We start from the raw sequence: 72,089 nt of genomic DNA on the forward strand, positions 1-72,089 counted from the left end.
ATGTAGATTGAGGAAAATATATTGTATTTTATAGAGATTTTCTAAAATAATGATGTAATAAAAAGTAATTAGAAGAATTAAACCGAAGAGAAATCCAAGGGTGAAAACTCTAATTAAGTTTAGCTAATTAAGGGAAAGTTCTAGGTGTAGTCCTTATATGATCTTATGTATGACTATGATTGTTGATTAGTACTTAAAAGTGCATTTTTATCAAGGTTTTATATCATCATTTTGCACTTAAAGTATCAATAACTCCTTAACTAAAGCATGTTTTATAATAACATATCTAATTATATAAGATACCTTTAATTTATGGTAAATGTTCATCTTAAATGCAGGTCTATCACATAAATGAAAGAATTGATTGATGGGTTGAAGTACTGAAATTGAAAGGACAAAGAGATGGCCAAACTTAGAAAAGAGATGCTGGTGCAGTCCAAACTGGAACACTGTTCGGTAATTGGGTCATATCTGGAGCTATAGATCTTGGATTTAGGTCCATTTTATATGGATGGAAAGATAAGACATAGGCCTACAACTTTCATGTGGAGCCCAAGATTTAAAAAGGCCGTTTTCAAGTCCAAATTGTAGCAACAACAAAGAAGTCCGAATCTGTCCTGCAGCCCAGACACTATTCAGTGTTCAGCCCATATCTCAAGTTCTAGAAGTCCAAATGATCTCAAATTTTTACCCTGGAAAGATGAGACAATTTCCTAGAACTTTCATGATTCAAGTTTGTTCAAATTATGACATCATCAATGACGTTTTTGGCAGACAAGAAGATAAGAATTGTCACCAAGTCAAGATGTGGCCACCCACTCATCAATTAGTCAACAAATCAATAGTTCTGAATTTTGGCAAGTTTTGCTTATATTAATTTCTTGCTTATGCTTTTCATTTCCTTTCCTTGTTTATTTATGTTTCTTTCTTTCATTATGTCTAGCTAAGTTAATTATGTCAAGGTGAAAAGGTTACACTAATGGTGTAAGGATAAGTATAATATAAACTCAACATGGACTTTAATGTTGGATACTAACATGCTTTATATTTGTTATCTTATTCACTTTTAATACTTTGCTTGTTAAATGGTTAATCTAGATTTATGTTGTATAACACTTGGTACAACAAATACTTGGCACTTTCATAGCCCATACTGTATGGTATAACCGACACCTGAGCTATGAAAGGAACTTGATTTGTTGTTAACATAAGTTATAATCATGAATGTCTGACAACATTTACAAGTATTAGCATTATTCGAATAAGATAACTAATGTAATCATGTTAACAATTTATAATCTGATTGGAACCTCCTTTGTGTGTGGTTTCCAATGGAATAATAAGAGTTTATACTATACTTGTTTGAAGTACCATTAGTGGATCCTCTAACCTTGACATTTGTTGTTATCATTGTTTAATCCTTACGTTAATCTTCCATCTCAAAGTTCTCATCGACTTCTTCCTCTTCTTCTTCACTATTATTATCATCATTATTATTGTTGTTGTTATTGTTGTTGTTGTATTATTGTTATCTATAATTTATACAATTAACCTCCCTGTGGTTCGACCCCGGTCTTGCCGGGTTATTTATTACTTCGACACTCCTGCACTTGGGAGAAGACATCAATCTTTTGGTCGTGTCAAGTTTTTGGCGCCGTTGCCGGGGAGGTAAATTCTTGTACAAATTATAGTATTTACTTTATTTTCTCTTTTCTCTTTTCTTGTATCTAACTTTGTTTCTTTTGTTTTATTTCTCTTTCTTTTGTTTTCTTCTTCCTTTTATTCTCTTCTTACACGTGCATGAGAGTGTGGTCACGTACATTAAGTGGTAGACTTTGTAAGGTATCCTCATCATTTTCAGAAAATATGGCTGAAGAAGATAACCAATCGCTTCATAATGAGAATAATGAGAATATTCGGGTTAGAACTCTTAGAGATCACATGAATCCCACAAGAACAAGTGCACCCTCATGCATAGTTTTTCCTCCTGATGCATCTCATTTTAATTTTAAGACAGGCATTATTCAACTTTTACCATCTTTTCATGGCTTAGATTTAGAAAATCCATACTTGCATTTAAGGGAATTTGAGGAGGTTTGCAACACATATAATGACTCAAATTGTAGCATGAACACCATTAGATTGAAGCTTTTTCCTTTTTCATTAAAAGATAAAGCTAAAACATGGCTACAAAATTTGAGACCTGGATCCATTCGTGCTTGGGATGAAATGCAACAACAATTTTTAAAGAAGTTTTTTCCATCCCACAGAACAAACTCTTTCAAAAGACAAATCATTACTTTCTCTCAAAAACCAGGAGAAACATTTTATCAATGTTGGGATAGGTATCGAGACTTACTTAATACTTGCCCCCATCATGGTTTTGAAACATGGAGATTAGTTTCACATTTTTATGAAGGGTTAACTCCTAGAGATAAGCAAATGGTTGAATTGATGTGCAATGGAACTTTTGAGGATAAAGACCCTAATGAAGCAATGGAGTACTTAGATTTGCTAGCTGAAAATGCACAAAATTGGGACACTAGAGGAACTTATGAGGCACCAAGTAAAACCCAACCTCATACATCTAGTGGAGGTATGTACAACCTTAGGGAAGATCATGACCTCCAAGCCAAGTTTGCATCTTTAGCTAGAAAGGTTGAGGCACTAGAATTAAAAAAGAGTGGTCAATTAAAATCTGTTCAAGACATTGCATGCCAAATCTGTGCAACCAACGAACATTCAACCAATGACTGTCCAACCTTGCCTTCTTTTAAAGAATGTCTCCATGAACAAGCCCATGCATTAAACAGTTTTCAAAGGCCCAATCATAACCCATATTCGCAAACATATAACCCTGGTTGGAGAAATCATCCAAATTTCAGTTGGAAGAGTGAGAACAATAATGCTCAAACTTCACAGCCATCGTTTCAAGCACATCATAATTTCTAAAATTCTCATGGATATGCACCTCCTTATGCTCCCCCTCCTAAAAGAAATCTTGAGGAAACATTGCATGCATTTATGGAAAAGCAAGAGGCAATTAACACTCAACTTGCTCAAAGCATGACAGATTTTAAAGATACTCTTGCAAAATTGACATCTGCTCTCAGTTTCCAAGAGAAAGGTAAGTTTCCATCTCAACCACAACAAAATCCCAAGGGGCAATACAATGCGAATGCAAGTAGTTCGGGAAGCCAACATATGGATCACGTAAAATCAGTCATCACTCTTCGCAGTGGTAAGGTTATTGAAAAACCCATTCTTGAACCTTATGAGAATGATGATGAATCAATCTCTGAGGGTAAGGAAGAGGTTGAATCTGATCATTGCAAAGAAAAGACTAATTCTCCGCCTGCACTTCCATTTCCTCATGCCATGACTAAACAAAGGAAAGTCAATCACAACTCTGAAATCTTTGAAACTTTCAAACAGGTAAGGATCAATATACCTTTGCTGGATGCTATCAAACAGGTTCCTTCTTATGCTAAATTTTTGAAAGATCTGTGCACTGTGAAGAGAAAACTGAATGTGAAAAAGAAAGCCTTTTTAGCCGAACAAGTAAGTGCCATTCTTCAGAACAATAATGCTTTGAAATATAAAGACCCTGGTTGTCCTACAATTTCTTGCTTTATTGGAGAACATAAAATTGAAAGAGCCTTACTTGATCTTGGAGCTAGTGTGAATTTACTTCCATATTCAGTTTTTCAAAGTCTCAATCTAGGTGAGTTAAAACCAACTTCTGTAACTCTTTTACTTGCCGATAGATCTGTAAAAGTGCCTAGAGGAATAGTTGAAGATGTGTTAGTACAAGTCGATAAGTTCATTTATCCTGTGGATTTTATTGTCTTGGACACACAACCTGTTGAAGCATGTAATTCATTTCCTGTTATTTTAGGACGTCCATTTCTTGCAACTTCTAATGCATTGATTAATTGTAGGAATGGACTGATGAAGCTATCTTTTGGAAACATGACATTGGAGATGAATATTTTCAACATTTGCAAACAACCTAGAGATGATAATGATTTACAAGAAGTAGATTTTATTGAAGAATTGGTTTATGATCAATTTGAATCTACTTTGAGTAATACTGAGTTTGATGATTTGCAAATGATTTATTCTCAGGAAGAAATCACGGATGAAAAAGACACCGAAAATGTTGATGCGAATCTTTTGTCAAGAGCGACAACAGATTCGATATCTGACATCACACCAACCGATGATTACTTTCCTGACAAATTCTTACTTTCTCCTAGTCCAATGCCTTGGTTTGCTAAAAATATCAATTTCCTTGCCTCAGGAGACTTGCCAACTCGTTGGAGTACCGAAGACAAAGGTAAGTTTTTGAACGAAGTGAAGAAATTTTATTGGGATGACCCTAACTTATTTAAACATTGTCCTGATCAAATATTTCAAAGATGCATTGCGGACAATGAGGTAAGTAGTGTCATTAAATTTTGTCATTCTGAAGCGTGTGGGAGTCATTTCTCATCAAAAAAGACCATTGCGAAAATCTTTCAAAATGGATTTTATTGGCCCACCATGTTCAAAGACACACATGCATTCTGCAAAACTTGTGAAAATTGTCAAAAAGTTGATACTGGTCAAAAAGTTTTGCTTTATAATTCTCGACTCCATTTATTTCCTGGAAAGTTAAGATCAAGATGGAGCGGTCCATTTATTGAGAAACATGTGTATCCTTACGGGGCCTTTGATATTGAGAATCCAAAGAATGACAATGCTTCTAAGAGAAATGGACATCGTTTGAAAACTTACTTTGATAATTTTCCTAGTGAAAATGAATCCATTGGTTTGAATGATCCTGTAGATAAAGGCTGATTATTTTGTTTTTCTCACATTGTTGGTGTGACTCTTGTTTTGCTAGTCTCTCATCCCGGTCAAATGGCGGATAACGGTACTCCGTGACTTAAGTCGGTTCTTTCAGTTTCCCATAATAGCTGATATCTGTATATATTTGTGCAATTCCTTGCTCTTTCTCTTTTGTTTGAATCTCTTCTCCAATTCTCATTTCAAAATGGACACCATTCTTGAAAAATTGAAAAAGTACTTTCCCGCTCTGCCTTAGAATGCGATTACAAAAATTTATCGTGCTAGGTGTGCAAGATTGAAGTTGTTAATGAATCATGGAATTCCTGAAGATATTCGCTGGCTGATTGAAGCAAAGGTCCGATTATTAGGTGAGTCCTCCGATTCTTTCATTTCACACATGCCTGGAACAAGTAAAAGCACTTTTGCAAAGAAACGTCGTGCAAAACGACTGAAAGTCTGTCACCGATGTGCCAGATGAACTTGTAATGCAACATGTCGTTCTTTAGGAATGGTATCTATAAACCGTGAAGATAAAATACAATTCATTAAGGATGGCCTGAGTAAGGGGTCTTTAGATAATCTTCTATTAACCCTTGAGACGCATCCTAGTGGAGATGTACATCGTGCTATTCATGATTTATGGCCCCATTTTCATAAAGAACATGATCGACTTAGTCTTGGGAATCTGACTAAAAAAGACCCTGTTTGCCAGTTTTTAAGAAAACTGGATGGGAAGCCTATCCCCGACCCATAGAGGGCGTTTAAGCCGTTCTTGGACGTAAAACCAAGGGAAGATGTGAGCCACAATCACAACTACGATTTGAGTTTGAGTTTGTAAAAATTTATGTCTTTCAGTTTTATTAATAGCATAATATTTTTTTTTTCTGTTTTGTTATCTCTTATATTTGTTTAAGTGTGTTTCAGGTTTGTCAGTGTTCGTTGTTTCAGGTGATGTCTTCTATACTCTATCTTTCTACCTTAGGACATTGAGGACAATGTCTCGTTTTGGTTGGGGGGAGAGGGTAGTAGTATTTAAAAAAAAAAAAAAAAAAAAAACTAACCAACTAACTGTTTTTGTTTTAAAAACCATTTGGCAAAACTGTTATTACTAGGATGGCAGAGTAAAGGGGAATGACTCTTGAGACGCATCTTAGTAAACATTTTCTAATGGTTATTTGCAATATTCATAACAAGGCCTATTAGAATACTTCTTGAAATATTCAGGTTTACAAACTCTCGCATTGTTATCACTTGGTTCTGCTCCTATACTCATTTAACAAATATTCTTAAACCTTCATTTTCACACACACACTTTAACATATGATTGTGGGTTGCACATTGGATTATTACATTATTTATGTTCTTTTGTTAAAGGTAACAACTAAGGGATAGGGATAGTCTATAATTTGCAAAAAAAAAAAAGAGAAAAAAAAAATGATGATAATAAAAACGTAGATAAGTTTGGTTTCGTAGCCTCCCTAACCTAAGCAATTAAGCCCGAAGGGGTGTTTTAACACCTAATACCCTAAAGTCAACTGACTTGGGAGCTATTGGCCCAAAGCTTGTTACATGGGTTAAGGAGAAAAGCTTAAGGGAATCAAACATTGCACTATCTACGTATCAGTATCTGCAACCCGAGTTACTAAGCTCGTAGGGGTGTCTCAACACCTAATGCCCTAAGATCAACTGGTCTGGGAGTCATTAGCCGAAAGCTCGTTACATGGGTTAAAGATGCATTGTGTTTTAAGTTATATGTATAGATATTAAAAAAAAAAAGAAAAAAAAAAGAGTAAAATAAAATAAAATAAAATAATCCCAACCCAAGGAAGTTAACCTTAAACATTAGAACAAAATATTGTTTTCTTCCAATAAAAGCCCCATCATCTATGTTTCATACATTGAGCACATAACAAGGAAGGTTTATTAATATTTTGTTTAAGAGGTATTGAGCAGATATATAAAATTTAATGAGAGTTTGTTTATCTGGATAGATTAATGGAAGTTGAATGATGAATGCCTTGCCTTATGAAAATTTGCAAATTGTTTTTCTACTTTAACGCTTTAATTACTAGGGACTAGTAATAAGCTGGTTGGGGGGTGTGATCAGTACTTAAAAGTGCATTTTTATCAAGGTTTTATATCATCATTTTGCACTTAAAGTATCAATAACTCCTTAACTAAAGCATGTTTTATAATAACATATCTAATTATATAAGATACCTTTAATTTATGGTAAATGTTCATCTTAAATGCAGGTCTATCACATAAATGAAAGAATTGATTGATGGGTTGAAGTACTGAAATTGAAAGGACAAAGAGATGGCCAAACTTAGAAAAGAGATGCTGGTGCAATCCAAACTGGAACACTGTTTGGTAATTGGGTCATATCTGGAGCTATAGATCTTGGATTTAGGTCCATTTTATATGGATGGAAAGATAAGACATAGGCCTACAACTGTCATGTGGAGCCCAAGATTTAAAAAGGCCGTTTTCAAGTCCAAATTGTAGCAACAACAAAGAAGTCCGAATCTGTCCTGCAGCCCAGACACTATTCAGTGTTCAGCCCATATCTCAAGTTCTAGAAGTCCAAATGATCTCAAATTTTTACCCTGGAAAGATGAGACAATTTCCTAGAACTTTCATGATTCAAGTTTGTTCAAATTATGACATCATCAATGACATTTTTGGCAGACAAGAAGATAAGAATTGTCACCAAGTCAAGATGTGGCCACCCACTCATCAATTAGTCAACAAATCAATAGTTCTGAATTTTGGCCTATAAAAGGAGGCATTTGCCATGTATTTAGGCATCTTGGTTTTCAGATCAAGATCATGCTTTTGCTCTCTCTTTATATTTTGTAATGCTTAAGTTTTGCTTATATTAATTTCTTGCTTATGCTTTTCATTTCCTTTCCTTATTTATTTATGTTTCTTTCTTTCATTATGTCTAGCTAAGTTAATTATGTCAAGGTGAAAAGGTTACACTAATGGTGTAAGGATAAGTATAATATAAACTCAACATGGACTTTAATGTTGGATACTAACATGCTTTATATTTGTTATCTTATTCACTTTTAATACTTTGCTTGTTAAATGGTTAATCTAGATTTATGTTGTATAACACTTGGTACAACAAATACTTGGCACTTTCATAGCCCATACTGTATGGTATAACCGACACCTGAGCTATGAAAGGAACTTGATTTGTTGTTAACATAAGTTATAATCATGAATGCCTGACAACATTTACAAGTATTAGCATTATTCGAATAAGATAACTAATGTAATCATGTTAACAATTTATAATCTGATTGGAACCTCCTTTGTGTGTGGTTTCCAATGGAATAATAAGAGTTTATACTATACTTGTTTGAAGTACCATTAGTGGATCCTCTAACCTTGACATTTGTTGTTATCATTGTTTAATCCTTACGTTAATCTTCCATCTCAAAGTTCTCATCGACTTCTTCCTCTTCTTCTTCACTATTATTATCATCATTATTATTGTTGTTGTTATTGTTGTTGTTGTATTATTGTTATCTATAATTTATACAATTAACCTCCCTGTGGTTCGACCCCGGTCTTGCCGGGTTATTTATTACTTCGACACTCCTGCACTTGGGAGAAGACATCAATCTTTTGGTCGTGTCAATTGTGTAGCACCAGGAATGCAATTAAATTGAGTTATGCATGAAAATCTAGCAGAAAAAATGAGTTCCTTGAGTTCTTGAATGTTAGAAATTAAGAAAATTGAGTGTAATTTTTTAAAAAATTCATCATTTGGAGTGTTACGTATGTGACTTGTATGATTTAAGAATTGATCTTGAATGTAAAACCTAAGTTGGCTGCAAAGGTGAAGATTTTAGCCAAAACAAAAAAACAAAAGGGGAAATTTTCCAGTAGCAGAAACGGGTTAGCAGTTTTGAGAAATGACTAAACCGACTTAAAAAATGGTTAGACTGTTTCTCAAAACAATAAGACTGTTATGGCTAATGTTTTATGGTAACCGAATTTTGTGTTTTGGTCTTGTCTTGATTTTTACTTAAATTATTTGGGTTATTTAAGGAATATGGATGGTTATTATGTGGGAAAAAAACATTAGATGTGTGAATACATGAAATTAGCTTATTTGTTAGATATCATAAGTTGAAACATTAAAAATCTAAAAATTATGTGTAATGATGTAAAGTACATGTATTCATGAGTTACAAGTATCTGGATTGTTAAAAGAATATTGAGAAGTGCTTTCTCAATATTTTAAGAATAGAATGTGATGTAGGACTTGGTGTGATGCAGAAGTAGTATTGGTTGCGGGACACCAAGCAAGTGGGAGTTGTGAGTGTAATTTAAATATATGTATGATTTGTTAATGCCATAATGTGATGATATAACTTTTATTTTTAATTTTAGTATATTTATTTTTTACAAGTTCTTGATATGCTCCTTAAAATTAATTTGACATGACAACTATTTTAGTTGTAAGATCTTCAGTTTTGTCTAGCGGTAAGATTTCTTGAATGTTTTCATTTAGCTGGAGGACTTTTATCAATCTCCAATTAGCTATAAGATTTTAATATTTTATGATATTCATGCTACTTCTTGAAAGATTGTAATAAACATACATGTTAAATTATGAGGATTTTTGTGTTTTTATGGTAAAGCTATATCAATGACAATGAATTTCATCTTTTTATTTTAAATATAAGATTATGGTATTTTAATCTTTTAAATACTTCTATTGTATCACAAAATTGGCTATGATTTTGTTTAGATCATCTTTTTTTTTTTAGTTTGGATGCTTTTTGGATCAATTTTAACTTCTTAACTTTATATTTTATAAATTTCAGTAAGGTTTTTTTTTTCTGGGTGAGATAAAAAGTTTTGGTTTCTCCAATGAAATCAATTTCTCATTTGATGTTTTATATTGAACATTAAATCCCAACAAATTTTTAAATTTATAACCCAAAAAATCTCATTTCTAATTTAACCTCAAATATGTTAATTAACCGTGTTATTAAACAAATTTTCCAACACCCCCGCCACGTTCTCTGGTTCATTAACATGGACACATGGTACTACCATCACTATACTTTCAAATACTGGTTTTTCAGTTTTGAAGAATCGATTCTCCATATCAAATTACAATGGAAATCGGGTACTCTTGACCTTCTACAACTAAGAAATGTGTTCCTTCCTCCATCACCATCAAGCCATCTTCATTAGTTCTACTAAGGTGTTCACAAGGGCTCACTTCAAATTCAATTTCAGCTCTTTCCCCTGCACTTAATTGCACACTATGGAATCCAACCAGCTGTTTCCTTGGCCTACCATTTCCTTGTTTCGTCTGCCTCGTAAATAGTAAAACTGGATGCTTGCCCGCCATCTCACCATGGTTCTTTACTTCAATTCTAACAGGGAATTTGTTGTGCTCACAGAATTCCGTGCCCAATTCAGAAACCAATAGGGACAGAACTGAGTCGAAGTTATTGATTTTATGCATTGTTGAGGATTGATTCAAGTAGAGTTTGTTTTGGGAGACAGCTCTTAGTTCATAAGTATATTTCGAGTAGCTGAGGCCATAACCAAACTCAAAAACAGTTGGCCCTTTGTAGAATCTGTATGTACGTCCAGGATAGCCTGAAGAAGTTTCAGGTCGCATCCTCATATCTGTCATTGGAACTTTGACAAATTCTTGTGGATACCAAGTCATCGGTAGCTTCCCTCCTGCATTGCAACGTATAGTTCAGCATTAGAACTACAAAATGTTGATATATATATATATATATATATATTGGGACAGCCAATTTCTCATCCACTTGAGCACAAATAAAGAAGCATATATCACCTGGATTATGGTCACCAAAGATGATTTCTGCAAGAGCAATTGCACCAGCTTCACCAGGATAACCAGCCCACAAAATGCTTCCGATATTTTTATCATTTTTGGCGAAAGATATATCAACAGGACCTCCAGAAAGAAGCACTAGAACAACTGGATTCTTTGCTGCTTTTGCAACACTGATAATCAGTTCTTGTTGCTTCCCAGGTAGCACCTAGTCTCTGCGATCAAGTCCCTCCTTCTCTTGAGTATCGTCCAGACCCATTATCAATACCACATGATCCGCCCCTTTTGCTACATTCACGGCCCCAACAATTGAAGCTGAAGAGCATTGAACTGAGTCACAACCTGGGTAAGGAATAGTGTGTTTAATATAGCTCTGCAACGCTTGCAGTGGCGTGACAAGTTTGCATGGAGGGCCTGCATAGTTTCCGAGAAGTGTTTGCACAGAATTGGCATTGGGGCCAATAACAGCCAGGGACATGGTTTTGGATTTTGAAAGTGGGAGGAGTCCTGCGGAGTTCTTCAAAAGGACAATGCCATTACGGGCTGCATCGAGGGCTAGTATCTGGTTTTCTTGGAAGCAGACTTGGTCAGGACCAATGTTCCCAAATTGCTGGCCAGTAGGATTCCCATTGAAAAGGCCTAACCTCATTCTTACAGAGAAGAGGTTATGGAGGGCTCTGTCTATTTCAGATATAGTTAATTTTTTTTGGTCCACGGCTGCTTTGGTGTGTTGCTGCAAGTATGATCCACAGTTGACATCCATGCCTGCATGCATGTGTATGTTAAACAGAGCTTAACGAGAAAATGTAAAATAAAGCTATATATTACCACAGATGAAAAAAATTGATTTTTTTTTTCAAATTAATTTTTTTGTAATTTATTTTAAAAAGACAAAAGAAATAAAATATTATTTTTTATTGTCAATGTTATATTAGTTTATGCTGGATTGTTTTTATTTTTCTAGTTTATTTTTTTTATTTAGTTTCAAAAGCCAAAGAAAAATACTAGGAAAGAAACAAATTTTGTGTAAAAATTATAAAATCACGCCTATGAAAATATAAAAAACTGAATCAAGTATGTTCAATCAATAACTCCATGATTTTATCCTTCATTAATGAAGTAAAAAATAAATAAAGTAACACTTAAAAAAAAGTTAATAAAAATTATTATTTTTATTTATAAAATAAAGTAAAGAAGTTTCAAAATAAAAAAAAAATGAAAAATAATCTCTAGCTAGTTGTAAGCAAATAAAAATTTTGCAAAACTTTTTAACAATAATTTATTATTATTATTATTTTTCGAAATTTTAATCATTTTTTTCTTTAAAATTGGAACCAATGGAGAGTCAGCATGTGCCCTTTCCCTAATCAAAATTTATGAAAAATCGAATTGATTATAGAAGGGGGAACCCCTACGCTTAACACAACAAATCATAAGAACTCAATTGTCCAAATTAAAACCATAAAAGATGTATTTATCAAAAAAAAAACTTGAAAATAATTACAAAAACTAATATTAAAAAAAATAATGCAAAATGATAAATAGGATGAAGTTGAATCTCCAACAAATTAATTAAATGTTGAAAGATGAAATTAGAAAAAAAAACAATTAATTACACAAAAAGATCTAAAAAATGAGGGTGAGAAAAAACATTAATCAGAGGGATAAAAAATTTTAATTGGAAGGTTATATTGAATTGAAAAATAGCTTTAATAAAAAAATCAAAAAAATGAATGTTAAATTAAAAAAATTAAATAAAAAAAAACATATGAGAAATTGCAATTAAAAAACTAAATTGAAACAAAAAAACTTTAATAAAAAGAATAAGAATAAAATAAGAAATTAAAAAAAGGATCAAAATTAAAAAAATACATGAAAAATTCTAATTGAAGGACTAAATTGAAAAAAAAATCAATAAATAAAAAAACAAAATAAAAAATTAAGAGAATAAATACTGAAATTAAAAAAAAAACAATGGTATACATTACCTTTCAATTATTTTATTTTTTTGCCGAGACCATGCATGTCAGCACACTATTATAGTGAATTTTGGCTACAATGAATCATTTTAGTATATTTGCCTACTGATGACATAAGTGAGGGAGGTCTCATACCAGCTTTTAAGCACAGCAACCACAGCATCTTCTGGTGTTTTGGCGTATCCTTGAGCATCATGGATGATGGAAACCGCATCACAGTCTGATGCGATGTACCTGGTTATCATTAACAATATGATAATCACACGTATGTTAAAATTTCTCTGAAAATAAAAAAAAAAACAAAACAAAAACAAAAAACTGTGCTAACCTCATATTAATAAAAAAAAAAAAAGGAAAATAGGGGTTTTAATAATGTTTTTATTGTAGCTCTAAAAATATTTTATCATTAACTATAATAGTAAAATTACTTATTCACCTCTCATTCAAATAACAAATGGTTTTATTTAGAAGGATATTAGGGTCATTTTGTTTTATATGAATAGTGAAAATACTAAATTATCTTTGGAGACAAAAAAAAAATTATTTAGGTCAAAGGGTATTATTTGTTTTTTTTAATTTTAGGTTTTGGCTAAATTACTAAAATGTCTTTTAAGTTAATACAATTAAAGTTTCCGGTCCAGAAATATTTATGTCTTTTCATATTGGTTATTTTTTTATTTTCTCAAAATAAAATAATATTAGATTTTAAAAAGTTATTTGCACGTGGAAGGTGTTCACACACTTTAAGCGGTGCATGCGGCACCTCTTTATGGTTAAACCTGATCATACATCATGTAATTAGTTAGAAGCGTTGTCGCGTTCTTTTTCTACTAGTGTGACACGTGTCATCAACAGGTGGATGATTTGTTTTCAGCGGACTTTTTTTTCTCTCCTTCCTCCCCTAAAAATTGGTGATTCGTCTTCTTTGTTTTTTTATATTTGTAACTAGGTACTTTTGATTTTTTATTTTGTCCTCGACTTTTTAGTAAAAGTTTTGTTTCTTTTCAATTTAGTCCTTCAATTCTAATTTGTGATATATTATGTTTTTCGATTTGGTATTTATTCTTTTGATTTTTTTTACTTGACTCTTTTATATATATTTTTTTCAATTTCACCCTTCAATCCAAGTTTATTTTGTGTTATTATTTTCAATTTGGTCCTTAATTTTTTTTCTTTTTTATTAGAGTTATTTTCTCTTCAATTTAACCCTCCAAACAAAAATTTATGTCCTTTTTTCTTTTAATTTTTTTCATTCTTTGCCCTTTTGTATAGTTGTTATTGCTTTTCGATTTAGTACTTCAATTTTAATTTTTTATATATTTTTTTATTTAGTTTTTATTCTTTGAAATTCGTTTTATTCTTTACTTTTTTATAAAAGTCTTATTAGTTTTTAATCTCACCTTTCAAACTAAGTTTATATTGTGCTATTGTTTTTCATTTTTTTCTCATTCTTTTTTTTCTTTTGTTTTAGTTATTTTCTTTTCAATTTAACCCTCCAATCAAAAAAAATTAATTGCCCTCTAATTTATTTGTATTTCAATTTTCACCCTTACTATTTTAATTATTATTTTTTATTTTAGATTTTTTTGTGTAATTAATTTTTATCCATATTATGCTCTTCAACGTTTATTGACTTGACCCAATATTTTATCCCTTATTTTATCCAATTTCATGGTCTCATTATTTCTTTTTTCAAGGTATCGTGATCCATTTAAAAATAAGAATTCTGGATAATATCACTATGTTTTCTTTTATTATTTAATTAAAATAAAATTAATTTATTAATATAAGTCGGCATTATTACTCCAAATATTAATGCTTCTATTTTTTTAAAATTAATGCATTTGCATAACCCAAACATTGTTTTTTGTGAGGAAAAAAAAAAGGACTTGCAGCATAGTGCGGCCCGTGCATGGTATTATCCATTTCTTAATTAGATCCTCACATATATATTCTCTATCAATTGGGTCTCCAGCTATATAACATTCTTCCAACTTAATTATTAAGAATTTGTGACAGAAAACGTTAAGGTATCTTACAAAAAGATATCTTTTTTATGGCACAAAAATAGTTATTTAGACAGAAGGATGAGATCCAATTGAGGATTGGTGTCTTGGTCAGGACCTAATTGATAAAACAAAAGTGGTTGGGGACTCAATTAAGAACTGGTGTATAGGTTGAGGACTAATAGGAAATTATCCCCCCAAAAGTTAAGTTTTGTTTTCTTTTACCATTATATATCCGTGATTCACTATACCCTAGTTCTCACTTAAATTAGATTTAAAGACAATTCATTTTATATTAAGAGTGTAAAATATAAAAAAATCTCACACAAATGGCAAGAATAATGAGAAGAAGGTTGCTGTCCGTTGAGATTAAATTTAAGCGTGTTTACCAGAAAACTATTGACTCATATAGAGTAGAATTAAATATAATTTATTAACAAGAATTTAAAGTGTAAAAAAGCATACCCATCAAAACCCCATTGGGCTCTAGCGGTTTGAGAGAGGAAATTGGAATCTGCACAGTTAGGGATTCCATTAACTCTATTGTAAGCACACATTATCCCGCTGGCTCGCCCTTCTTCAACACAACTCTTGAATGGTGGTTGATATGTGTCTGCTAAATCTTGCGCGGTCACCTGATTTCATTAACAACAAATAAGCCAAGTTTTGTGCACAAGAAAATCTTAAAATGATTTGACTGAGATATATATATATATATATATATATATATATATATATATATATATATATATATATATATATATTATTGATGATTAGCGAGAAACTTATTTAGTATAATAATTCTCATTTCTTTCCTTTTTCTTTTTACTGATAATATATAAAAAGTTTCGTCTATCAATACTGTAAAGTTGACAAAGCTCACTTTCTTTGAATTTGACTCCCAAGGAGTCGGAGAATCAAAAGGAAAGCAGCTGAAACAAATAATCTGGGGAAGGGCATTAGGCATGCGAGACACTTACATAAGCATCAAAAACATAGCGACTCGTGCCATTCCAGTTTTCCAAGTCATAAGCAGTAAAGTGCTTACAACAAGCTGAAGCTTGAAGTGGCCCTTTAATCTCCCCTCCCTTGAATGAATCCCCTTGAAGCCCTCTCACGTATGACACTGCATATTTCCCTGTCATCAATGGATCCTCACCTGGTGTTTCTTGCCCTCTCCCCCATCTTGGGTCCCTAAATATGTTGATATTTGGTGCCCAGAATGTCATCCCTGTAGCTTGCCCTGCATTGTACAGTGCTCTAGCCTCTTTTCCGATCGCCTTCGCACATTCAAAATGACTTATACACTAATATTCTTGCAAGTAGAAATTAAGAAAGATTAACGTTTTGTTCGGGTGGTTATACCTGACTAATGCGATACCATTGGTTGGCATCAAAAGAAGCAGCGGATAGAATGACTTGAGGGAAACTAGTGGCCCTCTTAATAGTACCATTGAAACGAATGCCAGGTCCTGCATAGGCAACGCCGTGTAATGCCTCGGACCACCACTGATAACCCGGGATGCCAAGTCTTGGAATCGGTTGAGCTGAATTAACGAGTTGGGATATCTTCTCCTCTAATGTTAGCCTGGACACCAGATCGTTGGCTCTTTGGCTGATGGGAAGTGTGGTTTTGCAAAAAGGGAAGGTCTTTGTTGATGGGTTTGACGAGTCGCATGAGAATGGTGGCTGAGTTGAGTCAGCTTGGAGGACAAGAACAGTGAAGATGGTGAAGGTAAAAAAACGGAGGTATTGGGGTCTCATTGTGGGGATTGTTTATGGATTGTGGAGTTCAAGTAAGAGTTAACTAAATCAGAAGTTGTGAAGATATATTGGGTTTCGCTAGGAGGATGGATGCCAATTGATGGGCAGATAACTTCCTTGTTTAACATTCTGATAGGATATTTAACACTACCAGAAAACCGATAAATACAAACAGAAATATCGAGAGAATATTTTCGTCGGTAAATTTCCGAGAGATTTTACCGACGGACATATTCCCTCGGTATATACCGAGGGAATTACGGAGGGACAAAAAAATTAAAACAAAGCAAAAAAAATGATGACGTGTCAGGATTTACCAACGGAATTACTGACACACTGTTCATCATGTCAATTACAAAGGAAATCACCAACGGACAAAAACCGTCGGTATTTTCCAGAGAGCTCCAGAACTGTTCACTTTCCAATTGCACTGTTAATTGTTGTTCTTTACGGACAAAATCACCGACGGATTGAAAAGTCGTCGATGTTATTTGACGGTTTTCTGAAAAAATTCAATTGATTTATAATTTTCATTTAAATATTACAGACGGAATCACCGACAGACTGAAAAATCGTCGGTAATTGTTGAAGGTTTCTGAAAACTTTTTACGAAATTAAAAATTTAAATTAAATATTACCGACGGAATAATTAAAAAATATTAATATTCAATTATCCGTCGGTAAATCCGTCGCTAACGCGCCCCAATAAAAATCCCGAATCTCTTATTTCACAAGAGACATACTTATTTCTTCTTCTTCTTCTTCTTCTTCTACTTCTTCTTCTTCTTCTTCTTCTTCACTATATGTAAAAAACATCAATATCTATTTCTTTCTTTTCTTTTCTCTCCTCATCTCCTTCTCTTTTTCTCCATGCTCGGGTATGTCTTCTTGTTCATTTTTCTTTTATCCTCTTAGTTTTTTTAAATTAATATGCTTTACGAAAAAAAATTTCTCTTGTTAGCTTCATTTGCAACTACATTAAGGTGAGATTTTTCTTCTTTTTTCATGATTTTTTAACCCTTTATATTTGTTTTTTATTTTATTTTTAATTGTTTTTGTTCTTAATAATTGTATAAATGTTGTTGTGAGATTTGTTTTTTCATATGAGATTAATTTTTAGTTGATTTATTTATAGGATTTTTAAATTTTTAGCAATTGCAATTTCATTTTTTTCATATGAATTTTTTTAGTTGAATTTATTTTTTCATTTTATTTATTTGTTGCAAATTTGTTTGAGTTGATTTTCTTATTTTTTTTTCAAGCATTTTGAGTATATATTATACATTGTTGATTTATGTTAATTTAATTATTTTATAATTTTATAAAATAAAATTTTTTTAATTTTTTTTTTAAATAATTACCGATGGAATTTCCATCGGTAATTCCGTCGGTAAATTCGTTGGTAATAAAAAATATTATTACTGAGAGATATACGACGAAATAAAGAGGGTAATTTTATTTTTTTATTTCCGACGGATAAAAAATTACCGATGAAGGATTCACCGACGGAGCGTTTCCGTCGGTGATGTTGTTGGTAAATTAATTACCGACGGAATATGTGTCTTATGCCGATGGAAAAATTCCGTCGGTAAAACTGTTAAATCTTGTATTGTAAAATAGAATCTAAAGATTTATTTCCTTGCTATATATCCTTGTACATTTATTTCCTTTCTTGCTGTATAATTTATTGCAAGTATTTAGAAATATTACTAAATAAAACAACAATTATTTAATATATGTAATCAATATTTCATTAAAATATTATATTTTTACTGTTTCTTTTCACACAATTCAACACTGTTTCTATACTCTTTTTTTTTGGTAACCCGGGGTGTCCGGGCCAGCTTACGCGCACTACAACTAATCCCCGGACCCACTGAACACCCTGCAAGCCCAGTAGACATGTAAGACACCGCGGGGGTGACAGGCGTGCACGCTAGGGCTCGAACCCAGGTGACAGAGGCAAGGAAACCTTGCCTCTGCCGCTGGGCTACAAGCCCTGGTGCACACTGTTTCTATACTTGACATATAACCTAACATCACACATTCATACAAATACCCTTTAATACACTCTTGAGTGTTATAATGTTTATTTATTAGGTAGTCAGTATAATTTTGATGTTAAATTTTTTATTTTTTAAATAATAAAAATAGTTAAAACATCATTTTAATTTAGATACAACTAGCCAAAGATAGTTTTGGTATTAAATTTATATTTTTAAAAAATAAAAATAATAAAAATATCATTTTAATTTTATGCGTTAGAACTAAAATACTTTAACAAGTAAACAATTAGACATTTATTTTTCTTTTGTAATTATCATTACAAAAGAAATGATATTATTATTTGGAGATTAAAACAAATAAGAAATGGGTATGGGTATGGGCATGGAAAATTGATAAAATTTCATCTGTTGGAAGAGGTGAAAACGAATTGAGACTTATTATTTTTTTAAATGATATTATTCTTGGTGTTATTGATAATATAAGGTCTATGTTTCACATTTTGATTCACAAGGCCAATAAGACAGGTAGACGGACAATAAACTGTAACGACGGGTTTGTATCTTTTACTCTCCATTTAATGCACGATACGACTTAATATAGAAAAAGGAATCAATCAATATTCTAATAATAATAATAATAATAATAATAATAATTAATTAATTAACAGTGAGAGGAAATAAAAACCTTTTTTGTAATTAATTTCAAGAGTCGTAATACAGGCTGATGGATATGTCTGCAAATTTATCTCGCTACCTATATATATATTGATGGGAAATGAGACCGAAATAGTGAAAACAATATCATTTTATAGATATTCTTATTTTTTTTAAAAAAATAAAAATAAAATATCACTCGACCGACCTATCCCAGGATAGACGTGACTAATGCACAAGGGCGTTTTGGACACCAGCTTTCCAAAGCCAAAATCCTTATCCCTACACTGTACATCAATGACTTCTCGATGGCCGTTTGCACTCATTGATTGATACAAAATAAATAAATAAGGGAAGAGAGGAGAGTTTACAGTCCATGGAAGGAGGCCCTACACATGAATGCAAGGCGATGAAATAAATTAAAAGATTAGGTTGGTTCAAAATATTGACTTCAACATTGTAATGCTTATCCAAAGTCTCACACGGTGGTATGTATATATGCACTATTAATTAAACAATACATATATTTAGTATATTGTTTAATTCATTCAAGATTTAGTTTTTTCACACGAAATGATCAAGAAGTATTTGATAATATTATTGTTAATATTAAACAAGACATGAAAAATTATATTATTAATTTTTTCTAATTAAAGCTATAATAGATTCAAACAATCTGAGTGCAACTTGTTTCACGTAGTCAGATTGGAGTTTATTTTAAAATGAAATTTGTTTAAATATATAATCCTCAAGCTATATATCATGCAAATAACATCCATGCAAGTCTCTTTTCTCCTTCTAATTATATATCTCTCTCTTTTGTTAGGGACCTCTTCTTCCTTCATTTCTCTTACTAGTAGTTTAACACAAATCTTGATCTTCCAAATCTATTTGTTTGGAGGTAAGGTGCTTGAGAAAATGCGTGAATGAAGTTCTCTCTATTTTTATGTGTTTTTTTTCCACCAATAATTAAAAAACATCGTGTGCCAATTATACGTGACATGCATGGTTATTTTATTTCCTTGTTTTTTTAGTATTGACAGCTAGAACTTTATACGTATGTTACCCCACTCTTTGTGTATACTCTTAAAACTTTGTATGCACGTGTCACTACAACAAAATAAACTCTCTATGCCCTTGTATATATATCATCGTTCTTTTTATAAATTAAAAATTATTTTAATACATTTTTAAATTATATTATTTTAAAAAATAATCTAAATTATATTTTTAAACACCACTAACATTACTGGCTGAGATAACTGTGGTTGTTGTTGTTATTGTGAGGTGAGCTTGGCTAGTGGGCCAACAATTGTGTATGAGAGAGAGGCGGAGAAGATGTAAAATATCATGGGCAGGGTTTTTTCTTTTCTTTTTGTTTATTATATATATTTTTTATTTATATAAAATTGTGTTTTTTTTATAAAAAAAATAGGCTCTTGATTCATTATAATAATTTGTAAATCAATGTTTTTTTTTTGTTAACATTCTTTTATTGCAAACTCCAAAAGATGTGATTTGTTGTAGGTTTTCAAAGTTCAAGATGCAGGGTATAATATTAAAAAATTTAGTTAAAAAATAAATAAATTAAATTAAATTATAGATACTCAGAATAATTTATTCTAATTTTAAATAATATAAAAATACCGAGTCAAAACTATTTTTCCCAACAAAATACCCTTCACTATCATCAAATGAGACATCACGAGCTAAGTCTCTGTTTAAGGTTTTTTAATGGTTTTGTACACCGACTGAAAGCAATGTCTATATAAAAAAAAAAGTCTCACAAAACTTTGTTTTTAAGTGTTTTTAGATTGAAAAGGTATTAAATTAATATTTTTTAAAATATTTTTTTGATTATTTTAATATGTTAATGTTAAAAATAAAAATTATTTTCATATATTTTAAAAAATATTATTTTAAAAAATACAAGAAGGCACAGTAGGAGGACAATATCTTACCCTCCAAACCATTAACCAGTGCTAAATTCAACTAACCATCGTTAAACTAACTATTTGGGATTAAAAAAAGACGACGCACGATAAGTCATATTGACGGCAAAACCAAGGCGAGCAAGAAAGGACCCGTCAGCTGCGTGTTAAAAATAAAAAATTATCTTGATATATTTTGAAGAAAAAAACTATTTTAAAAAATACATTATACAACAATAAAAAAAATAAAAAAAAGAAGAAGGCATAGGAGGAGTAGAATCTCTTACCCTCAAACCATTAACTAGTGCTAAGTTCAACTAACCATGGTTAAACTAACAGCTATTTGGGGTTACAAAAAGACGACGCCCGACAAGTCATATTGACGGCAAAACCAAGGCAAGCAAGAAAGGACCCGTCAGCTGCGGTAGCCACGTGGTGGAACCTGGTGCTGCCATGATTTTCCAACTCGTGATGTGAGCCAAACACGTGGACCCTCCATATTCTAGATAATGGACATTGGAGCAGCTGCTGAGCCCACTTTGATTTTGGACATGTGTTCACTCGCTATTTGTTAATTATGACTGACATCTGCCGGGTCCACTTTCAGAACTCAAAACAGTGCTGGATTCAATTCCACTTGCTGTAGGGAATTACAAGATTACACTAATGTTCGGTTTACTTTTTATAATTAGATTTTTTTCCCATGCCGATATGATTTTTTTCCACACGCTTAAGATTATCATGACTACTGAAAAATTAACTCATTTATTGTGACTAAATTGCATAAATAAAAGAGTTTTACTTGCTTTTTAAATTTTCCTGTAATAAAAAATGAAGGGTGGTTAATTGTTAGGTAAGCTCGTGGCTAAAAGGATACGACAGCTGTCTGTCTGGAATTTAGTGATTACAGCCCCTCACTAGATATTTGGGAGATTTTTTTCCAGAAAACATTAAGAATTAAAATCAGTACTTTTTTAAATTACTTTTTAATTAAAATAATATTCTTTTTCTATTTGATTCTTAACTTTTGAAATAAGCAAATTAAAATGGACGGTTAAGTGGAGCCCGCAAACGGGCCCTACTGTAGGCCACCGATACCTCCATTTCTTCTCTTTTTTTTATTAATCGACGGGGTCAACAAGCGGGTACCAATTCACACTCTCTATCACTGAAATCACCATTACAAGTAGCAGTGAGGGTTAGCCTTAGGTTTTGGCAAACTACATACTTCCTTGTTTCTTTCTTACAACAAACAGAAACCGTTTTATTTGTTTATTTACTAAGCTAAAAACACTCACACCTCTCTGTCTAGGAATCCCAAATCTAACGCCATCTTTTTCTCAAGATTCTTGACTCCAAACCTGAAATCTCCCCCTCCTGTTATTTTTCTGTTCGTTTCCTCTGAAACAGTTAAGTGGATTGCTTTAATATACGTTCTCCGTTTCGTTTGATCTTTCGCTTCCAAGCCTTTCTCTCTCTTTTAAGATCTACCAAAATTCGGAGGTAATTTTTCATTTTGACTATTTTGCTTCTTGTTTTTGCGTGTTTGATCAACGAAACGATGAGAATCTCCTTCGTTCACCGTAATTTGTTATCCTTTCTTTGTTTTCTCAATTTTTTTGAGTCCTGCTTCATCCATACATCATTTATAACCAGTTATTTTTACTGAATTGCAAGATTGTCAGAGTCCAACCTTTATATTTCTTATAAAAGGTTATGGTGAATTACTAAGTTTAATTAATTAGGTCCTTAATCACCTCGTTTTTTTTATAATTTTTTTTCCATTTCAATTTATTTATTTACTGAGCGATCGAATTACTGTTTTTGGTATGGTAGGATAATGGATCACTTCAACAACAACGATCTCGAGTACGTAGTTAATGATCCTTTTGAAGACGATTTTTTCAGCGAAGATGAACCTCAAAGAAACGACGATTCTGATGATGCTATGAATTCTGATTTTGAAGATGACTCTGTGTCGGTACGTTACGAGTGAATTTTTTTTTTTTTTGTGGTGATGGAAGAAATTAATGGCGAGTGATGGTGGTATGGTGTTGCAGAGTAAGCCGAAGACTGATACGTCTGCTTTAGAGGCAAGAAATGGCAAGGATATACAGGGAATCCCCTGGGAGAGGCTTAATTTCACTAGAGATAAGTATCGTGAGACGCGTTTAAAGCAGTATAAGAATTACGAGAACCTCTCTCGCCCTCGATTCGAGCTTCACAAGGTTTCTCAAATTTTATTGTGATTTTAAATACTTTATTAGTTTTTGAATGGAAGATGTATATCTTTTGTTTTTATCTTCTTGATTAAAGAAACTTGTAGAGAATTGATTCGATTATTGCTGATTAGTATATTTCTTTGACAGGAATGCTTGGAAGTTGAGAAGGGAAAGACTTTCTATGACTTTGAGTTCAACACACGGCTTGTCAAATCCACAATTGTTCATTTTCAGGTAGAGACTTCTTCTCTTTACACTCACCTGTTTAAATGATTTCATGTTTCATCAACAAAAAAAAATAATTACCATCTTTTTGGCGCATGCTTCACATCGTTTTAGCACTGAATTTCTCATGTTTTGCTCAAAAAATTTATTTCAATTGGAGTTCTTCATTATAATTATTATTTCATACAAGTGCATTTTTATTTATTTATTTATGGTCAAATGTCTTGATGCATAAGTACTTCATGTTCTCGTTGCACAAAGCCCTTCATGTCTCATATCTTAAAATCTCAATAAACTGCTGCACATCATCGGATCCATGCTTAATGCAATTGCTGAAGAGCAAATACAAATTGCCACCACATATTTAAATTGATCTCCTAACAGATGGTCTACACATCGATCATGCAAAATCATTATAGTTTTGCAGGTTTTGTGATTATATTATATCCTTTATGGACATCTTTAAATGCGATTATAGCTCTGTGCCTGAACTTGTCAGAGGTATGGAGTTCAAAATTGATCAACTTTATGCTAGGTTTAACATTTCTCTAATTATTTGGGATGTAATCGACTTATGAACAACTGACAAAAGTTTTCCAGCTTAAATTATCATCCATTGAGGCCATCTACCAATTCCCCTGCAGGCCTACGAGCTGGTGATTAAATCTTTCCTGGATTTTAAAGCATATTTCTTGGAAATTGATCTGAGAGAAATTTCCTCACTCTTTAGCTCACCATTAGCTTTTGTGAAATATTTGAATGCTCCCAAGCTAAACAGCATAGAGCTGGGGTTCGTATTTACTAATGGTTTTGCTGCAGATTTTTGAAGGATGCTTACTTTGTTCATGCACTGGTTAGCAGTTTCTCAAATTTTAATAAAATTGAAATATCAATCTTAAATAGGTACAATTCATGACTGATAGTTGTATGCAGTAGCATTCAATTAGATATGGATGCATGGCAATTATGGTGTGAAATGGAATTCCTGATCATATGTGATTACTGAATAAATGCATGCTTCAAATAACAAACAAAGTTGAGTGCGCACGTGACTTTCTTACACCATAGATGCACACATAGCAGCGTACACATTATAGATGCATCTGCAATCAAGCAGATACTTCCATCAACACACATATCATCAAACAATTGTACATTACCATGTTAACAATATCATCAAACAATTGTTTTAAGGATTCCGGTGGTAACTATTTCAAAACTAAACTGAACTCACATTAGCATTGTATATTTACTTACTCTGCAACAGCTGAAAACTTTTGTAGAGAGCATGAAACTGTGGAACTTAATTGTAATGGATTAATGTTTTGGTATTCTCATTCATGCTTCCTTTTGACCATCTATCTGCTGGATGTTCTAGCTATGCATTGTTGGCTGAGACCTTCATAGCACTTGCTACTTGGTACTTATCGTGATACTTGTTTGTGTTCTATCGTCTCTCGACCTATGTTTCATGTTCATGCATTGCAATATCTCAATAGTTTCTCTGTTCTTTCAGTTGATTGTTGACCTATGTTTCATGTTCAGGCATTGCAATATCTCATAGTTTGTATGTTCTTTCTTTTGATTGTTGAATATATTGTTTGGCTTAACCAATCTGTGCCATTTAGGACTGTCATCTCGTTATCTCAGCCTTTTAAGCAGGGTGGAAGTTCTATCTGGGCAGCTGGTGCAGTTAAAGATTCGTTGTTTATATGGTATGATAGGAAAATATCTGAGCATTTAAAGAGGCCTCAATTCCTGTAGTTTATCTACCCTGTGTCAAAGCTCGAGGGGCCAAATTAACACAAAATTTGCATTTCTGCATGTGGAAATTCTGTTACATCTGTCAGATGCATTCCGAGCCTTTTGAGTAGCTTGTACACTTCCCTCGTGTTTATTTAGTCCCATGCTCTTTTCCTGTAATTTACTGCTCATGCATCTACATGGCGATTTCATCATGTGCTTGCTACATGCTTGTTTCCACACCTACTTCACTACAGAAGCCTCATTTTGGAACTGCATATGATTATTCTACTATATAAGCCTCATCCTATGCCCTAATTATTCCTAATGGTGCATATTGTATGTAACATAATTTTGTTCAATTCTTCATGTTTGAAAGACCTGCTTCAATTTTAGCTCTTGATTTTGTTATTTTTATCTTCAATAGTTTTGAAATTCTAATTGAAGGACTTCTGAATTTTGTTATTGATGTTCTTCTCTTCTGTTTGTATTCGCATTGTGCAGCTGAGGAATCTGCTGTGGGCAACATCAAAGCATGATGTTTACCTTATGCAAAATTACTCAGTTATGCATTGGTCATCACTACTGCGGCGAGGCAAAGAACTACTCAATGTGGCCAAGCCAGTTGCTCCAACCCGGGTATGTTACTTTGGGGTCCAGGGTGAACATGACTATCATCATTTAATTTTGCACTTAATTCATGACTGAAGTATTTTCCTTTCTTTTCTACAGCAAAGCCCAGGATTGTTGTCTCAGTCACTCTCCAGAGTGCAGATAAGCACTATGGCTGTCAAAGAGAACTTAATGGTGGCAGGTGGTTTCCAGGGAGAACTTATTTGCAAGGTATCGAAGTGGCTAAATAAGTATAGCTACTTCTTTTGAACATTTAACTTAATATTCGATATCTAGCTTGTCTTCTGATCGGTTCTTTCATATGGTCAGTGTTTGGATCAACCTGGAGTTGCATTCTGCTCAAAGATAACAACAGGTGAAAATGCTATAACCAATGCAGTGGATGTATACCGTAACCACAAGTAAGGAACTTGTTAATAGAAAATTTTTGAGTTCCTTTTTCTTTCCCTCAGGAGACAGACAACTTGAGTCATCCTTTTTTTTTTTTTGCAGTGGCTCAATGAGGATTATGGCCGCAAACAACGATGCTCAAGTTAGAGTATTTGATGCCGAAACTTTTGCTTCCCTCCATTGTTTCTCCTTTGACTGGTCTGTAAATGTGAGTGCCTTTCACCAGAAACTTTCTCCCAGAGTTCATAATTCTGTACTGTTTTGTCATATTTATAACATGCTTACACTTCTTAAAACTGTTCCCCAGAACACCTCTGTTAGCCCAGATGGTAAGCTGCTTGCAGTGCTTGGGGACAGTGCTGAGTGCTTGATTGCCGATTCTAATTCTGGGAAAGTGACTGGAAGCCTCAAGGGGCATTTGGATTATTCCTTTTCATCAGCCTGGCACCCTGACGGGCTAATTTTGGCCACTGGAAACCAAGACACTACATGCAGGCTGTGGGATATAAGGAATCTGTCCCAGTCCCTTGCAGTATTAAAAGGGAATATGGGAGCAATAAGAGCTCTAAAGTTCACCTCAGATGGCAAGTTTTTGGCTATGGCTGAGCCTGCAGATTTCGTCCATGTTTTTGATACACAATCTGATTACCTCAAATGCCAGGAGATAGATCTATTTGGGGAGATTGCTGGCATTTCTTTCAGCCCCGATACTGAAGCTCTTTTTGTTGGTGTTGCCGACCGTACTTATGGTAGCTTGTTAGAGTTCAACAGGAGGCATTACAATTTTTACCTGGACTCAATATTCTAGTGAACCTTCCACCGACGGAGGCTTAAGTACTGTGCATATTAATGTTATTTTTAGCGTGTTGGAGCTTTGTTTGTTAGTCTTTGAAGTTGGCAACAGCAATCCAAGGACGCATACCCAGACGGAAACTCAGTTCCCCCACCGGGGTTTTTTGAGTTGCTTAATTTCCAGTCAATTCAGAGCATTGGGCCTTCGAGAAGCCAACCTTCTTTTTTTCTTTACTTTTTTGTGAAGACGAATTCTTTGAAGTGGTAGAAATAGAACAATTTTGGTGGTGTTGTAAATCTTCCAGGAGATGCTGTGTTTATCTGGAGAACATATTAGTTTTAATTAGTTAAATTCTACTTTTAGATACGTCTTCCGGTTTCGATTCATTATTACTCTGCTGAAAAACCGAATACCTCTCGTCTAATTTTATGGGATGAGAATATTAAGCGTTCCTGCAAGGATTGTTTGTGGAATACGTGGGCTGGAGGTCCTGGGACGTGTAATTCTTGCCGAGAGAATTGGTCCGAGACTCCGGTTTGTCTATTTTGCCTTGCAAGTAAAAATCGTCCAATTGGCTTTTGATATTTTTGTAAATCTTTATTTCCTCTACCATTCACACGAGAAAAGGATCGTAAGAATTTCATGCCATCGGGGAACATGATCATATACATGGAAGAAAATTAGATATCCACATTAAAGCATTCATTTCCCAGATCTCGACGAAACATACTACCTAGAATTCTTAGTCTCATCAGTCATCGCATGAATTTGAACTATTGGACTGAAGTTAATTATATTTTTATGTTTCTCATTATTATTTTGATATATTAAAAAAATTAAAAAATATTATTTTAATACATTTAAAAAATAATTTTCACATACTCACAAGCATGCTCCAAATTTTGATGATTAAAGCAAGTATCGGTGTAGTTAGTGGAAACACAAAATCATGCGGAGTGACAGATCCATAGATTTATCGACAAATCAAGGTTGTGACATCTCAAATTATTGGTGTTTTATAATCATCAATATTTAATATCATTAAAGTAAGAGTCAAATCTCAATCCACGTGCAAAGAGAATGGAGCAGTTGTTTTAGGTGTCGGCACATTCTAACTCGATGAAAAATCTTGACATGAATGAATATATCTGATAGGCGTCCTTTCCTCCGAGCTAACCAGCGCAGGCCTAGCCCAGCATACTTACCGTACTTGAAATCGGCATCTGATGGATCCAGCTATTTTGGCCCATATAGATTTTAGATCAATAATTCCGGAAGCCCACAGCAAGTTCTATTGCAGCCTGCACCTTCATATTTGTTTGAATCTACTTTATCGTTCATGTTTTATTTCCCTGCAGAGGTAACCCAATAAGTTGGAAAATGAGTATGGAGTTCTATTCCTATAACTATTAAACATGACTAACCAATTTAATGAGAAATTATTTGGATTTCTAGTAGAAAAAAAATTAAAAGATAGAAAACCAATCTAAAACAAGGAAAAACTACTGGGTATTATCAAATTTGCGGGAAAAGTGCTTTTTTGTTATTCTTCCTTTACCGTCCTTATAGATTGTGGAATTTTAGGTTTGGTACAAAAGCTAATTTTATTTATTTTTCAGTTCATAGATTTAAAAAAAATTATTGAAAATTATTGAAGAGAAAAAAAGTTATCAATTGCTAATATTCTAATAATAAAAAGGGGTTATTTATTTGTTAATGGCTTAGACATTTCGAGGGGAGTTCCATGGAGGTGGATTCTCCCTCGTACAATGCATGAAAAAATAGATAAGAGCCGTTAATTTTTTTTTACTCAATGATTTCTAGTTTCTTAGAGAAATTAGAGATTGTTTTATGGCTTCAAATGGGGTTTTAAAGGTTTATATGATGTTTTTTAGTGTTTTCCAATAAAAACAAGTTAAAAATAGGTTTTGAAGGTTTAAACACTGGAACTATGATGTTGATGATCATGATGGGTTGTCTATCACAACGGACAACCTATCATCAAAATTTTAAAAAATTCAAACAAAAAGGAACAGGCAACACATTAGTTTCTAGTCCTAGAAGCTCGGGCATTAGTTTCTACTTCCAGTCTACCTAGGCCCATAGGTAATTGGCAAGGTGCATAGGCTTGGCTTGCAAGATCTAGTAGATCTTTTTTATTTATTTGTTTTTTTTAGTTTTAATTAATACTCTTCTTTTTTGCATTTTTAACTTTGCGTTAATTTTTTTATTTAGATTTAAATTAAAACCTTTTATCTCTTTGATTTTTAAATAATAGTTATTTTTTATATTGTTTTATATTTTTATAATATTTCAAATAGATTATTGTAATTTATCTTTAATTTTTAACTTTTTATGAATAAAATTTATTTTTCTAATGTATTTATAAAAATAAAAACCATTTATTCATAATAAGAAAAAATAACTTCTAAGATAAAAGTGAAAAAAATAAAAACTATTAAATAAAAATAAAAACCAGGGTTAAATATTCAAATATTCATGTTGTTTTCTTTTAGGAAAAATATTAGTTTTCAATTTTATTATTTAATTAGCATCAACACTCTTACAAACTTCACTGGTTCATATATTTTTATTTATTTATTAAGTGTAAATAGTATCTTTGCATTTCTCAATTAAAAACAACTGTGATACAACAAAATGCATTTGCAACTTTAGCACATTCTTGTACCGCGTTAAAAATTAACTTGAAACTCTATCGGTGGCGCAGCACGAGTGTCATAATCTAATTGTCTTTTTATGTCAAAAATTAAAAAAAAATAAAAAATAAAAAAATGATGAAAAATGAAAAGGGACCAACAACTTGGTAAGCAAAAACATGCTAAAAAAGGATTTAAATGCATGAAGGAACCAAATATGAATCTTGGATAAAATTAAAAATTCAATTGTACCCTCGAATGACCTAAAAGTGAAGGACAATGCGGATTCAATGTTAACTTAAATAAATATCGAATGAATTGACACAAAAATAAATTCTGAATGGACTTGATTAGATTTTTAATAGGATAATTTAATTTAATCACAAACCTAATTAAAAATTTATTTAGGGTTGAAATTAAAAGAATTAATTAAGTGTAAGGACTTGATTAGACTTTTAATTTTATTAAGGACTTAGTTGGTTAAAAATTAAATTTGAAAGCCTAATTTGAGCTTAATTGAGAAAATTAGAATTCAGAGGACCAAATTTAATTTTTTTCAAACTCAATCAGATAAAATCAAGGGCAAAATTGCAAAAAAGTAAAAGTTTTTGGGGGGGGGTCAATTAAGGGTTAAATTAAAGAAATTCAAGACCAAAGACCTATCTGCAAAAGGCATGTGCATTCAGGAACCAAATTAAGGATGAAATTGAAAATATCTAAGACTAAGGACTAAGTTGAAAAATGCACCAAGATCAGAGGGTCCTTTTAAAAATTCACAGGGGTAAAATTGAATTGATTCTTAAAATCAAAATTCAATTTAGTATCCAATTGAACAAATTCAAAGATTGAGGGACAAAATCAAATGGGAGTTTATGACCTAATTTAATTTAGGGTTGCCAAAATGACATTGTTTCATTTAAATGAAACAATGCGTTTTGACCAAAATGCATGTTTTGGTTCAAAATGACATCGTTTTGGTTCAAAATGACATCGTTTTTTCAACATCAAGCTAAAAAAAAATAAAGGTCAGACAACACGTTATCTAGCATTGTTCATCATCTTCTCCAAAAGAATCCATGAATCATGGTCGAGTCGCCACCTTGTAATGTCTTTTTCTCCCTTTTTTCTCCCCCACACATGACAAAAAACACCCCCCTTACACCCTGACATTCTACTACACCTCTAGCCTTGTTCCCGTCGAGTTACAACCCCGTAGCCATTGCAAAACACGTCCAAAATACCTGACTCAACTAGCCTTAATAACTTGGTCAGGCGAATCAATGACTATGATTCAATCTTGGAAGGGATCTCAAACATTGCTTCACCCCCTAAAAACATAGTTTTAAAACCTGGCCCGGCCTGACGGGTCGACACGGGACCCAACTGACTCGGGGTTGGAACCGGGTCGGGTTTATGAAAAATAAGGGTAGTTAAAAACCTGGCCAACCTAGTAGGTTGACCTGGTGACCTGGTTGACTGAAAAGACCTGGTTAAAAATCTGGTTGTAACCCGTTGACTATTTTTTATTTTTTTTTACCAAAACAACGTTGTTTTGATTTAAAAAAAAGGGGTTAACCCGAGTGACCCTGGGCCTTGGGCTAGGTTGACCACCAGGCTGGGTTTAAAAACGCTGCCTAAAAATAAAGGTGAAGCTCAGCCAAGAAAAGAGGTCCTAAAAAGGAGAGAAAAACCAAAGCCAAAAAGCTCCTCTACACCATTATAGTTTATACCTTCCCTGTTATAACCAAAAACCAAGCACGCTACATCAATCACCACTTCTTCTATTCCTTCAGTTTATAGTCACCATACCACCATCCCACATCGTTAGCCTCCCCTACACAACATCTTCACCTCAAGTAGCTTCAATCACGGACCACCACTGATAACCACCTTTTCTCGGTCGAATCATCACCACTAGCAAACCTTTCTAGGCCAGCTAACTTTCTTTCTTGCTTCCTCACTTGATAAAAACCTGCATGATAATGCAAAATACTGTGTGTAAGGGTTGGAAAATGTAAGCTTTGATTGGTAGTATTTAATTCTTGCCAAAGAATGACCATTGTGTCAGGCCAGTAGAAAAGAAAGGAGGTTGAGCCTCTAATTTAAGCCCAGCCCGTGTGGTTGGGCTGGGCTTTTTTATAAAAAAGGATTTTGGGGTGTTTGCCAGCCCACTCAGCTTGGGATGGGCTTATGCCCTGCCTGTACATCTGGGCTTGGGCCTTGAACCAAGAAGCTACAGACTTTAATATTTCGGGATATAAAATTACATTGTAAAATATATCCCCAAGTATTAAATATATAAATTAAAAATAAATACAACATTAAAAATTTGAGTCTTAGAATGATTATGATTTAACCTAATAAAGCGAAGACATCCTTATTGAGGGGGATTTATCTTAAACCCAAGACAGACCAATGAATAGAAATATGAATTAGAAAGAAAAAAAAAATCAACCAATAAAGCATCTTACCATAGGCAAGGTGCGCTGAGGGTGATGCGTCTTCCCCTTGCACAACTAATTTGCTTACTCAGACTCTCGCAGACCATTAGGTTTCTTATTGATCATAATACTAGGTGATGAATCCTGAACCTTTCAAATAATAATTTTAGGATTTATCCCAACACATCTAAAACCCCCTTGATCCAAGAGTCATGACTTGACATTCAACGCCATGCACGCCATGCAAGGATGACGACTCCACTAGGGACTTGTCTTGTTGGAATAAGTTTTGTTAATTATTTGTTTACTTGTTGTGTCCTGTTTATTTTGTTGGTCTATGTAATTTAATTTCAAAATGCATTTTCTACATACTGTTCATGCATAAGTATATTAAATATGGATTCATGCCTTCATGCATTTTTAATTCTTAGAGTATAAACCCAATTCTAGGTTATATGGGGGATTGTCATTCTATCTCATGACTTTCAATCAAGGTTCAAATTTATAAAACATCCAACTATGATATGATTTTTTACTTGGTAATGATGGTCACATTATGCCCTAACCATTCCTTGTAAACCCTTATACTGTCTTCACAAGAGGTGGTTATTGGGCAGATTATAGACCTTTTTTGGATCAAACCTGATAAAAAAATCCTAAACTCTGTAGGATTTATCTGAGCTAAGACCACAACTTTTATAACCTTTTTTGAATACAGACAAAAATCTGAGATGAAGTAACAAGTTGAGGGGAATTGCCTAAGGACCAAGACTTGTGAATTACTGCTTGTAACTGAGGTACATTACTCTGTAAATAAAATGGAGAAACTTGTGCATGTCATAGGTTATGTGGGCGAGACTTTATTTGACGGGAGGCATAAGAGAATTGCTCATATGATAAAGATTCTAGTGCAGACTTCAGCAGTTAAAGCCTTATTGCATTTCTGGGACCCAAACTACAAATGCTTCACCTTTAGAGACATTGACATGACACCTACTATTGAGGAGTATGCTCAAATCTTAAATTTCCCAAATGACCCTCATAAGGTGTATTTCAAACAAAGAATTTGGGACACAATTACTGAAGTCGCCAAATTACTACACTTAGACAAAATTAATAATATATAACAACTAATTGAGGGGTTTAAGTGGAAGCTCATTAAGGCAAAGCTGAAGACCAAAAAATGATGAGGGGAAGTTAGGAGATTAAAGATACATAGTGATTGTTCTTAGCATCTTTAGGCTAGTCTTATTTTCTTCAGAAGCTGCTGGGATTATTAGTGTCGAAGCTGTTAATGCCTTCATTGAGTATGAACAAACAAAGAGAAACCCTACTACAACTATCATGGCGTAAACTTTTCAATTGCTAAATTATTGTAGGCTATATGAAAAGAGAGAAATGTGATACTATATTCCTTTATTGCTCATATAGGTAGTAGCCATTTGGAAACTCTAAGAGAAGTTTTTAACAATTTCTGGTTGTAATATAAGGTTATCCCTCGTAGTAACTTTAGATGGAAATCCTTTGGATAGAAAATTCCTCTTATATCATAAGTGGTAGAGATGAAGTACGAGTCCTATTGATTGGGCTATCTAGTTACATAAATTATTCACCTTCATTAGTTTCTAGGTAGTTTGGAGAGATTTAGCATGTACCAAGAACCTGGAGTTTAATTGAATATACTGGATTGTTCAAGAATTCTAATTCTCTGGCTGAATTAAAAGTTATCAGACAAGATTGGAAGTAGCTTGTACTAGTTCACATATATGAAGATGAGGTTGAATCCTTAGTTAGCCCTAATTACTCATGTTGTACTTAAAAGCTTTGGAGTATAAGGCCTAATGGTAGTTAGCAAAGTTGAACCATCTTTCACTTAAAAACCCAAGAGAAAGAGGGATATAATGAAGAGGAGCTGCGAAGTGAACTGGATAAGCTTAGAATTAAGCAAAGTAATAGCAATAGTCAATAGAAGTTCTTAGAAAACCAACTCTTTTAAAAAAAAATATGAAGGCCTTTCTAAACCAACAATTGAGAGAAAAAGGATGAACAAATATTTGTACTAATGCAAGACTTAGAATAAGGAAGAAAGAATGACCAAGAAATGATTAGTAAATGGCAAAACATGGCCAAGAAGTTTGAGAAGATTGCATAAAGGATCCAAGAACAGTTGAAAAAAGGGATGGCTAAATACGATAATCTGGTGAAAAAGAATGTGATGCTAAAAAAAGAGATGTATACTCTAAAAAGGAATGCCAAGGGAAAAACATGTGCTGACAAAGAATTGATAAGTTTTTTTTAAAAAAAGAGATAATAATAAAAAGAGGTTGGAAGCTGAAAATGAAAAGAATAGGTTGGTAAATCTCATCATTAAAGAAGAAAAATAATTAAGAGCTCAGTATAAAGTCCAAGCTAATGATGAAAATGAAGCTAGAAAAGAAGCCGAATCAAATATAAGAGAGTACAAGAATGGAGCAAATACCTTAAGAGAATGAGTCACCATAGTCCAATCCAAGTTAGAAATCCAGGAGGAGGAAGGAATTAAAGAAGCTGAAAGAGCAGTATTTAAAAGTTAAAGGAGAACTAAATGAGCTAAGATAGAAGCTTGAAAAGTGGCAAGATCACATTAGCAGATTTGATGTCCAAATGAACATGAAAATAGTTGAGCTTGACATCGAACAAGAAGAATTTTAAAGGGCTAAAGATCAGATCAAATAACTTATAAACAACGAGTCACTGGTCATAAGCAATAATACATTACTCTAAGAAAACATTGTGTTCCATTAGAAAATAGAAAAGATAAACATGCTAATCACTATGGTGGCTCGAAGGGAAAATAAACTATGAGTGAAGGTCTCTCCGATCCATAACAACACTAGTAGAAAAGATAAAAGGAATACTTGAATGATGTTTAGGCTTTCATCAGAAATGTAGCCATTAAGGGAATTGCTTTTGATAATGAATAAAGATGTATATGAATCTTATCCACACATGTGAAAACTCCTTGTATTTCATTGAATGAAAAGGGCTTATAACCATATATGAAAACCAAGATAAGGACTTGGGAAAAATCTCTTTAGATTCGTTAAACTATAGATTTTGCTCGTATTCAATGGAAAAATTCATGGATTAGGTTTGTGAACAAGTTAATCCATATTCGATGTACCACACATACACTCTTATTTGTATCCATACATTAACATAACTTTGGGGTTTTAAATGTCATTTGTGCATATTCATGTTGAAATATTGGTCCATGCAAAATCCAAATCCGTAAAATCTACAACACCAGACTTTGACAAAGAAACATAGAAGATGAGGAACATGTTCATCATGATACTCGCTTTCAAAAGGAGTTGGACTCCTTGAAAATCAACATGACCCGCATCACTAACCTACACGAACAAACTCTTAAGAAAATCTCTGGCAAAGGTTAATCTAATCGGTTTGTGAGCTTTGATTAAACTCAAGCTACAATCCAACCTAAAAAAAAAGGGTAGCCAAGGTCAGGAACCCTAATGCAATATGACATTTGTGCAATCAACTATACTTACACTAGCCCCAACAATTGTGGATGCGTTCACCAATGAATTCTATAAGATAAAATACTATGAGGGTGTTAATTATGATAAGATAACAATGTTAGAAGCAAGATTAAGGGCTATCAAATATGTTGGCTTATATGATCCTGTTCAAGTCATTGAGATATGTCTAGTTCTAAAGGTAGTTGTACCAAAGAAATTTCATGTACCTAAGTTCATAAAGTACAATGGAACTTAATGTCCTGCTACTAAACTCAAGCCCTATTATAATAAGATGGTAGAGGTGGTGCAAGATGAAAATTTTTAATGCACTTCTTTAAAGATAGCTTGAATGGGGCGATATTAAGCTAGTATAAGAGGGAATAAGAAGGATGTTGATAATATTGAGTGTCATAACCTAATTCCGGGTTATTCTCTAAAATTTAATTTCTTTTCAAAATAAAAATAAAATAATAAAATAAAGGTTGGCAATGTGAAGAAAACAGATCAAGAAAGACTGCAAAAATAGATAAAAATCAAGTTGCAATTTTTGGAGGAAATTCAAGGCCTAATTGTACCCCATTATGCCCAAAAATAGAGAAAAAATACAAATTCAATGTCAAATTAAATGATTATTGGATGAATTTGCATAAAACTTAAGTCCAATGACATAATTAAATTTATAATAGGCCAATTTGATTTAATCATGGGCCAAATTAAATTTTTATTATGTTTAAGAATTAATTTGGATCCAATTTAAGGATTTAATTAAGTGCAAGGACTTAATTATACTTTAAATGGGTCAAATTAACTTTATTTGGGGCTTAATTGGTGAAAAATTAAGTTTGGGAGCCTAATTTGGGCTTAATTGAGAAGATTGGAATTTTAAGAGACCAAATTGAATTTTTACAAAGTTAATTGATAGAAATTAGGGGTCAAATTGCAAGAAAATTGAACTTTTGGGGTTAATTAGGGGTTAAATTGACAAAATTCGCAGCCAAGGACTAATATGCAAAAGGCGCCAAAATTAGGGGGCTTAATTGACAAAATCCAGGGGTCAAATTGAAGAAATTGAAAGTTTAATGGTCAATTAGGGGTTAAATTGCATAAATCCGAGACCAAGAACTATACTGTAAAATGCGCGCAAACTTGGGGTTCCAATTGAAGTTCTGCAGGGGCCTAATTGCATTTAATCAAAGGTTTAATGTCAATTAGGAGTTCAATTGAAATAATTTGAAAGAACATGGACTAAATTGAAAATCAGTCAAAACTCCATTAAAGAGAAAAGAAAAAAAAAACAGAGACCAGGCGACGCGTCGCCTGGTCACTATTCATCATCTTCCTCGTGAATACTATCTGGGTAGCAATTTTGCAGGTGCATTTAATGCCTCGTATGTCCCCCAAAATTGACAACACAAGCACCAAAATGACCACCTAAAATCCCTCTATCCCAGTGTATGGTCCGTTTAGACCTATAAACTTCAAAACTGCTCCGGTGACTAGCCTGAAGTAGCCAACTCGGGCAGCCTTGGACTGTCAAATTTGGCAATTCGAGGTGCACACTTTGAACCAACGGTTGGGATGCTTACCAACCAAACCAAAGGCTATGATTTGGCACCATTAAAGACAAAGTGTCCCTCTTCCACCTCCTATAAATAGGGGTGAATTGCATGGTCTGAGAGAGGAGAAATTTGGGTCCAAAATCAGCAAAAAACCAGCCCTACTGCCTCCATTTCTGTAGTTTTTCTCTCCCTCTCTCTCTCCACCTTTCCAGCCATCAACCAGGGCCACCACCAGCTTCTCCACCACTAGCTCCACCACAGGTAGCTATCCCAACCACCAGCCGACCACCCCAACGCCTGAAACAGCCACCGTTTCTTCCTCTCTTTCACTTCTGCAGAAGTCTTCATCTTCTCCCCGTGGACGACTCCGACCACCTTTCCTAGCAGAAACGCCACCAGAACCACCAACTAAGCTTCTTGATCACGGTCGTGACTCTTGCTTTGAGTGAGCCACTCCTCCGTCAACCAACAGTTTCTGCAACCATTTTGGTTGCATGCAGAACGTGAACCACTGTTCATGTTCTGCAATTAATATTAGCTTTGGGCCAGGCCAATGTTGGCCCAACCCAAGTGTCTGGGTTGGGTCCAGCTCGGCCCCAAAAAATATTTCAGCCCAACCGTTTTGGGCCGATATCGGCCCATTATTTTCTGGGTTTATGCCTGGCCCAGTTATCTGGGCCGACTCGACCCATATGTTTTAATAATATTTAATTAATATATATAATATTATATTATATATTCTTTTTTTAAAAAAGGGAAAAAAAATTTCAAAAATCTTTTAAAAAAATTGTGATTTTCTCAAATATTTTTCTACCAATTTTGCATAATATCGGGTTGTATATTTACACTGTAAAATACAAATCCGGTATTAAAATACCCGATTTTCTCCGAAATATTTCAAAAAAAAATTAAAACATTTTCAAAAAATCTCAAAAACTTTTAAATCAAGTTCTCTTTTTTAAAAAAAATTATTTTCATGCATACGGGCAAACCCTAAAAATTTACCAAGCATGTTTTCATAAAAAAAAATTGTATCTTTCTCATGTTTTGAAAACAAAAAAAAAATGGATATCATTACCAGTTTATGATCATCCATTAGGGTTTGGCCAAAATACCAAAAACCTTTTTCCAATCTTTTTTTAGGATCCCGATGTAGACTTTAATATTTATGGGGTGTAAAATTACACGATAAAGTATACCCTTAGGTATTAAAGATACAAGGTGTAAATAAATGTCATGCTAAAAATTAAACTTTAGAACGGTTAGGATTTAACCCAATAAGGTAGAGATTTTCTCATGAAGAGAGATCTACCTTGAGTCTTAGAAAAGACCAACGAATAGAAACTCAATTTAGAAAAAAAAAACAATCAAACAACAATGCAGCTTACCTTAGGTAGGGTGCACTAGGGGTGATGCGTCTTTCCCTTGCACAACCAGTCCCTTACCCAGACTCTCGTAGACCATAGGGTCCAAGTGACCATAATACTAGGTGGCAACTCCTAAACATTAATCATAATTTTATGATTAAATTCAAAAACCCTTCTCAACACACAACACCTCACACAGGAAAAGCCTCTGTCGTCGCCAGACGACGTCGCGGCGCTCGCGCCCCCACGACATCGAGGGTGGATATAGAGGCAGGAAAAATAATTTTTTAAATTATAGCACTTAAACCCTTTCATCCTAAATAGCCAATATCAACTTCAACTTCAACTCACATTTTCTCATTAAAAAGCCTGAAACCCAAAGTAACTAATTCAATAACAAGCTGAAAACTGACCAAAAAAACTACCAAAAAACCCAAGAATAACTACCCTTGTTGCAACTATCCTTGAGTGAGATATACCAGAAATTACTAAACACAAGTAGCTCCAGTACCATTCACACCACTACAACCATCCTATCTTAGCTGGTATAAACCATAGCTCACCTGCGAACATCATGTTAGCATCGCAAGACACAACATTAACACCTATAATGCCTTTAAGAACAAGCACCTATAGTTGATCAAAGTTGGATGGATAGCATTTGAGAAGGCCCCGAATATGAATACAAATCCTCTACCTAATCATGTTACAGGTAGCAAAACCGCAAATACATTGAAGACTGAAGGCCCGATGAGCTTAAAGATGTCTCTAGATAAGATTTATGAAATGTTATTAAATCCTATCCTATCTTTAAGTGAGATGTACCAGAAATTACTAAGCACAAGTAGCTCCAGTACCATTCACACCACTACAACCATCCTATCTTAGCTGGTATAAACCATAGCTCACCTGCGAACATCATGTTAGCATCGCAAGACACAACATTAACACCTATAATGCCTTTAAGAACAAGCACCTATAGTTGATCAAAGTTGGATGGATAGCATTTGAGAAGGCCCCGAATATGAATACAAATCCTCTACCTAATCATGTTACAGGTAGCAAAACCGCAAATACATTAAAGATTGAAGGCCCGATGAGCTTAAAGATGTCTCTAGATAAGATTTATGAAATGTTATTAAATCCTATCCTATTTTTAAGTGAGATGTACCAGAAATTACTAAGCACAAGTAGCTCCAGTACCATTCACACCACTACAGCCATCCTATCTTAGCTGGTATAAACCATAGTTCACCTGCGAACATCATGTTAGCATCGCAAGACACAACATTAACACCTATAATGCCTTTAAGAACAAGCACCTATACTTGATCAAAGTTGGATGGATAGCATTTGAGAAGGCCCCGAATATGAATACAAATCCTCTACCTAATCATGTTACAGGTAGCAAAACCGCAAATACATTAAAGATTGAAGGCCCGATGAGCTTAAAGATGTCTCTAGATAAGATTTATGAAATGTTATTAAATCCTATCCTATCTTTAAGTGAGATGTACCAGAAATTAATAAGCACAAGTAGCTCCAGTACCATTCACACCACTACAACCATCCTATCTTAGCTGGTATAAACCATAGCTCACCTGTGAACATCATGTTAGCATCGCAAGACACAACATTAACACCTATAATGCCTTTAAGAATAAGCACCTATACTTGATCAAAGTTGGATGGATAGCATTTGAGAAGGCCCCGAATATGAATACAAATCCTCTACCTAATCATGTTACAGGTAGCAAAACCGCAAATACATTAAAGATTGAAGGCCCGATGAGCTTAAAGATGTCTCTAGATAAGATTTATGAAATGTTATTAAATCCTATCCTATCTTTAAGTGAGATGTACCAGAAATTACTAAGCACAAGTAGCTCCAGTACCATTCACACCACTACAACCATCCTATCTTAGCTGGTATAAACCATAGCTCACCTGCGAACATCATGTTAGCATCGCAAGACACAACATTAACACCTATAATGCCTTTAAGAACAAGCACCTATAGTTGATCAAAGTTGGATGGATAGCATTTGAGAAGGCCCCGAATATGAATACAAATCCTCTACCTAATCATGTTACAGGTAGTAAAACCGCAAATACATTGAAGACTGAAGGCCCGATGAGCTTAAAGATGTCTCTAGATAAGATTTATGAAATGTTATTAAATCCTATCCTATCTTTAAGTGAGATGTACCAGAAATTACTAAGCACAAGTAGCTCCAGTACCATTCACACCACTACAACCATCCTATCTTAGCTGGTATAAACCATAGCTCACCTGCGAACATCATGTTAGCATCGCAAGACACAACATTAACACCTATAATGCCTTTAAGAACAAGCACCTATAGTTGATCAAAGTTGGATGGATAGCATTTGAGAAGGCCCCGAATATGAATACAAATCCTCTACCTAATCATGTTACAGGTAGCAAAACCGCAAATACATTGAAGACTGAAGGCCCGATGAGCTTAAAGATGTCTCTAGATAAGATTTATGAAATGTTATTAAATCCTATCCTATCTTTAAGTGAGATGTACCAGAAATTACTAAGCACAAGTAGCTCCAGTACCATTCACACCACTACAACCATCCTATCTTAGCTGGTATAAACCATAGCTCACCTGCGAACATCATGTTAGCATCGCAAGACACAACATTAACACCTATAATGCCTTTAAGAACAAGCACCTATAGTTGATCAAAGTTGGATGGATAGCATTTGAGAAGGCCCCGAATATGAATACAAATCCTCTACCTAATCATGTTACAGGTAGCAAAACCGCAAATACATTAAAGATTGAAGGCCCGATGAGCTTAAAGATGTCTCTAGATAAGATTTATGAAATGTTATTAAATCCTATCCTATTTTTAAGTGAGATGTACCAGAAATTACTAAGCACAAGTAGCTCCAGTACCATTCACACCACTACAGCCATCCTATCTTAGCTGGTATAAACCATAGTTCACCTGCGAACATCATGTTAGCATCGCAAGACACAACATTAACACCTATAATGCCTTTAAGAACAAGCACCTATACTTGATCAAAGTTGGATGGATAGCATTTGAGAAGGCCCCGAATATGAATACAAATCCTCTACCTAATCATGTTACAGGTAGCAAAACCGCAAATACATTAAAGATTGAAGGCCCGATGAGCTTAAAGATGTCTCTAGATAAGATTTATGAAATGTTATTAAATCCTATCCTATCTTTAAGTGAGATGTACCAGAAATTAATAAGCACAAGTAGCTCCAGTACCATTCACACCACTACAACCATCCTATCTTAGCTGGTATAAACCATAGCTCACCTGTGAACATCATGTTAGCATCGCAAGACACAACATTAACACCTATAATGCCTTTAAGAATAAGCACCTATACTTGATCAAAGTTGGATGGATAGCATTTGAGAAGGCCCCGAATATGAATACAAATCCTCTACCTAATCATGTTACAGGTAGCAAAACCGCAAATACATTAAAGATTGAAGGCCCGATGAGCTTAAAGATGTCTCTAGATAAGATTTATGAAATGTTATTAAATCCTATCCTATCTTTAAGTGAGATGTACCAGAAATTACTAAGCACAAGTAGCTCCAGTACCATTCACACCACTACAACCATCCTATCTTAGCTGGTATAAACCATAGCTCACCTGCGAACATCATGTTAGCATCGCAAGACACAACATTAACACCTATAATGCCTTTAAGAACAAGCACCTATAGTTGATCAAAGTTGGATGGATAGCAATTGAGAAGGCCCCGAATATGAATACAAATCCTCTACCTAATCATGTTACAAGTAGCAAAACCGCAAATACATTAAAGACTGAAGGCCCGATGAGCTTAAAGATGTCTCTAGATAAGATTTATGAAATGTTATTAAAAGTTGAATACAAAGAGTGTAGTTGAGAAAATAGGTTGATAATAAGAAGTTTTGTGAGTATCACCAAGAAAAAAGCCATATGATCAATTAATATGAAGATTTATGTAATAAAATGATATAAATATTGACTTGAGAAACTCTGAGAATCAAAGAGGCAACAAGTAGAGAGGTGTCCGTAGTGGATGAACCTAGCAAGAACAAGAAAGTTTGCCATGTACAAGTTACTGCTGATGGGTTGTTTAAACTGATTCTATCCAAACCTAAAGTGACAAGTAATGGAAACTACAATGCCTTTCTATATAATTATGGGTATTCCATTCAAAGCACACAACTAGTATATGTTTTTCAAGTATAAATCAAAGGCTTAACTCACAGTGGAAGGTACCTCGGGGGAGCTTGAGAAACAAAGGAAAGCTAAGGGGAAAAAGGTTGTTAACATGTTAAAGGAAGTAAATAAGCCTGTAACCGAGGAAGAGACTAATGAGTTCCTCAAGCTGTTAAAGCATAATAAATATAACATCGTTGAACAACTCAAGAAAACTCATGTTAGGATATCATTGTTATCTTTGATTTTGAGCTCTGAAACTCATTAAAAGCCTTTGTAGAAGGTGTTAAATAAGTTATATATGCCTCAAGATATCAACTAAAAAACCATGAAGCACCTGATAGGAAGAATCCAGGCCTCAAATTATTTGTATTTAACTGAAGATGAGTTGAACCCCGATGGAACTAATCATAATAAATTGTTATACATCATGGTATGACGTAAAGATATCCTAATAGGTAAGGTATTGATCATTAATGGCTTGACATTGAATGTGTTTCCAAGACACATGCTTGATGAATCATATATGAGGCCAAGGACCATAACGACAAGGGTGTATGATGGCTCACCAAAATAGATAACCGGGACTTTAGAAATAGAGTTATATATGGGACCACAGGTATTTTTTGTGACACTTTAAGTGATGGTCATCCATCCTTTCTATAACATGTTATTGGAAGGACCGTGGATTTATGTGGCTAGAACGGTAGCTTCGTTATTGCATCAATACTTGAAGTACATCATGAATGGAATGATGGTAACAATTAAAAATGATGAAATAATTTCCATGACAATAAATGTTATAGTATGCTTCATCAAAATAGAGGATGGTAAGGATAGAAATATTCATCTTTCAAGATTTTGAACACAGAGTGGTTTCTTGAGAATATTGTGTTGAGAAAGCCAAAAATATCAAAAGCAGCAATGAAGGCAGCTAATTGCTTTTTGAAATATGGAATTCCCTTCCAATTTGGTCTTGACACTAGAATGCCAGAATGAGTCGATATGATAAAGGTGAAATGTGTTGTTGAGAGGTTCAAGCTTAGATATAAGTTCAAGAAGGATGACTACAGGCGGATTACTAGGATCAAGAATGAAGCAAGAATCAAAGGACAAGAGCTGAAAGAAGAGGAGTTGGCAATCCCACCACTTCTAACAACTTTCCCAATACCTTCTCAGGTGATAAGATCGAATGATGGTGTTAAAGATAACTAACATTTGCATCAATACTCTGAATGATGAAGGTCGAAGTAGAGGATGAGATGCTACCTCATTTATCTATTCACACCATTAATGACATTCCTACGAAAGATTTTGTGAGGAAGCTAACACATAGGGAGATATTCCAAAATCAGAAAATTAAGCTCGTTCATATTGTGTTCAAAAAATAATTGTTCTTATTTGATCATGTCTACTAAGATATTTTGTCTTGTTGTGTTTTTTTTTTTACCTTTTTTGATCTTGTTGACAATCTAGCTCATGATGCCACAAGGTTTTTTCTTTTTCAAAAATGCATTTTGTTTCCTTTTTTTTCCATGCACATACACACTTACACAAACACACCTTTCATTTTTAGTAATTTTGAAAATGAATCTTCCACTAATCCATACACTTATTACACTAAGAATAAATGGTCAAACTTTGATAACATAATTGCAATGGGTGATGAAGAATGAGAAGAAAAATATTTAAAAGAGTTTACTAGGTTAGTTGAAAAATCTGAGAAAACTTGGAAACTTGTCAAGAAAGAATTAGAAGTAATAAATATAGGTATTGAACAAGATAAGAAAGAATTGAAGATTGAGACTCTTGTTACAGCTGAGGAAAAGGATGGTTTGGTCTCCTTGTTGCAAGAGTATATGGACTTCTTTGCTTGGACTTATGTAGACATGTTTGGTTTGGATATCAACATTGTGGTACACTGAATTCCCTTGATGGAAAGAAGCAAGCCAATCAAACAAAAGGCAAGACAAATACGCTCAGATATGCTATTCAAAGTAAAGGCTAGAAATCAAAAGCAGTGGGATGTAGGGTTCTTTAACGTAGTCCATTATCCCTAATGAGTGGCTAATATAGTTGTAGTTCTCAAGACAGATAACATGATTAAGATATGCATGGATTATAAAGATCTAAACAAGGCAAGCCTAAATGATGACTTTTATTTTGCCCCACATAGATGTCTTAGTTGACAATGCTACAAAAAACGCCGCTCATTCATTCATGGATGGATTTTCAAGGTATAACCAGATTATAATGGTCGAGGAAGACAAAGAGAAAACTATATATATCATGCATTAGGGAACTTTATGCTATAAGGTAATGCCATTTGAATTGAAGAATTCTAAGGCCACTTATAAAAGGGTAATGATCACCTTATTCTATGATGTGATGCATCAAAAAATAGAAGGATACGTGGATGATATACTTGCCAAATCAAAGAAATATGAAGATCATGTGCAAGTTTTGAGAAAGTTGTTCAAGAGGTTGTAAAAGTTTAAATTAAGACTGAATCCCATTAAGTGTTTGTTTTGGGTAAAAACAAGAAAAAATTTTAGCGTCATGGTAAGTAGTCAAGGAATAAAAGTTGATTTAGATGAAGTAAAGGCAATCCAGGACATGTTAGTGTCTAAGACAGAGAAAAAAGTTGGAAGTTTTCTTAGGCGTTTGAATTACATAGCCTGGTTCATATCCCAACTTACGGTAATTTGCGAGATGATATTTGGATTGCTTAGAAAGAAGAATCCAGGGGTGTATAATTGTAATTTCTAAGAAGCTTTTGATAAGATCAAGAGGTTCTTACAACACCTGCCTCAAATAGTACCCCATGTGCTAGGAAAACCTATGATCATGTATTTGATAGTGACAAAAATAGTTATGGGGTATGTGTTGAGCTAGCATAATGAATTTGAAAGGAAAGAACAAGTCATTTATTACTTGAGTAAAAAGCTTAATGATTGTGAATCCCAGTACATTGTGATATAAAGGTTGTGTTGTGTTTTAGTTTAGAGTGTAAAAAGGCTTTAGGTAGTTCGTGTTGTATTATAAAACCTGATTGATATCAAAACTGAATCTGATCAAATATCTAAGTAAAGACAAGGACCAGTTTGCAGATGGCTTAACTACCTTAACCTCAATGACACATATTAATATTAAGGGCAAGATTCAACCAATAAATATCAAAGTTAGAAATCTATAAACTCATTTTTGCTTAAAGAGCTACCAAATGGAAAATCATAATATAATGGTATCAAGAGGTTTATCCAGCACTGGGACTATCCTCCAAGAGTCTTCAAGAAAGATGAAAAGACATTGAAGAAGATAGTGATGAATTATTATTTGGATTGTAAAATCTTGTATAAAAGGTCATTCGAGGGGACTTTTCTAAGGTGTTTGAATGAGAAAAAAGCTATACAATTATTACAAGAAGTTCATGAGGGGATCTGTACAACTCATGCTAATGGGTATATAATGGCAAGATATGTGTAGTGATTTGGATACTTTTGGTTAATTATGGAAAGGGATTATGTTGATTATGTTAGGAAATGTCACAAGTGTTAGGTATATGGTGATAAGATAAATGCACCTCTGACACCCTTGTTTAATATGACCTTACCTTGGCCTTTTGATATATAGGGATTAAATATTATAGGACCAATCAATTCAAAGGCCAACAATTGGGTATAAATTCATCTTGATAGCTATCGACTACTTTACTAAATAGGTACAAGCCATCTCTTATACACATATGACACATAAGATGGTTAAGAGGTTCACCGAGAAGGATTTGATTTGTCTTTACAGCTTGCCAGCAAAATTGATAATTGAAAATGCTCAAAATTTCAATGGGAAGCTAATTACTGAACTTTACATCATGTGGAAACTTAAGCATCTTAATTCTTCTCCTTATAAACCCAAGATGAATGGTGTTGTCAATGTAGCTAATAAAAACCTCAAGAAAATCATCCAGAAGATGATAGTCACCTACAAAGATTGACACAAGATGCTTTCATATGCATTTCATGTATACCACACTATAATCATAACTTCTACGGGTATAATCCGTTACTCTTTAATATACGAGATGGAAGTGGTAATACCTTTAGAAATAGAGATTCCATCATTAAGGGTTTAGATTGATGCAGAATTAAAAGAATTAGAATGGACGAAGTTGAAATTTGAGCAGTTGAATATTATTGGTGAGAAAAGATTGGAAACAATTTGTCATTACTAGTTATACCATGGCAGAATGGCTAAGGCATACAATAAAAAGGTCAGACCAAAGGCATTCAATGAAGGAGACTTGGTATTGAAAAAGATCTTGCTAATATTGGGAGAAGATCAGAACAAATGGGTGTCAAACTATGAAGGATTATATGTGGCGAAGAAAACCTTTTCCAAAGAAGGCTTGATTTTGACCAAGATGGTTGGAGATGATTTAACTAAACCCGTAAATTCTGATGTTGTAAGGAAGTATTATGCATAACGTACTTTGCCAATAAATCAATAAAGATCAAATTTTAGCTAAGAATTCTTTTGTGTATTTTTCTTTTTATAAATTTTGGAAAAAAAACTTTACATGATCTCATAGGCTAAAAAAGAACCTTGTTTTTGTGTTTTCATGAAAGATCAAAAAGCTTTTGGGAAATTTAAGTTATTAGTACAAATTTAGAGGTCAAATTGGTATTTGTTTTTAACATGTGAGTTTTTGCGGATTTAAGTAATCCCCTAATAAGGGGATCAAACATTTAGAAACTTAAAAAATAAACCAAACACCACTCAAAATAACTTTGAAGCTAAGTTTTAGTTAGCTGAATAATGATTCATAATTTAATTATGATGAAAAAAATAGTTTTGCATGCCCAACTAACCCCGATGAAATAAAGCCAAGTTTATTAATCCTAAACACATGCATTTGAAATGAGAAAATGTCATGCCTGATAATCCTTACATAATACTTGAAAAATATCCATTTCAAGTCCCCGTTGAGCCTGGTAAGTTTTTCTTGCAAATTAACCTTGACTTGGATCACACCCTATACTATGGACAAATACGAGGATTAGAAAAGCAATTTAAATGTAGGATTATATAAAATGATCCTCAATGATCAATGAAAAGTTCAAGGGTGCCCAAATAAAAAAAGGAACATGAAACAATTCAAGGATTAAAAAAGGTTGAGCACATTGTACAAAAATAAAAATAATAAGTACAATTATTATGCTCAAAATCAAATAATTCAAACCGGGGCATGTCAAAATCATTTTACAAAGTCAAACTTAAAGTCTATGAGATCATCAACTAGAGAAAGGCTTGGAAACAAGCATTTTAGTTCTAAGATCCCTTAAAACCTCTTGAACCTATAAATATCATTTTCTTTCATAATCAAAAGCCAAAGCCCATATTAGATGCTTGATAAAATCCTTTCTAATCAAAAGTAATATGGGTTGGCAAGCAATGTTCTGCCATGAAAAATGAGATCTTCAAAAGATTATTGTTATGCTTATTATTCATACAAGTAAAATGAATACTTCAAAGATTTTTTTTCTCTGAAATTCTCGAGTTGAAACTCAAGCCCTTGAACTAACAAATCATGAAAACAAAAGGTCACCTCATATTTTTTCTAAAATAAAAAAAACCTACACCAAAATTTAAAATTCAACCTTTATGAAACCTTGTCTATGGGAGTTGCTTGAATTTTTTAAAACAAATTTGCTTTAAACTTACATCGAAATGGTTTTTATGTTTGGAATTAGCTTTGAAGTTCCAAAGATTTATCTATGATATCGATCTTTTGCAAGAACCAAACATCTTTTGCATAACATCATCCTTGAAAAAACCTAACCAAACAAAACAAAATAAAGTGTTTGGGGAATGGTCATGCCGGGGACAATTCTAGAAACCCAATAAGACTGGTTACACAACTCCTTGTCTAGGAAGATAGAAAATGGGAAGCAACCTATTTAAATCCTCTCATGTCTTTTAAAGAAAGCTATCATGAAGCAGGCACGATGAATATTAAGTAATGGTCACAGTACCTAGCAAATGTACTTATATAATTACTTTATACTATTATTGAGTTCTTTCTATTTTGGAAACCATTTAACTTTCTTTTCCATAGTGTGACACAATGCTTACAAATGTGAGTTTAAAGCATTGTCATACTGGGCCTCTCATTTAAGCCTAGCCCGTGTGGCTGGGCTCCACTCTTCTATAAAAAATGAATTTTAGATCTTCTATCAGCCCAATCAAATCGGGTTGGATTGGGCCTAAGCCCAGCCCATATGTCTAGGCTTGGGCCTCAAGCTACGAAACCTAGCACACGTGACTAGGCTCAGCCCACCCTAACCTTAAAGGCATGTTTGGCATACCTCACTTATATCAAAGGAGAAACACCTTTCTTTGCTCTAAAGGTATGTTTGTCAAATACGGTCTTAAGACATTTGTTGTGCCTTTAATTTTTTGTTAAAGATGTATTTGACAAACATACCCCTGCTATCTTTTTTTAACACTAGATTGTCCTTTATTTTCTTGTTTTGTCAAATAAACCCTAAATAATTTTCAAAAAATCTAAAAAATATAGGGATCATGCTAAAATTATTTGTGGGTCACTCGCATATTTTTCCAATAATTTCACTTAATATTAGAGTTGTAGACTTATATTATAAGATATTAACCCGGTATTAAAAACACTCGCTTTTCTTTATTCAAAAAATCATTTCCCTTCTTCTTCTTTGTTTTTCTACTTATTTTGTCTCAATATTAAAATATAAATATTATCAGAGTACCAAATATTATTTTATGATCAAAGTCAAATGCAAGGAAGGAAAAAAAAACTGCCTTGTGTTTCGTTTGCTCTCTTTTGCAACATTCCAACAATACTATTACATTATTTATTTATTTATTTATTCCACAGTCCATAACAAAGCAATGAGATATATGTTTCGACCATTCAGGACTTGAGGTTGAGATCCTAAGAGTTGGAGTAAATATGTTAAATCACCTCCTCCCCCCTATAACAGATAGCATACAATTTATACCCAGTGATTCATCGTTTAAGATGTTCCTCGGAAAGGGGCTTCAGCAGCATGGATGAATTAATCGGACCAAAGCCCGGATATCCTTCTGCAGGAAGCCCGCACCCAGCTTATTGCAATGTTTGATCGTCCTTGCTGAAATCCTCCTATATATCCCATGGAAATTTACCAACAAGAAAGGTGTCGAGTTAAACTGGAGATCCCACAGAATCAATAAGAGTATCTCGGTTAAAATGACCTCAAAACTGTTCTGAAAACGACTAGTTTTCTTTTTCTTTTTCTTTTTCTTTTTCTCTCCCACAATTATTTAGTAATGTTATCGAAACCATCATCAATTAACTTTCAATTCTGGCTTACAGCTCAAAAAAATCATTTTGAGACTACCTTTTTCCGATCACAGTCACCTTGAGAAACAGAACCACCAAAAAAATCATAGGCTCTAGTCAGCCTGACATCTTGTAAATCATTTTCCGATCACATGTGCCAACATCTTCTACACATTGATGTGGTGCATATGTATAATGGTGCTCCAATTGGCTCCAGTGAAATTTTTTCTTCTGTTTTTTCTTTTCCTTGTCAAAATATGGTTTTCCTATCATTTATTTTCTATATCTATTTTAGATTTTATTCTTTTGATTATTATATATTTTAATGTTTTTTTAATTTTTTATTGACATGGATAATTGTTTGATTGAAAAAAAATTATCCTAAGAAACAAGTTATTAGACACAACTGTGTTTATTGCTTATATTGCGAGTTTAAATATCTTAAGCGTAGTTATTTATTGATTAAATATTGATTTATTTAAATATGATAAGTTCAATTAATATTTTTTTAATTTTATTATTTAATATTGAATTGTTTAATAGTTGAGTTTCATAGTTTCATAATTTTATTTAATTTATTGATAATTTTTTTTTCACCTTTGATTGGCATAAATAACCATTTAATTGTACAAAAAATTTATCATAAGAAACAAAGTTACTAGATAGAATAATTTTATTATTTATATTGCAAGCTCAAATATTTTAATCTTAATTATATATTGATCAAATATTAATTTATTTAATTATATATATGAGTTTTTTATATAAAAAACATGTTAAAAAAATATATTAAAATTCTTTCTCAAGAAATATTTATTTAACTCTTAGCAAAACGTAAGTGTCGTAGCAAGTACAAAGTGATTGTACGTGATGCTTGTCATGCATTTCATATGTCGAGCTCGTGTAACTTGTCATTTGAACTCCACGGTTAAACAAACATCGCAAACTTAATTATTTTTATGAATAAACTATATGATATATGTTTGTTGACTTGGTGCCCGTGTTTTGTCACGAAACCAGATTACTTTTTTTATAAAACATAATATTTAAATGCTGAAATAAGGTAAAAAAAATAAAACAAAAAATTAATCCTGATCGATCCGAGTTAATATGACAAACTTGTAACTATAATATTTACGGTCAAGCCAACCTAAGATGTCTCACCAAACTCGTAACTTAAATCATGAGATTGAAATAACTCAATAAAAAGAATAAAAAGAATTATAAAGCCCATTGTTTTTTTTAAAAAAAAAAAACATGTTCACTTTTCAAACATGTGACTCAGATTATTAGACCTGAAACACCTAATCTGAAAAAACCATGAAGTTCAATTTCTAATCAATCAAATATTGAAGGATGAAATCGAGAGAAACAATTTTCAACTTTACAAAAGTATTTTAAAATAACAATTAAAAGAATGATGATCAAAATTGAAAAAATAAATAAATTTTATATTTGATTAAAGGGTGAAATTGAAAAGAAAAATCAATTTAGTAAAAAGGACAAAAAATCAAAAGAATGAGAATCAAATTCGAAAAAAAATAAAAATAATGTTTTGATTGAATGGTGAAATTGAAAAAAAATAATAATTGTTATAAAAGGATTGAGAAAAAAAAATAGAAATCAAAACAATAAGAGTCAAATTGAAAACATGATACCATCTATTTGAATTGAAAAATGAAATTGAAAACCAATAAAAATTTTACAAAAAGACCAAGGAAAGAAATTTGAATAATAATGACTTTTAGAGAATCCATGTATTCTCAAAAAAAAATGACCAAATTGAAGAGTATAATATTTGATAAATTGAGATTAAATGATAAAATTAAAAACAATAAAACTTCTACAAAAAGGTTAAGATAAAAAAAAATTAGAAATTAAAACAATAAAAACTGAAATTGAAATACCAACAACCAAGAGGGGTTCAAGCTGTAATTTTTAGTGGAGAATAGAGAAAAAAAGGGGTAAAAAAGCTATCCGGCGACAAACTTGATCACCACCAAAAACACGCGTCGCACCAACAATTAGAGGGACACGATGACGCTTCCAACAACACTACGAAATGGCTTTTTTTTTATATCGAGAAGTGCCACACTTGCCTATCCTTTTTTTAGTCAAATATTAAGTTGTCTCTAAGTTAACTTAATAATTACTTATGCAAAAACCATTGTGAAAATACCAAAAAGTCCCTTGACTTTAGATTTAAATTTTTTGCTTTTAAGAGTATTTGTGTAGTTTCACTGTGCATTTTAATTATTTTTTATTTTTTATATTTGATCAAATATCAAATTGTCTCTCAACTTAAATTATAATAACAAAAAAACCATTGTAAAAGTACAAAAATAACCTTTGACACCATATGTTAAATTTTTTGCTTTCAAAAGTATTTTGATCCTATCAATATGCAATCAAGATGGAAAAAAAACTTATTTATCCCCGATTAATTTGATAATAACAAATGAGATTTGTGAAAAAGACTTTAATATCATTGCTAGCTAGTATTAATATTTTTAAATGGAAAGGTAAAATCACCAAAATACTATTATAGTAAAATATATTTTAAGTCAGCATATATAGGGTTTTTCCATGATATTATAACTTCTTTTAATTCATAGTGAGTGAAACTCTTTATATTATTTTATTTACAAGGAATCAGAAAAAATTCTTTATATTATTTTAATTTTCTAAACTCGTAACCCATGAAATTTTAGATTTTAATTCAATCAAAAACTTAATTTCTAACAAATTAAATGTTGAAGTGTGATATAAAAAAATATCAATTTAAAAAAGTCATCAAGGCAAAAAAAAATAGCAATTAAAATAAAAAATAAACATAAAAATAATGAAATCACAAAAAAATAAACGTGTCTTAAATAAAATGAAAATCAATTAAAAGAATAGGGTCAAATGTGAAGAAATATCAAATTAAAGGACTGATTTTAATTTTTACAAGATCAACACTGAAATTAAAGATGAGAGAGGGAAAAAGAAAAAAACAATAAAGGGTCACACGCGCCACCCTGGGAGACACCGTATGACTTTCATGCAACATCCCACGTGTCGGCCCACTGACCTCACGTGATTTACCAGTAATTTTAAAAGAAACGGAAAGGAAAAGAGTGAAAAACAATCAATAGTCTTACCAGTCCCTCTGACCTCACGTGAGTTTAGCTCTGTATGAGAGCTGGTGGTGGTTGAAAAGGTCCTGGTTTGTTCTACTTCCATCCCACAAGGCCCACACGGTTCAGAGGCTTGCATGACAGCAGCAGCAGGCTGACTGAAACCGCGTGGAAAGGATACTTGTAAATGCATTAGGGACCCACCAAACATTCTACACACACTTGGCTTCTTGCTCAAGTTGGTGTCAGTTCGTGCACCACCGGTTACTTCTCTTCTCGAGATACCCGAACTTTAAATTTTTGCATGTGATGATGTTTCGGTGTCTAGAGGTGTTTCACGGTGGCTGTGGTTTTTTTTTTGAATTTTTTTTAAATATATTAAAAATTTATTTTTAATATAATGCATTACAATATAAAAATAATTTAAAAATAATAAAATGATCATTCGACCCTATAAGAAATAATCTCTTGACTTATGAACATGATGATGCAGTGTAATTAATATTAAATAGCTAGGGGTACCCGTGTAACGTGCATTTCTACTACTTTTTTTAGAATTTCAATTTTTTTTTATTAAATAATCAAAAGCAAAAAATATTTTGGCATTATTTCTTTCTAAGTGTCTTTGAATCAGATAATATATTGTTTAGCCTCCATCTCCTTTAGATATTGCTTCTAGCATTATCACTTTCTAAGTACACTTTTTATCCTTTTCCTATCAAATAATGTGTTGTTTAGCTCCATTTCCTTTGGATTTTTCTGTAGGCATTATCACTTTATAAGTTCACAGCCCTAATCTTTGTTAACATTTATCTCCCTTAAATTGTGCTTTTAGATTATTATCTTTTAAGTGTGCATTTAAGTCATTTCCTTCTAGATTTACGTTATTTAGCCATTATCTCCTTTAAATAATGTTTTTTTTGGTATTGTTTTTCTTTTGGGTGTGTTTTGAGCTATTACTTTCCGGATAGTAAGCATTATAAATAGGGGATAACTATCATAACTTGATTTTGGATTCCCCCAAAATTATCTTTTTTTATATGCAAAAATAAAAGAAAAGGTTAAAAATAAAAGAAATGCAGGAAGACAAATGACTTGGCTGGCAAAAACAAGTTGAAGATGAATCTACATGCATAAATTAGAGATAGAGGGACCAAAATGAATCTTTGACCTTTTTAGAACACCTTTGAATGACTTAAATGTGAAAGGTAATGCAAATTTAAAGTTGACTTAAGTGAATATTACATAAATTCGCATACAAATTAAGTTTGAGGACTTGATTAGATTTTTAATAAACTGATTTGATTTAATCAATGGCATATATAAAGATTTGATTAAGTTTAAAATTAATTTAGGCCAAAATTAAAAGAATTAATTAAGTGCAAAGACTTAATCAGACTTTTAAGGGGTTAAATTAATTTTATTAAGGATTTAATTGGTGAAAATTAAGTTTGGAAGCTTAATTTAGGCTTAATTAAGAAGATTGAAATTTTATAAAACCAAATTTAATTTTTACAAGCTTAATTGGATAAAATTGAAGAAAATAAAAGTTTAAGTTTTAATTGGAAACTAAATTGAACAAATTAGAAACCAGGGTTCATTTTGAAAAAGGTGCCAGACTTGAAAGGTCTCAGTTCATTTTTGTTAGGGGCCTAATTGCATAAAATTAATAAGTTTTGTCTCAATCAAAGACGTTTGAACTTAAATTAAAATAACAATGACCAAAATAAAATTTACATAATCGCAATTAAAAAACTATAATTTTTAGGGTTTAAACAGATGACATATCACTCGAATTTAATGAAGAAACCTAGTTTTGCCCTTGTTTACCATTTTATTTAGCCATGAAGGCTAATCAAGTTGTCATATTCAAGCGAATGAATGTGGCATCTCTGGCCACTTGAGGGGCTTTAACCACCACCATTCGATATAGGAGCTTCCACTCTACAAGGATATGCCACCTTCTTCAACGTTTGCGCCTCACCTACCACGTGGAAGCCCTCAACTTCTTGTTTCAAGGCAGTCGTGTTTGGTTCAATAAAATTGGACAGCGATACACCCAACTTTGAATCGATGGTGGAAAATCTACAAGCCACCAAATCAAGCATGGTTTAATCCTAGGCGAAGGATAACACCATTATATAGGATCTATGACTTGGTTAGCCTCAATGGCCTCCTGTTTGCCATGATTAATTCATGAAAGATGCACCACCAGTCAACCACTTTCAGTTAAGAAGTTTCTGAGTTTTTCTAGAAGTTCCAATAGTTTGTTAAACATCTAAGGAGAGGGAAACAAAAGAAAAAGAAGAGAGAGAGAGAGAGAGAGAGAGAGAGAGAGAGAGAGAAGAAAGGGAGATGATGCTAGGTTAGAAGAGAATCTTCAAGTTTTGAAAATCAAAAGAGAATGTTAGTGTGATCACGCTGTGAAGTGGGAAACAACTTGAAGAGCAAAGGTCGAAACAAATTGAGATGAAGGAAAAAAAGGAGATAGAAACCAAATTGAGTATAAAAAAGAAACATTATCTTCCTCCACAAATTGAAAAACTGACTAACACTCCGAAGGTAAGTACTAACTCATTGAATTCTAGTTTAAAAACAATCACACCCTTTCCTTTGAGTTCTTCCATATCTAAGAAAGAGGATAAAAAAAAAAGATTTTAGAGGTTTTCAAGAAAGTGAAACTCAACATTCCTTTGATTGATGCTATCAAACAAATTTCTAAATATGTCAAATTCTTGAAGGAGTTGTGTACTACCAAGAGAGCCTACAAGCTAAAAGGCCATGAAATGGTAAGTATAGGTGAAGTTGTATCTGCTGTTGTTCAAAAGAATATGTATTTGAAGCAAAAAAGACTTAGGTGCATTTAATATCCCGTGTGTTATTGGTAGTACTAGTTTTAAAAGAGCCTTACGTGATTTAGGTGCATCCATTAGTGTTATGCCAAAACATGTTTATGATTCTTTTAGTCTGGAGCCTTTGAATAAAACTAGTATTGTAATACAACTTGCGGATCGTAGTTTTGTTTATCCACATGGTGTGATAGAAAATGGCCTAGCCAAGATTGATAGTTTGGTTATTCCATGTGAATTTTATATTCATGATATGGAACGTGATTCTTGTGATTCGTCAAACAACACTCCTATATTATTTGGGAGACTATTTTTGAAAACTGCCAATACGAAAATTGATTGTGGTAAGGGTACTTTGTTCATGGAAGAGGGAGATGAAAAGATTGAATTTAATTTTTATGATACAATGAAATATCCTTACAGCAATATTTATTCTATCACATGTTATGACCAAGTTGATAAGTGTGTGCAGCAAGTTTTTTATTTTGATTGTAAGGATAGATTAAGCGTGGCTTTCAGTTATAGCTATGATTTTATTAAGATAGAAGAGATGGAGAGGCACATATGTGTTCTTCAAAACGTGCATAAATCAGCATTGGCTTCGCAAGCTTTGTAAATCGTTCCCCATAGTAATGTCTTTGTTGATTTAGTACTTTCATATAAAAAGTTTTTGCCATCTATTTTACAAGCCCCCGAGTTAGAATTGAAACCTTTGCCCGATAATTTGAAGTATGTATTCATTGGCGACAACAATACACTTCCTGTTATCATAGCAAAAGGTTTGACAAATGCACATAAGGAAAAACTTGTGAAGTTGTTGTGTGATCACAAAACAGTCATTGGATGAACTTTAGCCGACATCAAGGGCATTAGTCCCTCGATGTGTGTGCATCATAAACTATTAAAGGACAATGCAAAACCAACAAAGAAAATACAAAGGAGGTTGAATCCGCCTATAATGGAGGTAGTGAAAACTGGGATTTTGAAACTATTAGATGTAGGAGTCATTTACCCCATCAAGGACAGTAAATGGGTTGCACCTATCTATGTGGTGCCCAAAAAGACAGAAATAACGCTGATAAAAAACAAAAATGATAAACTCATTCCTACTCGCATCTCGAGTGGATGAAGAATGTGTGTTGATTATAGAAAGCTTAATCTTTCTACACGCAAAGATCATTTCCCATTACCATTTATGAACCAAATGCTTGAACGCTTAGTAGGTAAGTCTTTTTATTGTGGATATAGTGGGTATAATCAAATTGTTAAATCATGAAGATTAAGAAAAGACTACATTTACATGTCCATTTGGTACATATGCATATAGGAGAATGCTTTTTTATCTCTGTAATGCACCTATAACTTTTCAAAGATGCATGATGAGTATTTTTTCTGATAAAGTTGAAAGAATAATTGAGGTTTTCATGGATGATTTCACGGTGTATGGTGATTCTTTTAATAAGTGTTTAGAAAATTTATCTTTGGTTTTGAAAAGATGCATTGAAACTAACCTTATCTTGAACTATGAAAAGTGTTATTTTATAGGAGAACAAGGAATAGTTCTTGGGCATGTTGTGTCTTCCAGTGGATTAGAGGTTGATAAAGCTAAAATAGATGTCATTTCATCATTGCCTTACCCCTCATACGTAAGGGAAGTTTGCTCTTTTCTTGGCCATGCAGGTTTTTATCGACGTTTTATCAAAGATTTCTCGAAGATTTTGGCACCCTTGTACAAATTATTAGTAAAAAAAGTGGATTTTGTATTTGATCAAGCATGTAAAGATGCTAATGATGAGCTTAAAATGTGTGTCACATCTGCCCTTATCATCCAACAACCAAACTGGGATGAACCTTTTGAGATAATATGTGATGCGAGTGACTATGCGGTAAGAGCTGTGGTTGGGCAAAGAACATGGAAGAATTTGCATGTTATTGCCTATGCTTCCCGCATGTTAGATGGAGCGCAATGAAATTACCATACAACTAAAAAGGAACTTTTTGCAGTGGTGTTTGCTCTTGAAAAATTTAGGTCATATCTACTTGGTACAAAAGTCATTGTTTTTACTGACCATGCAGTTTTAAGGTATCTTTTGAAGAAAAAGGAGTCCAAACCAATTGATTAGGTGGATTTTGCTTTTACAAGAATTTGATCTTGAGATCAAAGATAACCATGTGGCTGATCACTTGAGCCAACTAAGGACCAAGGATATACAAATCGAAACAATAAAAGAGACATTCCCCGACGAGCAGTTATATGTATTACATTCCTCTACAAGACCATGGTATATTGATTTAGTGAACTATTTAGTCACCAAAGAATTCCCTCTAGGTTTGTCTACATCCCAAAAAGACAGGTTACGAGCTGATGCTAAATATTATTTTTGGGACACTCCTTATTTGTGGAAATTTTGTGTGGATCACGTAGTTAAGAGATGTGTACCACAACATAAATTTCATTTCATTCTCACTTTTTGTTATTCTTATTCTTGTGGTGGGCATTTTGGATTAAAAAAACGGCCCACAAGGTACTTAAAAGTGGTCTTTATTGGCCTTCTATTTTTAAATATGCATATCACTTTTGCAAATCATAGGAAAAATACCAAAGAACATGTAATATCACTCATAAGAATTAAATTCCTTTAACGAATATTCTTGTAAGTGAAATTTTTTATATTAGGGGTATTGATTTTATAGGTCCATTTCCTTCTTCTTTTGGTAAAATTTATATCTTTCTTTCTGTTAATTATGTGTCCAAATGGATTGAGGTGAAAGCCACATGAACTAACGATACTGAGGTTGTTTTAGATTTTGTCAGGACTCACATATTTGACAGGTTTGGAATCTCTAAAGTTATCATTAGTGATCGTGACACTTATTTTTGCAATCGTTCAATGGAAGCATTACTCCACAAATATCATGTGACTCATCGGACTTCTATAGCCTACCACTCTCAAATAAATGGCCAAGCTGAAATATCAAATTGAGAAATCAAGTCCATTTTGGAAAAAACAATGCAACATAACCAGCAAGATTGGAGTCTACGACTTGGTGATGCACTTTGGGCTTATCGGACTGCTTATAAATCACCTATAGGAATGTCACCTTATAAGATGATTTATAGGAAATCATGTCATCTACTAGTGGAGCTTGAACACAAAGCTTTTAGGGCCATTAAACAATGTAACATGGATTATGATGCTACTAGGATTGCGAGGAAGTTGCAATTGCAAGAGTTGGAAGAGATACTGAATGAGAATACAAGGATTTACAAAGAAAATACCAAGATTCTTCATGACTAAATGATTACAAGAAAGGAGTTTCATGTTAGAGATAAAGTCCTTCTTTATCATTCCTATTTGAAACTTTTTCCTAGAAAGTGGTGCTCTCATTGTATTGGATCCTTTGTTGTTTCTAATGTTTTTCCTTATGGTGTAGTTGAAATTACAAGTTTAGAAACAAACAATGTACTCAAGGTCAATGGGCATCACTTCAAACCTTTCTATGAAGGTAGGACGGCAGAACTCGCCGCTTCCGTGGAGTTAGTTGAATCAATCTATGAAGCATGAGCATGCGATGTGTCGGGCCAATGACATGAAACAAAAGCGCTTATTGGGAGGCAACTAAGCATAAAAGGAAAAAAAATCAGATTTACTTCCTTTTTCCTTATCTTTTATTTTTCGCATTTTACTTTATTTTTTTCATTCTCCTATATTCCTTTTCTTTTATTTCAACATTGAGGACAATATTGTGTTTACATTGAATGAATGAGTATGCATGCAATTTTTAAAGTTTAATTAGTCTAGGGATTGACTTTGAAAGTATGTCATGTTGACTTTACAGTGTTATACCAATGCAAACTTTTAAGCCCTTAACATTATATTTTTTTATTGTGCATTCTTTCAATGATATGTATCTCTAGAACTTGCTTCATATCTTATTGAAATTACATTCACATTACATGCATACATGAAGATGATAAAGGCATTAGGAATTTTAACCACTTGAGCCAAAAAAACCAACCTAAAGCATATTATTCTTAGTGAACCCTTTTGAGCTTTTTTATCTTTTCTTTACTTTACCCATGTGTAAGCCTTAACTTTTTATATGTTTTCCTTTTCCATTGGCCAAGGATTAGTAGAGCATATACTTGTTGATATCTCATGGATCATGGTTGGAAATTATGTGGAAAAAAATGATGTTGGATGAAAAGATAGGCAAAATTGCCAAAGGTGAAAGAAAAAAAAAACAAAAGAATAGAAAACAAAAGTGTCCTTTGTGTTTTTAAGATTTTATATTGATGGAGCTTGAAATCAAAAAAAGTTAAGCATTGGTGCTTAAAGATAGAAATTTTGTGTGCTTTGATGGGATATCTTGTTTTAAAAGAACCATTTCTTTTATAATGTTCTACTTCTTTTGGTTTTAGCCTTTTCTTTTCCTTTCTTTTACCTCACCTTAACCTTAGCCCCATTACAACAAAAAAGTAAGACCTTTTGATTCATGCATTGCTTGTAATATTTTAGTCACGGAGATGAGATTGAAGAGCAAGCTTGTGGTAGAATATATTTATTGATTGAATTTGAGAGATCTAAATACATAAGCCCTAAACATGTGAGTGTTGGAGTGTATATCAATGAGAGGACCTATCACTTTAGCATGACATAGATTTCATTTAAATCCCAACAATTAATTGAGTTTTGAAGTTTGCATGTAAATAAATTCATAAAAAAAATATATTCTTTATCCTTCTTGTTTGTATTCTTGTTTATAATGCTTGTACTCTTGGACATTGATGGGACATTAAGAGATTAGTCATAGTTATTTTACTTATTTAATTTAAGTTTGATTTCATCTCTCCTTTCTCGAGGACGAGCAAAAGCTAAGTATGAGAGTATTTGATGCAACCATATTATTTGATAGTTTTATCCATATTTACCTAGTATTTTGCCTTTGTTATATATAAAAAATGTCTTGATATTCTTTGTTTTATGTTTTGAATACACTTTGAATGTAAGATTCAAAAGGAAGTAAATTGGAGATAATTGACAGATTTGACCTCAAATCGATGTTTTGTGCAAAGCTTGATCACTAGAGGTTGAAGTGATTCTAGTGGCATTAGAAAACTAACATCCATATCTTTTTTTTTATACATAGATAGAAAGAAAAATAAAGAGAATTGAAATCGCAGCCTTCAAAGTCAAATCTCGCATTCTGTCAGTGTTGATCTTTGATCATTCCGACTTGAATATCTTGAGCTACAGAAGTCCATTTGATTGAAACTTAATTGTTTTGGATTCCTGACTTGAAAACCTATCAACCTACCAAATTTCAACAGAAACAAGCTCATATGAGAGATGTATGATTTTTCTAAGATGACACATGAATTTTGTCAGTAGACGGGTTTTGTGAAGAAACGAATTCAAATTATGTCCCAAAGCATTCAAACCGACATCCAAGTTTTTATTTTAGAAATTTAGCTCCTCTAAGATAAAATTCAAAGCTTGAAGATTTTATGCAAGACTATTTCTCTTTTTTTATAAAAATAGTTATTTAAATGTAAATTGTTTACTATGAAAGGACTATTTTAGAAAAGAGATTAGGGTTTTCTAGGATATAAAAAGAAAGAGAGAAAGGAAGAGGCAACAGCCAGCCAAGAGAAAAAAAAAACCTCTTTCCTCTACAAACCCGAATTCATGTATGCTTCTTTCTTTTTGGTTAGTTGTTCAACATACATGTAAGGCTAAACTCTTTTTCTTGGTTATAAGGACACAGAAACCTTTGGATTTCAAGAATTGTGAGATTTATTTTACCTTTTCTTTTTAGTTTATATGATGAATGAATATGTTTGTTCTCCTATGCTTATTTCCTATGATTGTTTATTTTAATTTCTAGAGCGGACTCTAAATTATTATTGTGAACAATCTATTGCTAAGTTTGCTATCAAAACCAGAGTTGTGGTATATAAACTTATGAAGCAACTGAGTTTAATAATTGTGATGGATCTATGTTATTAATCTTAGGGAGAACATTTGAACAAATCAAACATGAACTGCGAACAGTTATGTTGTCTAGATTAATAAACTTATCTAGTTCTTAAGATTGTCATTGAATTAAATTACTATTGCAGACACTGTGGTAGTTTGATGGTTAGGATTAATTATATAGCGGATCTGTTAACTAATCAACGTAAGAAAAGATAAATATTCAGAGTATAAATTGATATTTCGTTTCCATGATCAATTCTGATTTCTGTAGTTAGACGTTTACATGTGACCAATGTTTGTTTTATTGATAAATTTTGGTTTTCTTTGATTTAGCATTGATTGTTTCTTTTTGTTTACTATAGTCATAGATAACTTCACAATTCCCCCCCCCCCTCAATTGCACATCATATAGCATAAAAATCTGAACTAAAACTTTCTTGTGGGATCGACCCCTTGCTTACTTTATACTATCTTATTTATTTAAGCTGGGATAATTAATTTGTGTGACCGCAACATTGCAACACTCTCCATATGAAATTTTCATATAGGTTAGTTTAGTGTACATCTCACATGACAAGCACCTATATATTAATTATATATATCCATTATATCTTAACTTATAAGAGCACATGCTTTTGTTTATAAAAGAATGAACATAACACGTAGCGGTCTCAATAGCTCTAATTATTTTTCAATCTTAATAAAACATCAACCAATAATATTTAGGAACATGCTTTAATGCAATAGAAATCTTATAATTATAACAACTTTATAAGTTTCTTTACAAAATATTTTTCTTAAAGGACTTTATATTTACTTTATATTCATTAATTAAATATTAGATTCAATAATCAAATATAAATGAATATTAAAAATAAAAAAGATTTTTGTTAATAATAAATATATTTTCAAATGAATCAAATCAATATCACATATAACCACTTGATCGACTATATAATATATTTACTAAGAGCACATCCCCGTCTTCATGAGAATTTTGTATGGTAGTCAAGTTGTAACTATTAGATACTTCCTATATAAAGAAAAAATTAATAATCATATTGAGTCTCATCAAAAAGTGATAAGAGTTCTTTCTATTATGCATTTTTTTTCTTTTACGTCTTTCTCCCTTTTTTTTACTATAAATATCTGGCAGTTACAATAGAAGCACCATAAAGTTTTTTTTTGTCCTCGGATGAGCAAAAAAGAGATCATGTTTCTGTCTGAACTTCAATGAGAAAGAATGAAGAGGGAGAAGATAAATGTCTACGTGGAGATGATTGTCATGTGATTTTTGGTTAATTCGAGACACATACAAATAACAATACTCATGAATTTTTATATCGTTATTTTTTTAATGAAAGACAAATTGTGTGGAAAGTTTGAAAATGTAATGAGCAACCCACAGCACAAAATGAGATATGGAGGGAACATGTTTGAAATGAAGGAAATCTGGCTCCACCCGTAAAAGCTTCGGCTACACGCATCATCGTGATTTTTATACGCTTTTAGAGGTGTTTAACTTAAAAAACAAATATAAAATTATTATTTTTAATATTTTTTATTATTTTAATATGTTAATATTAAAAATAAAAATATATTTAGTCTTAAATGATTGATTAGTTGTTATTTGTCACTTGTAATTTAATAATTGCTCGCCGTGTATTTTTTATTTTTCAAGTTCTCAATTAAAATCACCGGAGGATTTTCGCCACTTTGTTTTCTTTTCTTTAAATGGAGAAACCGTTGGATTTAATTAACTAGTTACTTGGTGTGTATTTTACTGTGGGTCAGACTAATTTTTTTAAAACTTTGCAATCTAGATTTTTATTTAACTAAACTATAAGAAAGTTAGTTTAAATTAAATTGATTAATTTCATGAGTCTAAATATAATTTTAATAACTTGTAAGAACATGACTTAACTTTTAAAAATAATAAAAATAAAAATGATATCCTTTTTCAAAACAATTATTAAGACAATGACAGATTCGCTCGATCTTAGTTCCCGAGCAATTCGTGTTGTGGACTCTATTGAGTTTAATAACGTCTTTTTTTCTAAACTATTTTTTTTAATTATATTCACAGTTTATTTCTCTACTAATACAATATTAAAGGATAAAATCAAGAAAAACAATTAAAGGACCAAGAACAAAAAAAAAATATCCAGCTAATGAGTGAACTTCTCAAACCTATAAATTGAGTAACATGGGCTAGCACGCCAAACTTGTGAACCGGGTTATTAACTCCAGTGAGATTATAATTTATTTTTTGAAAAACTATTTTTTATTTAACTACACGATAATAAAAATAGACGATCACAAAATCAAACACCAATCTAATACTGAGATGTTGAAAATAGTAATGAAAAAAAAAGTTAAACTCGCTAGACCTTTTCGAAATGAGAAAAAAATTCAAGTTCACACACACACACACACACACACACAGAGAGAGAGAGAGAGAGAGAGAGAGAGAGAGAGAGAGAGAGAGAGAGAGAGAGAGAGAGAGAGAGAGAGAGACCCGAACAAACCCATTTTGGGTTCGTAATTTTTTTCATAAAGAAAAAATTTGAAAAAAACTGAGAGACAAATGTAGATCAAAATATTTAATATTTTAATATGAGTAATTTACCTAGTTGTATTTAATTAATTTGTTTATTGAAATCAAATTGAAATAGAAATCAACAAACACATAAGATTTATTGAATAAAATAAAATAAAAAACTAATATGCAAGACTGCACATATTAAAAATATCATAATAAATAAATACTTTTCATTAAAATAAAATTTATATATATATATAATATTAAAAAAAATACTAATGAATAATGTCAATCTCTTAAAAATTAAACAAATCCAATATAATAAAAAAACTAATCACTATTTAAATGAGGATAAATAAGCACAAAAAAATAATAGAGAAGTAAAATACAAATTTAAAAGTTATATTAAAAAACATATAAATAAAGATGTAAATAAATAAATAAAAACAAACAAAGAATGAGGTCAGGCCTAGCGTCTGGCTCATGACTAGAGGGCTTGCACACAGGCTTTTTTTGTAAAATAATGGGGTGGATGACATGTAGTCTGTTCCAATTCAATTTGAAAAAAAAAATATGTGTCGTCTAGCATACACAGATTGCGAGCACTCTGGTTACTAAAAAATTAGAGTGCATGGTTTTTGTCCCTAAAAACCAATTTCCAACCCCAAACACCTAGAAAATACTCTTACAACCCATCCTTAACCTCTAAAGGTGCAAAAACTGGTCCAAAATCATGAATCAACTCGGAACCTAATTTCTTTCCCGGCTTGTATTTGTTTTTTAGGCATTTTTAATGCAACAAAACATCTAAATTAAACTTTCCTCGTCATATGGAACCATTTAGAACAAAAATCTAATATTTTAGTGATTAGAATCGTTGAAACAATGCTTTTCTCTCTAGACTAGATTTATGTGATTGCCACTCTTTACTCTCGCTCTATAAGGATTGAAAATGATGAAATTAAAATTTAGTATCGAAATGAATATTTAAAAAATAAATAGGACTGGTCATCATATAATAATAAAAAAATATAGTTGATAAAAATATAATTCATTAACAAATTCAAATGCACAAAAAAAAATATTGTGAAAAAATAAACTTGTCTTGCAATTCAACCCTCACCTTAAAAAAAATATGCAATTGAGTTTTAATTTGAATTTAATTGTTAAAAAAAGTTTTAAAAATAAAATTAAAATTTATTAAAAATTTTAATATTATAATCTACAATTAAAATATAAAAGGATGAATAATGATGTTGATATAGTAAAAACATCTTATCATTTAGCTTTACAGATAAAGATAATAGATAATAATATGTCAAAGTTTTATAATTGTGTCTGAGTATTTAAGACGAATCACATTTCTTTGTTTCGCGTGAAAGAAATTAAGAAGAAAATGAAAAAGAAAAGTCATTGAGTGGAACTCAAATACCCGGATCACGTGTTTTCGGGTCTTGAATCCCGCCGACAAAACCCGAGATTCACATTTGAATTGAACTGGTCAACAAACTAAACCAACGCCTTTTTCGGGATTTGATGAGATTTTTTTTTGTTTTTTTTTAATCTTCAACACATCGTGGAACAGTTCAGGCTGCGTGGTACTGTGTTAATGATTATTGGGTAACTATTATTTTTTTTAGAAAAGAGTTGAAATAATTTTTTTATTTTAAAATTTATTATTGTTATTAGGTGAAAATAATTTGAAAATATAAAAAAATTATTTTGAAATAAAGAAAAAATAAAAATTTTCAAATATATATAAAAACACCCTCTTGTTAAGAAATAAATAGTGTATAAAACATGAAAAGGAAATCCGGATACAAAAACTGATGGAATCAAAATAACAACGAACAAAACAAAGGGCATGGGTTGTATGAATTTTATTTAACGGACTGTATCTTCCCAAAGCAAGCGAATACTTCTCCTAGACGTTTCAATCGTCCAAATGCAGTTCTCCTGCGCGTGGGTCGAGACTCTTAAAATGGCCTCCCTAAAGTCCATGACGCTCTCTACAACTACTGGCGCCGCAAACGCAAAGAGGGACCTACTCCCATTACTCCGCACGTGATATGTTTTATATATATATATATATATATATATATATATATATATATATATATTATTGAGTTTGTTTTTTAAAAATATTTTTTATTTTAAAAAATTATTTTTGATATTAATATATTATAATTATCTAAAAAATAAAAAAATATTAATTTAAAATAAAAAACAAAAATAAATAAGCTTTATTACTTTCCCTGTTGACCGCGGTAGCTTAACCACGGTCAGGTTAATATGTGTATTCATGACTTTAGCACGTTGCCAACTGTTTCATGTAACGTAAGATTTAGATCAAGAGCCGCCTCTACCGCTGGATATGTTATTGTGATGTCAATTACTTTTAATATAAGAGATTGACTTTTGATGATTGATCATCATAAGAAATTGACTTCATTTTAGAGTTGTATTAATTTACTTTACGTGCTATGTTGAGAGTTGATATAAAAAAAAGATCTTAAAATTTTTTATATTCTTATTAAATTCGTTCTAATAAATTAAATTTCAAAACTTTAAATTTGATTTTTTTTTCAAGTGTAAATTTCAAATTAAATTATATTAGAATTATCTTAATATAATCTAAATAAATTTTTTGTATTCAAATATAACAAAAATCAAATAATAAAAAAATAAATACAAGACATTCGAATTAAAAATCAACCTCAAAAACATGTAAGAAGTAATTTGAATTTTAAAATAAAAAGAAATGTGTTCCTCGGTCAATCTCGCACTCCTTGACCATAATATTTTTTATATATATAAAGAGTGGATAATATATTGTTCATCATCATTTTTTTAAAAAAGAAAAAGAAACAAACAACAGGTTGCTTGTTGCTGCCCAGCTTAAAACTCGAGCATCGATCATTGTGGTGCTCCAAAAATTATAGGGTGGGGGTTTTAGGTTGAAAATATATGTTTTAACTCATTTCATTCCAAAACACTTAATAACTACAATAAAAGCCTTCCTAAAGCACATACTAAACTCATAATGCCCCAAAATCACCGAAGAAAATCAAATTGAATTGAATTTTAAAAGTCAAAACTGAACTTGATCTTTATTTTCAAATATTTTTAAAGGGAAACCTACCACCATCAAACTTTTATTGTGAAATAAAACTTGTTGGTACCAAGTTTAATAATTTTTGTTGTTGGAATCATGACAATTAATTATTTTCTCTCCTTCATTATTTTCAATAACTTTCTCTGTAACTTAAGGATTGAAAAACAAACAAAATAAACTTTGAACAAAAAAAATTGTTGTAAATTTGAGGCACGCCGTGTATTTTCTTTGTGTTTCACATTTCAGTTCTTAATCTTTTATTGTATTTCAACAATAATTTTTATATTTAGATTTCTACTATAATTTAGAATAAAATTTTATATAATTATATAGTAAAATTACGCAACTAAAAAATATAAATTAAAAAAAAAATTGGGCAAGAGAAAATATATTTTATGTAAACAGTGGCTGCCTTCAAATTTTTTAGTTTTTGTTATATATATATATAAATAAATAAAACTAGGGGTAGAATATGCTTCTATACAGAGAATAAAATAGGGTTTCAAGGTTTGGACTTTCAATCTTGGATGAGAAAGGAATTTGATCAGGACAGCTATTTGTTTTTTCAATGGACCTCTTTGACAACGTGGAATGATAAGAAGCGTATTGGAGAAATTTCATTAGTTTAGTTTAATGCATTATGTTGAATTAAGTATAATACATAAAATATTGGATTTAGAGAATCAATGGGTGGGTTTTCTTTTTATAAAGAAAACCTTCTTTTTAACCCATTTTATTTAAAACACTTAATAACTATTATAAAAATATTTCTAAATCACACATTGAATTAATAATAACTCATAATCACAAGATAATAATCAAAATCAACTAAATTTTAAAAATTAAAACGGAACTCGATCTTTTTTTTCAAGTATTTTTTTTAAAAAAACTTACTAACATAAAACTAAGCTGTTAATACCAAATTTGATAATTTTTATTGTTAGAATCACGACAACTAATTATTTTTTTTTGCTTCAATATTTTCAACAATCCTTTCTTTTATTTCTCTAACTCAAGAAATAAAAAACAAATCAAATAAATTCTTAAACCAAAATAAAAGTTGTAATGAATTTAAGGTGATTCATGTATTTTCTTTGTATTTCACTTTAGTTTATTGTATTTCTACTATAATTTTGAACCTAAATTCATATAATTAGATACTAAGAGAATGCAATTAAAAAAAAATATGTTTAGCAATTATCTTTTGATTTCATATTTTTACTATAATTTAGAATTAAATTTTATATAATTATACAGTAAAATTACGCAACTACAAAATAAAAAATTTTAAAAATAGGATGAGGTATATAAACAGTGGCCGCCTTCAAATTTTTTTAGTATTTGTTAAATATATATAAATAAATAAAACTAGGGGTGGAATATGCTTCTATACAATGAATAAAATAGGGTTTCATGGTTTAGACTTTCGATCTTGGATAAGAAAGGAATTTGATCAGCACAACTATTTGTTTTTTCAATGGACCCCTTTGACAACGTGGAATGATAATAAGTGTCCTGGAGAAATTTTAAATATTTATCTCATCACGGACTTGTCCTGCGGATTCCAGTGGCTTTTTACAAATTTATTTGACGGGATGAAAAACAATGGGTACGTTAACCGGGCATTGGCTCTGCATTTATATCTACATATATTATTACTAAAAAACAATCCACTATATTTATCGACATACATAAAAATTTATGTTGTTAAAAAATTAGTAAATAATAATTAGAAAAATAATGATTATATATTTAATTTATAAACATGCAATATAATTATAATATGACAAATTGCAACAAAAATACTATATATATATATATATGTATATGTATATGTATATTCTAGCATGGACACTAAACATATATCATACTTCTAATTGATATCAAAATAAAATCTTAACATGCATACTAATCACACAATATATTTTTGTATAAATTAAAATAAAAACCATAAAAATATATTTATTTGTTGAAGGGCTATAAAATTGATCAAATTTTATTATTTTTAAATATTAATTATTTGTTCTTAAAGTTCTATTATTTATCGGGTGGTGCAAAATGTTTTTATTCAATAAACCTTTTAAAATTTTAACATCACCATCTTGTTTATCTGTGCTTTTAAATAAAATCCAATAAACCAAGAAAAAAAAACTAAATTATCCCTTTACAATGACTAAACCCAAACTCTAGATGACGAGGAAATTTAGAGAGGAAACAAGGCTTTTAAAAATTGAAGAGAAATGCTGGAAAATTAGATGAAAAAAAGTGTTAAATTCTGTTAAAATAATGCAAAATTAACCAATCTAATCGATAACATTCTTAACTTTTAGAAATATAATTTCCATAATATTGCTTTTTTAGGGAAATATATATATAAAAAAGGGTAATATGTTTCACTTTACTAAAATTTTAACAGAGTTTCTCTTATATTTGAATCATATCAGGTTATCAATATCTTCATATATATCATAAATTGAATACCACAAAATCATGATCCAATGACTCTGGACCTTATTCCACGTCAACATAACTAAAAAATAACATATATTTATTTTCCATACAATTTTAAAAATATAAGCAAAAACTAATTAACTCAATTTTTATATAGCATGCTTATTTGAACAAATATATAGAAACATTAGAATTTAAAATTATAAACATCTTTTAAGTTTTATCTTAAATAATATAAATTTCAATATCAATTCATAAAATTAACAAAAAAAAAAAAAAAAAATTTGGAAAAGAGGTTGTCAACCACAACCGTGTATCAACGGCCCCCTCAAGGCCTCAACCTTATCCCTCCTAATTAAATTTTAATAACGATCACAACCGTTTATCTACACCATCATCTCCCATGATGATCAAAACATTAATTAATTCATTTTCTTTAAAGCATTGTACACGGAGCGTGCAATCGTCAAAAGACATGATGGTGTTTTGCATAAAGAAAATGTGAACGCGTAATAAAAAGTCAACAAGATTAGAGATAATTTTTCAAGCAAATGGCCATCTACAAAATTCCACTGAACATGACGGTAAGTGATGGACAGGTGTCGAAGAACGAACGGGATGACCAACACGTGTCTCCAGCCTACTGGATCAATGAGCATTGATTGAAAAAAAAGTCCTTGCTTCGCGAGTAGAAGCTAGCTGGTTCGGAGAGCGACCTAAAAATGCTCGAATTATTAATCAAGCAAAGATGAAGTGAGGCAAGAGAGAGGTTAATTGAAATCAACGGCGTGATTATATAAAGTGCATGAGAGCTGGTGAGATAAATCAAGAAAGAACAAGAGTGGTTCACACTAAAAGAAAGAAGAAGAAAACAGTGAGAGAAAAGTAAAGGCAAGAGCGCTTAGTGAGCTCTTCGTGATTGTTGATTTTTAAGTTTTAATCAATCCCCCTTCTCTGTAATGCCCCGCTTCGCTGAATCCCTTTCTGTTAATCATCTGTCTTTCAAGTTGTGATTTCTGGGTTTGTTTTTCTGATGAAAGTAGTGTTTAAAAAGCAAACTTAAGAAGGATTTTAACGAAAGCCAGGTGTTTTCAGAATCGAGATCCAGGTTTTTTTTTTCTTAAACGTTTTCATCTTTCATTTTCTGTTGATTTTAAGCTATTTCTTCTTTTGCTAGCTGAATCAGCTTGAAGGGTTGTTTTTAAGTTCCCTCAAGGTTGGTTTTTTTTAGGTTCTTGAATCCAAAGAGGTTGTCTATTTCTAAACCTCTCTTACTTTCTATTTTGTAAAGCACAAACCTGTTCTTTAAATTTAAATCAAGAACTAGGTTTTTTTTTTCTTCTGAATTTATCTTCTTGTCTATAATATCGAGCTTTTCTTTTAGGCATGGCAGCTACAGTGGATCTCTACAGTAGCATATCGCTTCAATCAGACCCCTTGGTGGGCGAGTTAATGGAAGCACTTGAACCTTTTATGAAAAGTGCTTCCTCACTAGCTACCCCATCTCCTTCTCAAACCCCTAACTATCCTCCTTCTCCTTCTTTACCTTCTCTCCCTTCTACTTCTTACGATTACTTCTTTTCTTTCTCTACACCATCACATCTACAGCAACAGCAACAGCAACAGCCCTTTTTGTACCCAGACGTTTGCTGCTCCACATCGACGGCCTACCCATTTTCAACTGGGTTCTCGATTAACGACCCAATGGGTCTCCAGCAGCCATCTAGTTCAATTGGGCTCAACCACCTTACCCCAAACCAGATCCACCAGATCCAAACCCAAATCCACCAAAATAACAGCCACTCTTACCTGCGAACTTGCCAACAACCGCAAACCCTCAAATTTTTGTCTCCGAAGCCAGTCCCCATGAA

The 72,089-nt window shown here is 32.3% G+C and overlaps 2 protein-coding genes and 1 pseudogene across 7 annotated transcripts in view; 2 read left to right on the plus strand and 1 right to left on the minus strand.

The window, feature by feature from the left end:
- Positions 1-9,938: 9,938 nt before the first annotated feature.
- LOC133693250 (probable beta-D-xylosidase 7) lies at positions 9,939-16,511 on the minus strand (annotated as a pseudogene).
- Positions 16,512-22,160: 5,649 nt separating this feature from the next.
- Positions 22,161-27,390, plus strand: LOC133694761 (uncharacterized WD repeat-containing protein C2A9.03-like). Of its 6 annotated transcripts, XM_062116444.1 has the most exons (9): positions 22,161-22,521; positions 22,855-22,999; positions 23,079-23,246; positions 23,388-23,474; positions 25,713-25,847; positions 25,941-26,051; positions 26,151-26,242; positions 26,334-26,439; positions 26,539-27,390. In XM_062116444.1, exons 2-9 carry the CDS (start codon positions 22,859-22,861, stop codon positions 27,037-27,039), a joined length of 1,341 nt encoding a protein of 446 aa, XP_061972428.1. In that variant the 5' UTR covers positions 22,161-22,521; positions 22,855-22,858; the 3' UTR covers positions 27,040-27,390. The 6 variants fall into 6 exon arrangements, with proteins under 6 accessions (XP_061972428.1, XP_061972432.1, XP_061972429.1 ...); XM_062116448.1 differs by lacking the exons at positions 22,161-22,521; positions 22,855-22,999 and adding an exon at positions 25,094-25,180 and having other exon boundaries at positions 23,184-23,246; positions 23,388-24,368; XM_062116449.1 differs by lacking the exons at positions 22,161-22,521; positions 22,855-22,999 and adding an exon at positions 25,094-25,180 and having other exon boundaries at positions 23,231-23,246.
- A 43,589-nt stretch (positions 27,391-70,979) lies between these two features.
- The window catches only part of LOC133694604 (ethylene-responsive transcription factor RAP2-13-like), a 2,032-nt gene continuing 922 nt past the window's right edge, over positions 70,980-72,089 (plus strand). Inside the window, exon 1 of the mRNA XM_062116180.1 lies at positions 70,980-72,089. This exon is cut by the window's right edge and continues 922 nt beyond it. Within this exon, the coding sequence (XP_061972164.1) occupies positions 71,605-72,089 (485 nt within the window). The 5' untranslated portion in view covers positions 70,980-71,604.

The sequence above is a fragment of the Populus nigra genome, chromosome 5 (assembly GCF_951802175.1).
Source record: "Populus nigra chromosome 5, ddPopNigr1.1, whole genome shotgun sequence".
Classification (NCBI taxonomy): Eukaryota; Viridiplantae; Streptophyta; class Magnoliopsida; order Malpighiales; family Salicaceae; genus Populus; species Populus nigra.

Bases quoted from the DNA above. Each gene is read 5' to 3' on its own strand.
- LOC133694761 (XM_062116444.1), top strand. From the start codon at position 22,859: ATGGATCACTTCAACAACAACGATCTCGAGTACGTAGTTAATGATCCT. The intron at 23,247-23,387 runs GTTTCTCAAATT...TTTCTTTGACAG, and splicing joins CTCGATTCGAGCTTCACAAG to GAATGCTTGGAAGTTGAGAA. The intron at 26,440-26,538 runs GTGAGTGCCTTT...ACTGTTCCCCAG, and splicing joins CCTTTGACTGGTCTGTAAAT to AACACCTCTGTTAGCCCAGA.